Source organism: Lichenostomus cassidix, chromosome 4, assembly GCF_008360975.1.
Source record: "Lichenostomus cassidix isolate B80296 chromosome 4, HeHo_3.0, whole genome shotgun sequence".
NCBI classification, from domain to species: Eukaryota; Metazoa; Chordata; class Aves; order Passeriformes; family Meliphagidae; genus Lichenostomus; species Lichenostomus cassidix.
Genome location: NC_139484.1, coordinates 10,512,966 through 10,585,054, shown reverse-complemented (window position 1 = coordinate 10,585,054; position 72,089 = coordinate 10,512,966). Strand labels below are relative to the sequence as shown.

At 38.5% G+C, this 72,089-nt stretch overlaps 1 long non-coding RNA gene across 1 annotated transcript; it reads right to left on the bottom strand.

Moving 5' to 3' along the window:
• Positions 1–35,947: 35,947 nt before the first annotated feature.
• Positions 35,948–52,882, bottom strand: LOC146437838 (uncharacterized). Its single transcript, XR_014851983.1, has 2 exons — positions 52,799–52,882; positions 35,948–36,109 (listed from the first exon to the last, which is right to left on the bottom strand). It is a non-coding gene; the product is annotated as an uncharacterized LOC146437838 (long non-coding RNA).
• Positions 52,883–72,089: the final 19,207 nt, after the last annotated feature.

Below are 72,089 nucleotides of genomic sequence, written 5' to 3'. Positions count from 1 at the left end.
TTTCTCTAATACTTGGTGGGGAAGTGGGTTATACGGTCGATTTAAATGATGGTCATTAAGAAATATATCTGTTAAGTTATCATATTTTCAACCAAAGCAAGCCTGTCCAAAAACATATGGAGACTATTTCATACAAAACCCGACCAAGAAAATATCATTCTTAAGTTATGAATTGTAAAATGGAACAATGAACATTGTGTATGAAAGAAGATCTAGTCCAAGGTAGGAAATTTTGTGAAGCTGGATGTAGATAAAATTTTTTACTCCAGTTCTATACTGTCCAGTTCAATGCCTACCACATCTCTCCTACCTATCTTTTAGTGGAATGAATTTATGTCCCAGACATGGGTGGTTTTTTAAAAAACCCCCATGATTCCTCAAGAAATTTACACTCCAAATGAAGCCATGAAAATAACAAACAAATGGGAGGGTAGGAAATTAAGTACAGGAGGTAAAGTAAATAAAAATATAGAGCCAGAACTCCAGCTGCTGGAAATTAGTGTAGTCCTATTGAAGCCTATGCAATTACACTAACTGAGCAATTGCTTCGTTATTTTTATTTATTTTACCCTTTGTTCCCTCCCTTCGTTTGAGCTTGGAGTCAACTGAGCTGAATTAACATCATCTGAAGAGCATCCCAGTGTGCATCCTGTTCTGTGTCCGAGGGGAGAGGGAAGGGGCAGCCTGGGGAGCTCCCGAGGAAGCCTTGGAGAGAGAAGAGTCAGTGCATCCCTGGTCTGCAGCTCTGCATATTCTCGTCTTTGCTCTGTGTTTGTCTCCTTTTCACCTTTTTGCCCCTCCTTGGGGGGGAAAAGCTCCCCATTGCCCCAGCAGGGAGTGTCACTGCTGATGTGGGCACAGAGGAAGCACATGGACACCACGCCCGGGGGGAAGGCAAACGAGCCATCCATCCAGTAAGGTATCAACAGGAATAGTGGGTCACACTCCACAAAACCACAGAAATCAAGTGTTTTCCCCCACCTGTGGGTTTCTCCAGCCTGGCCCCAGCCCTGCCTGCAGTGAGCCCAAGCAGGACATGAATGTGCATCGCTGTGCAGGGTGGGCAGTGGAGGGACCAGGTCTGAGCTGTGACATCACCAAGAGGGCAGAGAGGATGAAGCCAGAGGGAATGCATGCTGTGAGGTGGGAGCTGTGTAAATTATCACGATAGTGGGGAAATAATGATGACTGCAAAGTTACAGTTTGTAATAAATGGAGTTTTTGACTCTGTTAAAATGGGTTTAAGGTAATGGTGTGGGTTCATTTGTTTTTTATAATGATTTTTCTAATTTTAACTTGGAAAGCAAAATTTATCCTTTTTATTAGAGCTCCATGAATAAATTGATGACTGTTTTGAAATTAATTTCCACTAAAATTACATTTCTTATCCAGATTTTATTTCCTGTAGTTGCTACACAGTAAATCTCTCCTGAGTCAGTCTTGATCCATTGCTCATTCAATGCTTAAATATATATAGGTTTGTACATCATTGCTCATAAATACATTAAAAGGACATTAATCTGTGAAGTTCTATGAGGCAAGGAGTGTTAACACTAAGTGGATTTGCAGTTCTAATTCATCTGCCTTTTGCGTTAAGGTACAGTCTTTAATTACATGTTCACACATACTCTGGGCAGTTTCCTACTTTTGCCTTTCTTTTCATTATTCACTGCAGAGTCCTTTCTGTCTTTAAGGCTGGAATTAAATGTGGAATTGTACATTTACTTTTGGCCTCATTTAGGACATTCATCAACGGACCAGCAAAGTACCTGGAGAATATTAAGGCATTTATCTCCTTTTGACATACAGGGCTGCTATTTCCATCTTACAGAGAGAGAACTTTAGGAGAGGAAGAGAAGTGTTTAATGATACCAAGGCAGATTTAACCTGGCCAATTAAAAAAAAACCAAAAAAAAAAAAAAACAAAAGAAGAGACTTAGAGCGTAGAGTATCTTAAATTCAGGACTGATCATCATTTCCTGGAATGAAACAGCATCTATTTTGAGGTGTGTGTTTTTAGTAGAAAAAAAAGCAATTCTGCCTGAACAAAATGCCATTATCTGTAAATGTAACAGTCTCACTACACAGCACTGTGAGGGATTTGGCTGTGAAGAATTTTTACATAAATGTTAACCAACTGAGCTGTGAAGCTGCCCTTTCTAAAGCTCAGTCTCAAGGGATGTGGCTGCTGCTGAGGTTGGTTGTGAGGCGGAGGAGCTCATTGCCCTCCTGCTGATGAACACTAGAAATTGTGGACTTCCTGACTGAGGTCACAGCCCCATGAGCTCAGGGCTTTTTTCAAACCCAAATGAAATTTCACAGTAGAAGGGAAAGACACTTTTGTGACCTGTTGACTCTCTCCATGCCAACAATTGAAAGGATTACGGCAAACAATGAAGGTGTTGAACTCGAAATAATTTTGTGTGGCATGAAGTACAAGACAACCCAGATCTAAAGATGTATTTTAAATACTAAAACACTTTTTCACCAAATATGTCTTCAGCCATGTGTAGTGGCTTGATATCAGATGCCTGATTCAAAATACATTTCACTATCAGGAAAACACCCAGCACAACTATTTACAGTGAAGAATTCTAGAAAGTAAAGCAAGATAATATTCATCACTAGCTTTTCTGCTTTTCTGTATGATCTTTTGTGACTCTTATAATCTCATACAGTATTTTTGACTCTTCAGACATTTGGTTAGGTAGGTAATAAACAGGTATTTATTTTAAGCATCAAACTACTAAATTAGAAGGGAAAACCTGGATACACTGTTATAGTAAACAGTGCGACATGGTGAAGTTTCCTCTCATGTTGAAATATGAGTTGTAAACTTCTCTCTTTAAATACAGTGTGTCAAGATTTTCTGTTCCTGATGGTCTTATGTTACTTAACCCACTGTGTTTCCCAATCATGTCACTGGTAGAGGATTTAGACATTTCATTATTTATTCTCAGTTCATTAGTATTACATGTGAAATTATAGTCAGGTACTTTCATTGCCTCCATGAGAAAGGAGAGATTTTATATAAATATTCTTTTCCTGTGATCCTGTGATGTATATTTCTTGCAGAGAAAACCACTAACTTGATTGCACGTGTAATAATTCAATAGAATATACAACAAATAGTAGCTATCATGCACTATGATTATCAACATAACCTGACAGCAGCTGAGGCAAGAGTGCCTTAATTCATTAAATATGTAAACAAAACATTGAGCTTGATTTTACATATGGATCCCATTCACATTATTTCCCCATTCTGTTGAAAACCATGATTATATCTGATGTGTACTAATGAGAAAAAAATGCATAATCTATCCATGAAGCAGGTGGAGCCAAGGGTTTTGCACATGTGTGGCATAAAATAGAGAGGAGAGAAGTGCAGTGGTCAAAATCTCAAAATCACAGAATCACAAAATCATTAAAGTTGGAAAAGACCTCTCAGGTCATCGCCTCCAACCATAAGTCTGAAGCTTTGGGGAGGAATGGAGTGAGAGAAAGAGAAGAAAGGTGAGGGAAAGGGCCCAGGAGGGAACTCAGGAAGGGAAAGTGAAAGATGTTATCTGATTATTACTGGTATATGTGTCCTTAACTTCAAAGCCCTTTTTGAAGCTGGCAGTGGTTTTTCACGGGCCGGTGACTGCGATCAGCGACAGTCTCGTGCTTCTGTGGAGGATTTTCTTCCGTATGACAAAATGCCCGGTGGGAAAATGGTACTGGAGAGCCAGGTGTCAGCTCCAGCCCTGATCTGCTTTCATCCCACGTGGAGATGTGCAGCCCCCAGTGCTTGCAGCCAGCCTGTGGGCTGCCCTAATTGCTAACATGCTCCGGTAGCTGCGCGCGGCGTGCCAGGAGTGAAACCCTACCTGCGATCTCGGAGAGATAAAGGGCAAGGGAGCAAATGCATGAAGTAAAGCTTCAGGAATTCTAGTAAAACCAGGTGAAAACTAAGAAAAGATGAAATGAGAGCTAACGTGAAATTGTGCCTAAACCTCAAATGTGGAGGCACCCGAAAATGTATTTCTTCTCTCTCAAAAGCAGGCAAAGGAATCCTCTGTGCCCCCTCTTATTAACTCTATTATTTTCCAGTCAGAATTACAGTCTTCCCGATTCAGCCTGGGAATTGGGAGAGTTAAACTTTGGTTCTTTGTGCAGAGTTATTTTAAAATCCCTTGAGGAATATGCAGCAAATCTGATGAGAAGGATTCATGGAGCAGCTGCAGAAAAGCACACTTGGTGAGCCTGGTATCCCCAGCACACATAAAATGCAGACCTCATTTTATACTTGGATCAGCTGTGTGGATAACATGTGCAACAATCTGGCCAGGATCAAACCCTTCCCATTGACTTGTATCAGTGGGAAAAGAAATATTCTTTAAAAGTCAATATTAGTTCTCATGTGAGCCTAAGAGTTCCCGAATTCCCTGATGTGGTACAGGTTGGATCATGTTCTGAGACTTCAAATTTCTTCTATAGCCCTAGCAAAATTTCATTTTTCTAATTCATTATGAAGGTGACTCTTGCTGTCCTTTAAATCTCTAGTAATTTCTGGAATGCTATTAAATTCTTAGTTTTGATGATATCTTGCTGCAAATAAAGACTAGTTGTGCACTGCTTTAAAAAGTGCTTACTTTTGTATTTAAAGCTACATAACGTGGGCAGTATAATAAAGTTCTGTCTCCAAAACAGTTTGAATTAAAAAAGAAAAAAAGAAAGTAGTTATTGGGATTTTGGTTGATTTTGCTCTTTTACGATCTGTAGGAAAATAGCTAAGAAAAAGGTTATGGAAGCACATAGGGGAATTAATTAGGAAATTCTATACTATGGATCATATTTTTAATGTATCAACCTCAATACAGCAAAAAAACCCAGATTTATTGGTAGGTGTTGATATTTGCATCTCTAATTCCCATTTGTTTCTTTGTGTCCTTCTCAGGCTCAGATGGTGGCCCAGAACCCCATTTGTGAACCTTGTAGCTTCCCTGGGCAGGAATTAGAAGTCCAGAAGTTTGGTTACCTCACTGCAGCTTAGTGGGCACAGTTTAGTTAAAAGTTTTGGTGTTTCATCTCAGAGCAGTATAGGAGGAAGATCAGCTCTTCTTGGCCCCTCCTTACCTTTGCTGCCAGCACAGTGAAGCATTGCAGTTACATACCATTAACACAGTAGTTATGTAGAAAAGGGACATTTCCTTTATACATAAAATAAAATTCAAATTATTGAAATTGTTATTTTCTTGCAAAAAAAAAAGTGAATGTATTATTGAATACCCCTCCTATATTTTAAAGAATTAAATAATTGTCCTCTCGTAATTGTCCTCAATAACATTAAGCTGGAGCATTATTTTTATAATTAAGAGGCAAACCCCACTTTAATATAATTTTTATTAACTTTTTTAACTTAAAGCTTTGATAGTCCCTAAGGTTGTTTTGTGGATTGACTAGCTCACAGTTAGGTCAATGCAAATGATAAATGTACATCACTTTTAAAGCATAAAATTAAAATTCTTTTTCATTTAAAAATGAAGAAGAATTATATGGCTTTTTCCAACTGGCTCAGCAACAGAGAGAAATTCTTGAGGATAAAGGAGAGAAGAACACACTTCTTAATATCTTACCTGTATTGTGTTCTAAATGCTCTTAAATGCTCAGTTACCAGAGATACCTTTGTAAGACAGGCAGCTTTCATATTCACTAATATGACTGTAATCACCATCACTTTAAAGAGAAAACTGCAGAATGAGTTGAGTCGTGAGGGAAGCTGTCTGTGTGACAGATATCAGAGTTGTTTCCATGGTGCAGAGGTAGTATTAAAATATAGCATGTCCCCTGAGAAAGGCTTCTACTAGTGTAGCTGGTTGCATGAAACAACAAAAGGTTTGGACAATTTCAGAGCTGTATTTTTAGTATTAATGACATTTGACAGCAGTACGTGCTCCAGAAAATTTTATATAAGGTAAAGTTTGGCTGGTGAGCTCTGCCTTTCTGCCTGATGTAAGCATATTTATCCAATGGATTAATTATTTATAGCCTGGCCTTTCAATAAAACTACTGTTGTATTTCTATTTACTGGTTTTAAAGCACTGTCGATGTGGGTGGGCGAAGTGATGCTGCAGTGCTCACCTCCTGTGCCAGCTGGCCACCTAAATATCTGACTGTGTGTGTTCAGCTCTGCTCGGTTGTCACACGACATGAAGCAGGGCTGTGACCCTGCTGATACTCCTGCTTGTAAATGTAAGCTCAGCCATAAAAATTGCTGTGATTCCGTCAACAGTGGGTTCCTCTGTGGTGTTTCCTGAGCCCCTCTGTTTGCCGAGATGAGTGGAAATAAAGTTTTTCGCATCCAGGAGAGTAAAATGTATTTGGAACGGGACCAAAATCTATGGTTAGACCTTAATATGAAGATTTTTATGTCTTGCTTATAGCACACCTAAAGTGATAACAACTATTGTAAAGCCATGTTATTTTTCAAAACCCCACACCTCCTTTCACATTTCAAACACTTGGGTTAGAGGTGCACAGAAATACAGAGTTTTGGGGTTCTTGTTTGATGGGACAAGCTACCCTGGGCTTCTTCTGAAATTCTGCCAGCTCAGGTGGAAGAACATTACTACGTGTCCAAGTGCGTCATAACATTGAGTGCTAATGCTGTGCTCCAAAGAATTGCTTTTGCTGGTGTTATCTCCTTGTCTCTAGGAATGTTTGGAGATCACCATAAGGAATTATGACTCATCTTCAGCAGGGACATCACTCTCTGCAGAATACAGCAGTTAAAGAACCAGAGGAGAGGAAATGGAATTGGCTGTCTGAGGAAGTGCCACTGCACTATTGAGTTGTCTATAAACTCTTTCTTAGGCATTTGGTGTTGGGCTCTTCATACATCCTTGAACAAATATACTTTATGAAGAGTGAAAAAATATCAACTAGTGCAGAAGTACAACATTTTGTGACCAAATATTGATAAGAACTTTACAGAAAGAGAGAGAGCAACACATTGGCAAGGGTTTGCAAGTACTGATACTCTTCAGATGTACTGACAGAAACAGATAAGGTACTAGAGACTCCAATGAACAGATTTTTGGGAATGTACTTTTGTTTTGCCTCTCATGTGGGCAACAGAATCACTGTATGGCTGGTTTGGAGGCTCTAAAATTGTTTACAAAACCTCCTGCTTATCTCTACCAGTCTTCAGAATCAATTACACTTAAATGGGTCTGGGGTTAAACTGGTTAAACCAGCACCAAATTGTTTCTGACTCTTTGAGTCCAAATAAAATAGACAGCAGGCATAAGGCATTTTTTCTCTGAAAATAATACACAATTGAACAGGAAAAAAAATCTGAATAATCTAGAAATGATGTCTCAATTTTTAAGTGTGATGAAGATTGACAAAATAACCTAGAAAGAATTCAGGAAAGATATGCTTAAGCTAAAATAAAGTATCATACTGTATTTTAAGATTAACCTTGGGGTTCCTTGAATAAGAAGTATTTATCAGAGAGAGATTTCACTTTATTTTGTATGTGCATTTGATTCTCTGGTTGCGCTGTAACACATAAAAGTCAACTTTCTGTTTCAATCACAAAGGCCATGAGGTGTGACTGGAGGCAACAGTTCATTCCACTGCTTTCAGAGAGTTGAGTCAGGGGATTTAATCCACTCCTTAAGGGTGTTTAGGAAAAGTTTATGTCACCTGAGGTTGTACTTTTTCCCAGTTGGTGCAACAAACAAAGAATGTACCTTAAGTTTTCCTCCCTCACACAGAATTTATACATAAAATTACTGATCCTTCTCATTAAACATAGTTTTTACTTAGATCACTACGGAATTCCTGTTCTTGTAATCAATGTCTTTTTATTCCTAGAATCAGCAGAGAAGCTTTCCTTCTGTATTGGTTTCTAAGAGGTTGGGATGTACAATGCACTGCATTACAGGAATTCTTCTTTATACTTATATACGTTTACATATATATTTCTATTTCTATATTTTGGGAAATCATCAGTGGTGAAAGAATATTTCTGGGGAAAGCTTGCTATTAAGGAGCCACTATATCTCCTCTTTCTGTGTCTGAATCTGCTTGTTGCTGTATAAACATGTTAAGAGCATTAACTGAGGCACCTGTGTACTGATTTTTTTGCACACGTGCATACAAATTCTACCAAGGCACATAAAAATGTGTACAATATTTAGAAAGAAACAAAATTCCCATCCTGGGGAGGTCTGTTACTGTTTCCTTTTCTCAGGAGTAACAGTAGAGAAAACTCCATGTCTTTAAGTAGTCTTTAAATATGTCTTTAAACTCCTGTGGGACATTAGACATGGAACAGTGGGTGAATGCAACACAGACCAAAAAAAAAAGATAAATCTCTATCCAGCTTCAGTGGGTTTCTCCATGACTTTTGAGTGCTGCATCACATTAGGGGACACATCCTATACCCTTTTGGAGCCATAGCTCCTTTTCCTGCCTGAAGTTCACCTGTATTCAGTCGCTCAGAGTTTGATGTGAATTAATCACTATTATCTAACTACTGAGAAATTTAAATGCAGGCAATAGACCCATCTAGCTGCATTGTTTCCCAGTGTTGTCACTGGGCTGTAATTAAATTTTTCGATTTCTGGTACACAAGGATGCCTGATCAGACTGCTGAGGTAACAAATACATCCTAATTGAACATAGATATCAAGAAAGCTTCTACTAGTATTCTTTGGCGTGAGCTTTTCCTCAGTGTTTAGCTTTACTGCACTCTGCTGCTGGGCAGTGATCAATCTTTTGTGGCTGGTGAAATGAATCTTTCATATATGAGGTTTGGAAACACCTTCAAAATCTTTTGAGAGGAAAAAGCAGCAAGTAAGTATGAATATAGTCAGGCACTGGAAATGTGACATGGAGTGGAGTTTCAGCACGTGCTCACAAGAATTAAATGTCTGGATTGGTAAGTACTAAAGATGGATATAGCAGAAATGATAATGAAAGGAAAAAGAATCTTTACAGTCTTCTTAAGCTAAGAATGTGGCACTTGGTGTGAGCTGAAGGGGATGTGTTCTTAAAGAGATTACAGAAATATATGTCCCACCAGAGATTGTAGAGAATCAGGCGTTTCATTCTGGACCTCACAAGTTTCGTAAAATTACAGATTTAATAAACAAACCATTTTATGTCTCTGTAAGGAACTTAGAGGGGATTTCAAAAGTCAAACACTGAAGACCCTTGCTTTGACTGTGGTGGTAAAAGTAACATCTGCCTCAGACATTTTAACAACAGACTGTTCAGATCATTCTTTTCAGCTATGGTGGGAGACTTGACAGACATAAGCCATCCTACCCCTCTTCTTTACTCTTCTATCTCTGAGCTAAACTAAACATTACATCAAAGCACTCCTATCGAGGAGATTCAGATTTAATTTTACCTTTCTCTTTCAGATATTCAGCTCATTACAATAACTTTTGTGGTTTCCTAATTAAAACAATAACACAGAAATAAAAGAACAACAATAGTTTTTTTGGTCTCATCCCTGGGATGCCACAAAATCTTTTTTGTTCTCTAAATCTGGGGCTAAAGTCCTGGTTTCTGCCACACTCATGCATATTTACCTGTACTGACCCAGGACCCCGTGAGATGTGGCTCTGAGTGTTACCCACAAGAAAGTTATCCCAGTGATTCTGGTGTGTGTGCTGCCTCTTCTTGTGAAGAGTCTCCAAATCATCAAGTAATAAGCATTTACCCCCAGGATGGGGAGTCAACATGGGTTCATAAACAGTCTTTTATTTTAAAAACATGGGATTATATGTCCATGATGACATAAGCCTGGGGTAAATGCAAATAAAGAGAATAAGAAAAAGAACCAAGAATCTTCATTGCTGCTTTAGTGAGCAAGGCTCCTTCTTCTTCCATTTTTCTATTTCTTTGTCTCCTCTTGGGCATGCAGCTCTGCCCAGTGTTAACCAGAGACCTGCCAAGTCTTCCAGGTTTGCTGATGCCCTTGGTGCCAGGCATGTTTGATTGTAGGATTCTTATGATTCACAAAATGTTATGGGAGCATTAACTTCTTTTCATGCTTTCAGTTTAAAATGTCGTTAAATATTTCAAGTTCACAGTTGCAAGAGTTTTGTGAAAGCTCCACTCCACAAGATTTCCTGAGGAAAGTAAAAGGCAAGTGTCAGACAAGGCACTCAAAAAACAAAGCCAAACAAGGAAAAGACAGAAACTGCTTGAGGAACGTTGAAAACTTTGTTTTAGTATGAAGAGATAATAAACAATAGCTTTCAGGAACTTATCAGGATGTATTGTCTCTATTTCAACACATGGCTTTTGTAAAGTGGACAAAATTGCTTTTTTTAAAGCATCCATGACAAAAAAAATGCATTTCCTCAAATCATCCCTTCTCCTTGTCAGAATTTTGCCTGGCAGGTGTAGCGACAAAAGGTGAAAGGTTTTGTGTTATGATTGTGGAATCTTGGGGAGACAGAGCTCAGCTGAGCACTCCTATTCTGTGAATGTCTGAGAAATTTTTCCTTGCAATCTGCTTCCCAGATTTCCTACCACACCCACAGCTTTATTTAGCATTATGGTGGCTCATGACCTTGTTTCATGTGGAAAATATCTACTCCACCACAAAGAGGTGAAGTAAAGAGTTTCCTTGGTGACTGTGAGGTTCCTTGAAGTTTCAGCCATGGGAGTATTTGTTTATTAACTTTTAAACCTCGTTTGATCCAGAGATACAGATGCCTATGCAATGTCCATTTCGATTTAATAAAGAGACAGGCAAATACTCTTGAGAAGGTCTCTAATCTTTGATGTAGTTGATGAAATATTTATCTCAGTACCCAAAGTTTTTTGTGATATTGTTTCCAAGTTCCAGGTCATATATTTAGTGAAGCACCAAGAATTTGGTCCAAGAAAATGATTAATTGTGGCCCTACAGTAGTACATAATGAGCCACCATAACATCACAAAACCCCCTTAATGGCCAGCAAGAGATTGCCTACACATAAGGAGAATTTTAAGTCAATGAAGGTTCTACTCTTTTAAACCAGATCCCAAAACTATTTTCTGATGTTAAACTCCTCTTTAAAACCCTCAGTAGCTTTTAACTATTCCTTCTCAAGAGCTCAAACCAAGTGATGCTGTGCAGGATGACCAATGAATGGTGAGTGCATCCACCTGTCCTGAGCTCCTGAACTGATGTTCCTCATGAAAGGAACATCACTTTCTCTTCCCTACTTCCCTGATCCAGTAGCTGGCACTGTGACAGCTGTACCTTCTCTGTGTTTCTCCTCTTCCTCCTCCCATTGTGTAGTTTAAATTTGAAGTACAGGAAGCTGCAGTTTTTTTATTTCTATTCCTCCATGCTATTTCAGCTCCTGTAATTGTTATCATTTGTATTGCCTCCCCAGTTTCTTGGAAAGACATGCAGCCATCCATACTCAGGATGTCAGAACTGATCACCTCATTTTCTCATCAGGCTCATGTCCAACTCTTATTAAAAAACGCAGGTGATTTGTGCGCCAATGTTTTACCCTATTCAGGCTGCTGACTCCTCCTGAGCTTCAGAGAGGAGTGAAATGCATTCATACAGTTTACTTTTCCTCAAAATCACTGACTCTGGAGAAAATGAGGTATTATTTGAGACATCCACCAGGTCATTTTATACAAGTGATGCAAAGCCACAAAGAATAATCTTCTAGTGACTCAAGAAGGTTTGATGGTGACATAAGCCTGCTGAGGGTTTTACCACTGGCCATCCAGACAGTGGTTTGTCTTGAAACCACAATTCCTCACATACATTCCGAGTGCTGGAGCAGGTCAGGACCAAATGACTCACACAGCAGAGAGGGGAGCTCAGCCTGGGAAAGGGTAAGGAGCTTTCTGTGAAAAATGCTGATGTGGCCTTTTAGGCTTCATCCCATACTTCTAGTTCTTTATTTCATGCTTTCACGCTCTTTTATTCCTGGCATATCCAGCTATCTTGGGACAATATTTTCTTTATGCAAATTTCTTTCTGCACAGAATATTAATCGCTGCCTTTGGCATTGATGGACAAGAGTTAAAGTTTCATTTTAAATATAAAGCTCTGGCAGAGCACACTTAATTCTCTGCGGTGTTTATAAGATAGTTTTACTTAATGACGTTTAACTGTAAAAGTTGCAAACTCTAGGCATGCTAGTCCCTTCTTTGGTGTTAGCTTAGGAACAACCATGGAGGAATATTTCTTCCTTCACTTTTTGTGAAGAAAAGATCTATTCTTCACAAGATACTGTAGTAACAGGTATTTTGGTGCAAGGTTGTTTTAACTTATTTGATTTCAACTTGAAACTAGGGTTTGTAATTATCTTAAAAGAAAGCAGTTTTTTGTTAGCATAACAAAAATGAATCCCCTACAAACAGGAGCTGCTGGCTGGTACTGGCTTTTAAAACTCTTATAAATTGAGATTTCCAATTTTTTTGGCAAAAGCCCAGGAGAGTCTTATTTTGTTACACACTACTCGGCCTGTGGGAATTCACAGGGATGCATTCCACCTCCAGTAGAATTTTACATTAGGTCACAGGTGTACAGCAGACACAACCAATAAACTAAAAATCAAAGCCTCGCAGGTTTCAGGCATTGCCCATTTTTCATAGCATTCAGTGTTGGCACAGAGAGTGTGTTTTAAACAGCATTGGGCAAGGTGTCCCATTCCCTTGCATGGGAAGAAGTGACAAGTTTTAGCTGATAAGCAGATTAATCTCTTCTCCAATTGCCTGGGAGGGAGGTGCTGCATTGCTGCATAGGTTAAAAGGGCAGTGGGAGTCAACCCAACAGGCTCATCTCCAGCACCATCCAGCCAAGTCCCAGGGAGGAATAAATCTCTGCACAAGAAGCAGATACAGGGTTGGCGTTTCCTAAGAGGCTGAGGCTGTGATTCCAGCTTGCCTCACCCCAGGAAAGGTCTGAGCACAATTTCTGCTAAAGGTTATGGCTATCTGAATAGATCCAGAGTTAAGACAGTGAAAAGGGCTCTGCACTCCCTCTTTGTTGCCTTGAGAGGAAGGGTGTTACCTTAGTGAGTTTTTATTTTCTGCACTCCTTTCATTGCTCTTTCCTCCTCTCAGTTTCCACACGGAGTACCAAGAGGGGCAAGCATAAGCTTTTGGCAGCTTTATAAAAAACAGGTCAGCATATATTATTTATAAATTGTTCAGTGAGAAACTGTAAATTAGCCAGAATTTTAAAAAGTAGATTGTCAGGGTATCGAGATTTAGTGTTCGACTAAGTGCACAAAATTGGAATTAAAATTGCCTGTGAGTGGGAAAGAATCAACATTCACTTGACTGCCAGCTATTCGGTGTTTGCTTTTTTCGAATTTCTTGTTTTCTTTGGGTTTCCATTAATTTCTTCGTTAACATGAGCCACTTCCAATGAAATAATTGGTCAAGAATGCCCCAACAAGGGCTTTTCAGGTATTTGCAGGGGTTTGGATTTTAACATAGCTCATACTGTCTAGCAAATCACAGGAGAGAGAAGCATGGCTGCTTTCTCCCAGGAAATGTCACACAAATAAATTAACCAGGGCTCCAAAAGGAGCTGTGTTCTGTAAAAGAATATTTCCATTTCCCTTCATGGAAACCCCAGGCCTCCGCACCAGGGAGGCACAGCCTGTGAATCATGGGGAGCTGCAGGGAGATTTTAATGTTGAAACTGTTCTTTCTCTAGGAAAAGTATCCCTCCATCTCAGCAAGGTGGAGCCTGGGAACTGATAAGAGCAGCAAGGGAAAAACAACCTCAGCAGTCTGGGGAGGAAAAGGGAAAGGAGGGGCAGGAGTGGTGATTTCACCTTTTAAAAAACAGCATGTTGAGATTGCAGTGGGCCACTCTTTCTTTTCCCTCCAATTACAGCTCCTCACACAAGAGGTATTCTCTCTACTTTGAAGTTTGCCCTCCTTCATTAGCATGGCAGTGTGATCATTGTTCAATCTGTCATGGACACGGAGCCAAATCTGAGCTAAAACATTTGATAGTGATCCTCTTGTAAAATACACCATTTACCAACAGCTGCAGTGATTCCACAACAAACATGGTAGGGTATCAGAGGACTGGGATGCAAGTTTGTTTAAACAAATCCAATAAAGTTATCATGGGAAACTGCTGTAAGTCGGTCACCATTTTCCTGATAATATTTACACCAATCCATAGATAAGAGGACCGGAAAGAAGGCCCCTCTTTCATCCATAGTTTATCTTGTGGTTAATGCACAAAGATGAATTGTAGGATAGTCTCTGATGTCATACACTAGCTCTGTCACTCAGACTGTGTGGCAAAAACATCCATAAGGTGTGGAATTTGGGGCAAACACATGATGTTTAATATTCTGATGGAAAGAAGCAGGGAAAATTATAAATTTATGTAACACATACTCTGAATGCAGAAGGGGACATGTGAACAAAGAGCTCTGTGCTCTCAGACCTAAGAAGTATTTGAAGGAGTTCTCCTGGCTCAAACGTGCAGAAGCATCAGGTAATTGATTCCTAGCTCTGAAACAAAGACTGTCCAGATGGCTCTGGACTTTGGAATGCTGTACTTTACTGTGCACATGAGTAGTGTAGATGCCTTCAGCAGACAAATGTCAGCTTTGAGGAGAAGCAGCTCTAGTGCCAATAGTTAACTTTAAAGAGGAGCAGTTCTGGTGCCAATAGCAATAGACATTAACAGTGGTGATTTTCTCCTTGTTTTCCTGTGTGGAGCTGTGTGCAGAAGCGTCAGGCCATGAGTGAGCGGCATACATACCCCATGATGCACCACACAGAACCTGGGAAGTCTAGGAACTATTTTAATGAAAGGACAATAGTGTCTTAGCTCCTAGAAACACCCCTGGCAACAAAGTTTTGCTTCCCTAATGGAAATAAGGTATAGGCTGGGAAGTGGATGGTTGCAATTCTCCCTGCTTCCAATTCCTTGCATGTTTCCATGGGAAGATGACACAAAAATGTGTATATACCTTATTTTTGATTAGCAAAGTAAACAGGCACGGTTACTACTCAACTTCAGTGGGTATGTCTTACAAAGACAACCTCAGAAGCATCTAATTTAATGATAGCAAAGGTTAATTAGGGGATAGAAAAGCCTTGCTGCAACTTAATCTACCCATTGTTCTAACTTCCAATAATGGAGTTAGAGAGATTTGTGCAAATGCCAGACCTATACAGACTATAGTGGTCTTTCTGTGGGGAAGGACACTGGTTCATTTGTGAGGAATACACAGTGAAAAAGTATGACATGAACCTTGTGTAGAGTTGCTATTTTTTAACCCCTGTCTGCTGTATGTTTCCGTGAGTCTCCACGTGGTTTTGATTTCAGATCTTCAAAATATAATTTTTGCTTCTTCCCTGGCCTCCTTTGCAAGACTTCGTTATGCAAAACAGGAAATATTTCCAGAGTTTATGTCTTTGTCAGTAGCTTGAAGTGAGGAAAGTCCTTTTCTGAAATCTCAGCACTCTTAGGAAGAACAGCTCGTTTCTGGTTGTTTTCTGTGACAGTGTCTCTTCTCTCTGCATGTGGCCCAGAAAGTCTTACACTTTTGTCAGTGCTGATTGTTTTCCTTCATTTCTCTGTTTCCTTTTTTAAACCTTTAACCTATGTTGAAGTTGCACCTCACTGACCATGGCCTTCTGTAGCTGATGACAAAAGCCTTTGTGCAGACATGGTTAGTGGTGTCACACACCTCAGGGGTGAGGAAGACCTAACCCCAAGCCTTCTTCTGGTCACTGGGAACCTCCTGGCCACAGAGCTGAGCAGTGCCCGCCCAGTCTGGAAGGAAATTTTCCTGACAAAGGAGAATTGTATCATAAACCCGATTTTGTTTCCCTCGGCCTTCTCAGCCCTTGCGTGGAGGAGCAGGGAATGTAGTGGGAAACCAGAAATCTCCTAGGGTTGCTCTGTATGAGTGATTCTTGGCTGTCAGAGATGTCCCTGTGGCTGCCCTTGGTCAGGCTGATGCATAAAGTAGTTTTTGAGTCATCTGGGGTTTGAGAGACAGCAAAGTCTGTGTAAAGCCCACCGTTTCCCCTCTGCTCCACACTGAAAGTAGTGAGGTTGATTTTTAGTGCCTCTCCGTTAGATCTCCATGCGAGCCATTGCTAAGTCAGAGACCCAAAATTTATTGCTTTAGCTCTGGTGTGGGACAATACGTTTGGGGTAAATTCGTAGCCCCATTTGAGTGCCAAAGCAAGCATGGAGGAGGCTACAGTAACCTGAAAACTGCCCATGGGTGTGCTGCGGGGAGGAGAGGGGAAGCTAAGTTTTGGAATAGAGAAAAAAAGAAAAAGATGAAAGCAGACATGAGCCAAGACATAAAGTCTCATTTTGCTCCCATGTGCTAGTGCTTGAGCAGACTATTGTTCTGGACTCGGAGATTGGTTCTTAATTATGTCGAGCAGTGAATGGTTTGAATTACAGGCACATAGTTTGGTGAGCACAGAGCTGTTAAGGATTTTGGCTGGGGAGCAGCTGCAGGGCTGCTCTGAGATCTCGGGAGGTGGCTGTGGCTGGAGGTGTTCTCCAGAGCTAGGAGGCCTGCACGCTGCCACCTGAAGTCCCATGCTTGAATACTTTATCTAAATCTGCCCTTGTCTTTATTCTGCTATTTCAATCTAAAATAAAACATCTTGTATTTATTGTATCATCACATTTAGACACTACCATTTTGGAATCTCCTGTGGACATCATCAGATCCAGATGTTTGCAAATGTCATCATCCATACACTAAAATGATTACAAATGGAGATATATTTCTGTAAGCTGTTGCTACTCAGTGAAGATTGCCAGTTTCCACTGGCTTGGAGGAGACTTTTCTTTTTAACGGGGTAGGGATGGCCCCAAGTTCACTATTGCAGATTTTTAAATTACACATATTGTTGCGTGAAGCACAAGTGGTTGCAGTCTCTGTTCACTCATAAATTTGGACTGATTTCCTGAGAGGTTACTAATTTTAACATGTGTAGGATGATATTTAATAAATTCTGATTACCTGTCTTTATCTGTAAAAAGTGTAATGTGAGTTCATTATGCTCTCTGATCAAGGTATTAAAAATACAATTCATTTCCAGGGAAGAACTGTTTTTCCTCCAACACACTCCTTTTTGCCTGAATTGTCTGACAATTGCACTGGTGTTTAAATGCATTGTACTCAGCTCTGCCTGGCTTGTGAATGAATGCTACTGCCCTCTACTGCAACGAATGCACTCTCCAGTCTAAACGTACACAAAGAATGGGGAAATGATTTGAATGGATGCCCAGACACAAGTGGAGATGCACCCAGCACCTCAGAAGGGGCAAGGCTTTATGCTGACCTCTTTGGTATTGCTCTGGATGTCAGGGCAAGATTGAAGCTTCTACAGCAAGGAAAAGAAAACACATACCATAACTTGATCCCTAATCAGTGAAGTCAGGCTACAGTTTAGATTTTCCCATCTGTTTACTGGTTTGGAAACAATAATAACAAGTCAGAAATTCCAAAATCATAGCTTTGGCCACCAGAATGATATCACAAGTGCTAGAATCTTAGGTACTCTCTTCTGGAAATCACAACTCTATGTTAGGTACCTCAACTTTCAGACAAAATTAACAGAGTTAATTATGCACTCAAGAGTCCTTCATCCGGGATTCTGGATGAAAAATTACCTTGTTTGACTCTTGGGGACACAAAGCAGATGGTAGGAGAGCTCTCTCTTTCCTAAAGCTTTGTGCTATGTGCACATTGCATTGTGGGAAAATTCTTACCTTTGCTAGGGAATTACAGTCCTGCAGTTTCACTAGGATGAATATGTCTTACACTTTCTCCATCAAAAGAAAAAAAAGAAAATGTAATTTTCTTTCAGGAAATGGAATGAGAAATGGTAATGTACATTAGACTTTGTTTTGAAATTTAAAGAAGTGGGGCTTCAATTTTACTGAGTGGAATGGAAGTTTGATGTAGCCTGACTACTGTTAATAATTTCAATACCTCAACATATGAAATTTTTTAAATGGCTGAAAACTGAAAGTCAAAATAGATCCAAATAAAGTTAATATGTTGTTAATTTTTTTTTTTATTAGCACATATTATATACTATTTCCAGTGTATTTTCTTAGGGATCTTGTGATGAATCTATGGCAAACTTGTGCAACTTCAATAACTAAAAAACCCAGAAATATAAGGAGCTGCCAGATTCCAAAAGCAACTGATCCTTCTAAATTGGAAGAAATTGGAAATGGGGTGTAATTGTTATCACAATTATATGTGCCATAAAGATATTGTTTTCATGAGTGCTTACTGCCAGGTCGGCTAAACTACGCTCAATAAACTCTAGGCCCAGGGGACTCGTGAAACAATTCTTCATGAGTGGTCTTCATGTTGTTATTGGACAAGGTATTAAAGCTCTTGGGGAGGAATGCCTAATGACACTGAGAAAAATATTTCTTTCAGCATCATATGTATGCATCATACAGAGTTGTGAGAAAAGAGTTTCTGTCATTTCATCTGTTATTGAAGTAATACTATGAATATACTGAAAATTGTATTCAAGGATAATTGAAATTAGGAGGATGAGAAACATCCCTTGCTGAATTAGAGCTGAAGTAAGAAAAACAGAGGTTTTGTGCTTCTAGCGTAATTGATTAAGACATCTTTTGGGGAGTATTCATCTTGTGACAAAATGAAATTGCCCATCATGTCTTTGCTGGAGACTTGATTTCTTTCAGTTGGTTAAAAAAATCTTGGGTAGGAATGAAGAAAAAGAAAAAAAAGTTTACTGAATCTCTCTGTAAACTCCCAAGCTTAAAGACTCAAGTTAAAATCTGACTTGGGTTTTCTGTTAATCCAGCACATGATTTATTTACTATAAACAATCCTGAAGCATGGGAAATGGTTTCCAGAGAACAGAACATGAGTTTTCTGGACAACTTGAAGAATCTTTTTGTAATGAAACCTGTGCATTGAAATTGTTAAAGGATGTTTTGTTTCCAATTTAGGTATCTGGCCTGACAGGATCAGTTGGCCTTCTCAACCCAATCCAAAAACACGAACCACTGAGCATACGTGCATTAATCAAGGCTTATGTGTTTAGTAGCTCATAAGGCTTTAAAAGGAGCATTTCTTTCCTTTTTGGACACTAAAGCACAAAAAGCAGGCAAACTGTGGTTTCCTCTCACCAGCCATGAGCTTCCTGTGTTCAAGTAATAGTGATGGTGAATTGGGTATTGCAAAACTCTGTGGCATCATTGTGGCTATACAGGTCAGGAAAGCTGTAGAATTTGGCAGGTGATTAAGGAAAAAAAAATTCAAATACCTTTTATCCCCCTGCTTTCTTTGAAAAATGCCACCTGAACAAAGGACATGAAGAATGCTCTAAAAAAGACAAGTATAATTTTATGTTATAATTACACATCCAAGTTTTAAAGGGAGAAATAATTAATTAATCCAGTAGGCTCTATGACTAACAAAGAAATGGACATGGACATTTTGAAAATAGTCTGCTCAGTGACAATTAGATTGAGACATCACTTCCTGTGGCATTGAAAATTGTAGTAATTATTATTCTGCAAGACATACAAGGATTGCACTCAAGGAGATGATACAATAGATTGTAAACCCTCCTTTTAAGAATGAAACAGTCTATACTGATCAAAGTAAGATAAACAATGTGCAGTTTAATAATATTTTTAGTGAAAAGATCTTAATTGAGCAAGATATTTTTTGAATAAGAACTACAGAGTTCTGCTGGACAATCTAAATGACTATTGTAAGACGGCAGCCTCGGTGGTTTCTGAAAGAGATGATAAAATTTTTTAACATCTCTTGTGTTTATATAATAGTATTGTTTCTTTGCTGTAGTATTATAACTGAAATGTTGCCAGATATATTTCCACATGAATCAATGGTTTATTGGCATTATTAGGCAATGTAGAATTTTTAATTTTCCCCTCTTTCTTTCTCTCTGTCTCTCCTTCAAAAGCTATTTTGGATTAATTTTGGATTTTGGAAAAATAACCCTCCCAGTTATTTTGGATTATTTCTTGCACATAAAGGCATGATTAGAAAAAACATCCAGAGTTGCATAATGCATAATCTGTTCCATGGAATCATAATTCTTTTCCTGCTGTTTTTCATTCTGCATTGCTGCATTTCTTCGTGGAACTTTGTTGCCTAGCTCCAAAGAGAGTGTTTAGGAATGTAGATATAAAGCGAGTTTGATGCTTGAACCTTTCTTCCTCTTTAAGCAACTACTCCCTCAGAGTTTTGAAAAGACTGCAGCTTAGTCTTATCTGGCTAATGAATGTGTGAGACTGAGCTGGGAACAAAGCTCCAAAATTCCCCAGTGAATTCACTCACCTGTGTGGGTCAGTAAATATAACATGGAACAGAACGTTTTGGGTCACCTACAAGGAGTTTGGGACCTCAGGTGGCTTTTGGACAACTCTAGGAAAAATGTGTAAAGTTTGCACTGGCAGATGTATGTGACTCTAAATAAGCACCCAGACCTAAATTAGGTAGAAGAGCTTGAGCTGTTCTGCCAGTGGTATGGAGCAGAGAAAGCACACAAATCTCACCACTTTGGACTTGCCCAGGGCGTGTTGATGCTCACTGAGGATCAGTTCTGACTTCAGCTCCTCTTGTGATACCAACTGTTGCACATATACTAAAACCCCATGTAAGCATAGGGCATAAAAGTGATAGATTCAGTTTTGAATTAAGGCTGTAGGGGGATTTCAGCTTAATATTTAAGATGAGGTCAAGTATTTGTACAGGAAGCCGGCCATTTACCTTCCCATGTTTATCCCTCGTTACTGCCTGCTTGTATGCAGCAGACACTGAGCTGGCAAACTGCAGTTTTTTCAGAATTTTTAAGTGAACTTACTTTGGCACTAAAATACTATATTGCTTCATTTTGCATGCTTGAGCTGTACAATTCCTGACGGTAAAAATGGCACTTCGGGTGGTATTTTTTTTATTCATTCTACTTAAGAAACTGAAATCGTAAGTGGTTATGTGTCTCCTGGAGAGCTGTAAGTCAAGTGCCTGATTTCCTCTTTTTCAGACACCACCAGAAGGTCTCCACTGACCCCCATTAATAGGATTCTGTTGATGCAAAAGTGGGGCAAGAATGGGTTGAATCTCAAATGTATTTGCAAGTTTCATTGAGATTCATCAGACTTGGGTCTAATGAACTAAAATAATTATATATATGTTTGGCAACATTTGTCTCCTGGTTAATATTTTTATGTTCAAATGTTAGATTACTTACAGATGCTTTCTTATTGCTTATTTAGCAGATTTCCATTTTTAAGTGATTTTGTGTAATTTTGCAAATATTTGCTAAATATTACAATGCTGTGATTGTACAAGTGGAGCAAAACTAAAACGGCTCACTTAAGTTAAAATCCTACTGTGTTGTAAAGCCCCTTCCTTCTTGTTGTTTTTAATTAGCATAATGTTCTCCAATTTAATTCAATTATGTATTTTCTTGCGGATAAATTGCACGGGAAAAATACTTCTAAGTTCTTTGCTTCCATTACAGTTTACAAGATTATTCCTAATGCCAGAGGGTAAATATTTTAACTTTGTGCTCAGAAAAATGGAATAGTAATCATCAGTAAATCTTATACAAATATTTGGATTTGTCCATTGTAATACCCTACAAGGTTTTATTAATGTCAGTGTAAAAATGCAGGTTGTTAATTTATTCAGAGCTGTGGCAGCCTGGTTGTTTAGCTGGTGCTTTTGTTAAGACATATTCTGTGTATTTGAGTGATTAAACCAGCACTAAAATCACATCTCTCTCTATCAAGCCTTTCAGGTTGAGAGCATTTGGGATCCATTCCCAGCTCCACCATGTTTTTTTCACTGGAACATTAAAATGTCAGATAGGAAAAAAATAATTCACAGCTGTCTTGCGGCTTGATTCACCCACCTCTGACATCAAATTTATGCCAGCATGGCTCCATTGAAAACCAAGATATTACTCTGGTGCTACACTGGTTTAATAGAGTCGCAAATCGGGCCTTAGGGGGGTTTCTTGGTTACTTCTAATTTTCTGATTAAAGCAGAGTTATTGAAACTCATAAAATCCATGGAACATTGTTGCTCCACTGTGGGCTATCTGCATCAGAAACCTCACTTCATTCTGGGCCTTAAGCAAATTCCCAGCTGGCCTCAGCTCAGTGAAGGTACATTCAGTCGAAGTTTCAGCAGGATTTTTATTTTTCAATTTGCATATTATTTTAACCACATTCCAGAGCCTTGCAACCACAGAGGTTCAAATTATTCCACAGATTTCAGATTCTTAGGCAGATGTGAGGCACCATCTCCAAATTCATGCTTCTCTTCCCTACCTCATCGTTCCTCTTCCTGCAGCCAATGAAACAGCAGATTGCCACCCAAAATATTTTCAGGATCAACCCTTTGGGCAGGAGGATTTCTTATTCACTCTCTGTCTGTGGCCTGTAGGGCTCAGCTTTCCAGGCAGCATCCAAACCTCTAGTACAGCAAGGAGAGAAAGGACTGGAGAGAAACAGAGGTGGAGAAACAGCAAAGGGAATGATCGCATGGACTGCATAACTGAAATGGGTTTTTTTTTTAATTACCCTCTATTCAACACATACAATCCAAATGGCAATCAGCGAGGTCTTTTATTTCCTAAGAGGTTAAAATTTAGCAGTGCAAGAGACCTAGGAAATACAGGAAAAAAACTCCAAACAAAACATTTAGGGGGGAAAGAAAAAGAAGAAAGAAAAAAGCTTATTTAATTTCAGAATGGTTCTTGGTACTCTTAAAGCCCTGAATGAAGATTTATGTTGGTCCTGCTTGATCCAAATGGGTTACCTCTCTTTAAAAACAAAGCTTTCTTTGAGAATATTTAATGCTTATTGCTGCTGCCAGATACAACCTCCTAGTTTTTCAAGGTTTTGAAATATACTGGGCAGTTCCTAAGCTTTCTTTGGCATGTGAAGATAATTCATGTGCTGGACTACAAACCAACTGCTCACCCAAAAGCGCAGGAGGCCCGGATGATGTCGATTAGGAATAAACAAAAGGAACTGGAAAATTCTGTAGAGGTAACATTTTAATAACTGTGCTTCCACGTTGTGTGGTGGAAAATACCTTGTGAAAAGTGACTAGTCTGCAGAGGATTGTCTGCCTTTTACTATAAAAAGGTTTGTCCCCTTGTCCCCTTACATGTGTACTCAACAGATAAGATAGGAAATGCTAATCCCAGTCACAGGCTGCTGAGAGGGGAAGAAAAGGAGTGAGATTTTAGTAATAAATCTGGATCACATACTCAAAGAGCACTGGCACAGCGATGGCAGCAAACACCCAGGAGAGAGTGCTCAAACCTTATTGTGTCACATAGAAACATCTTCAGAGAGCAGCACACGTGGTGGGTTTGTTCCAAAACTTGGCATTCCTGTTGGAGCCTCAGGGGCTGCAGTGTCCCAGAAATACCCTTTAAAAGCCCCAGGCGTAATTGCTGCCCTTGAAACTCCATGCCAGTGCTGATGTGAACGGAGGAGATTCCAGCAATATGCTCTTTTCCATGGAGTGTGTCAAAGAACAATGGAGCAGAAGACAAAACTTGGGTGAAGCTACCCCCCAGGAAAGCTTTGGTTTCATTTGTAAACTGAGACAAAATGTACATAAATGAATAAGCTGAAACGGCTGTAAATAGCCTATGAAAACATGCTACAATAGAATTGTTTAGAATTCTTTCTCATTATCCCACTTCACATTGGAGGGGATGACTGGAAAAGAAGATCCTCTATTATTTTAAGAAATCCACAGGCCTTACAGCCAATGAGCATGTTTTCCAGTTTAAATATTTTGAGTATTTTTTAATGTTTGCACAGGCTCAGGATTTCTGAGCCCATGTAATAATCTGCAAAAAGATCCCACTTTTTTTGCTTTGCTGAGACTCCCACATGGAAAACAGTGGAAAACACTTTGCTGTGGCATGTTTAATAGGTTGCAGAGTAGGCAGTATGTGGTTCCTTAGAGCAACTGGGATGAGAGAAGATAAAATATGTCCTGCTTTCCCAGAGCAGATTGTATGGCTCTGTGGCTACCTGAAAGGAAAGACCACTTCCAGTTTAGCCACAGAGACGTAATCCCTGTGTATTCTTAGATTTATGAGTGGCTGCATTACCGTGCAATTAGTCTGGATTACCGAAATGTGGGATAAGAAGGGGGAAAAAAGGTTTGCTTCTCATTATTTTTTCCTCTGAGCATTCATCTGCTTTACTCAGAGTTTCCTATACCTGATTCTTCGGTGTCTGTGGCCACCAACAAAGTTTCCCCCAGCCCTAGCAGTCTGGTTTAAATGTGTGTGTTGTACATTCTCCTTGTCCAGAGGGTTCTGGTAAAGGCATTTATCTGTTGAATGACGTGCAGACTGCCAGATTCAACAGATGACAGCTTAAGCACAGCACTAGTGACCACCAATGGTGCGGGTTTTATTTTGGGATCCTGCTTTTTGTAAAATATAACAAAAAAAGTTGCCATTATTGACTTTTTAAAATTTGTTTTTCAAGCTGTTTCTTGTGATTTGGTGTATTCTTCTGCTCTGTCCCTTATTAAGGACTGATCTTGATTTCATGTGCCCTAATTTCGTGCTGCCCCTCCTCTAGCCTTCAGCAGTTGCTTGTGGTTTGTGCAGGAGTTTGGGAACAGATGTAACCAAACAGGCAAAGACACAAACAGATGATGCCATCTCTCTCCCTCCCTGTATCTCACCTGTTGGCCATTTGCTATCCTCTGATAAATCTAAGACATGAGGCAGTTTGGAAAACACACAGCTCACTACTCCTTTTTGTTTTTCTTGTCCTTTTTTCAGGTGGGGGTCTGTAGAAAGGGTTGTCCTGGGACTGTCCTGTACTGAAGAAATGGAATGCAGTTCAGGGCAATCTCTTTAGGGGTGTCTCGCTGTTCCCCTAGGAAGGGTTTAGAGACCCAGGAAATTTAAAAGTCAGATGGATGCCAATGGGCATAGGGCAAATGCATCCTGACACAATTCTGCATACCACCACAATGGTCCTTAACAGGGATTTTCTTAGGAAACAACATATGCAAAGATAATAACCTCCCTGCTGGTACTGGCAGATATCTGCCTTTCTGACAGACTCAGATTCATTCATATGCACAGCAGGGGGGAAAGGATTATTTTAGCATAGTTATTTTCTTTCCTAGTTCACATCATTCACTGAGTATGTACAAATAGGAAGAATGCCAAGTTGTTTACAAGAAGATCAGTGATGATTTGAGCCAAAAGCATCAGTCCAAGTGCCCTCAAACTGTAGGGATTTTCTGATGTGGCTACGACTCCAAAAGCTGTGAGTCAGCTTCATCTCTGTGCTGGAGTGAATGTCAAAATGCATATTTAAGCAAAAGCCTCATTCTAAGTTGTACTGAGAGCACCCACTGAGTGCCAGACATGAGAAATCACCCTGACTCCGTCAGCATAAAACTTTCAAGACACAGGTAATGTACATCATAAATTTGAGCCGAGAAATTCTCTTCTAAGTGTTTTTCCTTTGAAAATCTTACTGAGCTCCTATCTCCTTCCCTTTCCAGACCACCCACAAACACCACCCACAGGGCAGTCACCCCATGGTCTTTGGAGGTCATCTGTCATTCTCACTATCTTAATCCTGAGAGCATAGGAGCTCCATCAGAAAAACAACTTTAACCAGGTGCCTAATGTGAAAGACACAATTAATATCATTACATTATCATTAGAATGATTATTGACATCAGAGTGTTTACTTCCTGCTAAGTGCTTGGAACCTGAATATGTGTGTAATAACTACTCTATGATGCTGTAGAGGTATGGAGATTGGACATTTGAGAGGAGGAGCTCTTGCTGTAAAGAAATCAGCGGGAGGTACAGCATCAGCTCAGAAACGCCAGCATGGTACCAGGAATGTTTATGTATCATCATCCAAAACTAAGCTGTGAGTCAGGGTATGTTGTAAGGACATTTTAAGTTCTTCTTGATTTCTTTTTCTTTAATCTTCCCTTCAGATAATAGACTATATGTTGATTGAAGATGCAAAGTAGTTGAGTGGCAAGGAAGAATTTTCAAATCAATCAAAATGAAGGAAAATATTTTGGTGATTTCTTATTATATTCATCCTCAGTCATATGCTGCTTTCTGCTCATTTGACTCCATCCTTACAACTTAGGCCATGTGCCTCTAGGTATCCCCCTTTAAGAAGAGAAAATGATTTTTGATTTGGAATTCTTTTTTAACTTTTATTTTTAAAATTTGAAATTCAGTGTGATGATGGTCGTGATATACGTGTGTCTTCAGTTGACTCCACAATATTATTACTGTTTATTGCTCCTGTCATCCTTGATTTCCCCTTCTGTTGCAGCTTTCACTTCTTGAAGCTTGTCTTAATTTCAGACCCAGATCCCACAACTTACACATCTGCTTACCTTTAGTCATCTGCGTATTCCCATTGATCCCACTGAGAATACACACACACTTTAAATTGAGCACATGTGCAAGGTTTTTGGAATAAAAGCATGGGGAATATAGCCTACTTGTTGTTATTTTTCCCAACTTCAACAGCCAGTGGCTTTTGCAGGTGGTCAGACCTGCCGAGATTTAAACCCCATTGTTGGTGAAGAAAACACAGTTGGCCTGAAATTGGTAAGATCTGATAAAAAGTCATGACAATATGAAGAAGAGATTTTTTGGTTTTTTGCAAGGGTTGCCCCAAAACAGTAGAGCTGGCAAAGACCCAGTGTTTTATTCTCTTTTTGTGAGGCATTGCTCAGATCAGAGACAGTTTTCCTCAGATACAATTTTCCTTCTTGCTATATGTAAATGGCTGTTGTCAGAAGTATGAGGCAGGAGAGATATGGGAAGTAGTAATTTGTAATTTTTGTTGGGGAAACACCTCCAGCATAACTGATTTGGTGTTGTCTGGTAATTGGGAATGACAGCAAAAAAACAAACAAACAAACCAACCAAAAAAAGCCCAAAAAAACCCTGAAAAACCAAACCACCAAACCAAAAAAACAAACAGCAGAAGGACTACAGAAGTTTCTGGGGGAAAAAAAAGGAGGAAAACCAGACTGAAGGGCAATCTGTACTGTGAAGATTGACTACATTATTATAATATGGTTTTCTGATTTTGTTTATTTTCTTCATATTTAAACTATTGCAACAAGGGCTGAAAATAACTCATATTTCTGTTTGCATTAAGTGGTACTGTAAATGTAATTTGATTAAAAAAGACAAGATAGAGAAGTTATAAGTTGTGGTATTCTAAATCACGTAATGATATGTGAAATTATCTGAATGAATTTAAACCATTAAAATAATTGTATTTATTTGAAAAAACCTATCTTTTTATTTTACTCTCATTGATGATACAGGCTAGCTGTGGCAGAATAAAACATGAGAGAAAATGAAAACTGTAGGAAGACAATACAATGCTAGATTAATTTTGATTTAATATTTCATTCCTCTAGAAATGTAACTTTCAAAATATTATCCAAGATGTATAGCAGTTAAATATAACATTTAATTCCATCACACCTTAAACACAGGTCTAAAAATAGTATCATTCCCAAAAGACAGAAATTCTGAGCTAGCACCATCTCTGCAGCACTGTTGGCAATATCAGCATTATTTATTTATCCTGGGAAACCTCTGTGAAGGATGTCAGGGCAGCTCAGATGGGGCCAGATGGGAGGAGGTGGGAGGTCGAGTGTTGCTTCCAGCTCATCTCTCCTGAGTTTCCCCAAAAGGCTGCTGTTGTGATGGAAAAGCCTCTGCAGCTCTGGGTCCCTGTTGGGAGTAGGAACCCAAAAGACAGAGAAAAAGTGAGACCAAAAAAAGAGCAGAGAGGGCAAAGGATGTAACCCTGTGCTTCCTGGCATTGCATCCTGAAAAAAGCCCTTCAGTCTCAATTTTCTGCTGCACAGAAGGGCATGAGGTGATCTCAGCTTTGGAAATTAGATAGATTAGATAAGGTAATTAATTTTTTCGGTGAATTTAAAATAATTTTTGCTTATTTTTGATTTGCTTACATTTTGTTTGTTTTATTCCTGTAATCTGTGGGTAACTTAATACCTTTATGTTTTAGAGAAAAATATTTCCTCCCTTTCTGCATTTCAGGTATTAAATGAAAAAGCAGCAATCCACAAGGATCGCAAAATCCCACAGGGACAAATGCACTGGAGACCCAGAGACAAATTTTTTCACAGTCAAATTTTTGTCCCCTCCTCTGCTACCTTGCAGGCAGGGCAATAGTGATTGGGATGATCTGTTCTTTCTTCAGAGTATATTTATGTTTCCACTGCAACAACACACATCTTTTCATTATTCTTTGGATAAAACGCTATCTGCACACCATCACTGCTGTCCCCGATATGTGCTAAATATTGACAAAGAAACAAAGAAAACATGCATGTTGAAACAAGCTGACCTCTGGTACAAGAAGAGCAAATGAGCAAATACCCTGGGATATGTCTTTTATTATGGCTAATTGTTTTTTAAACACCACAAGTCTCCTCTAAGTTTAGAAGACAAAGACCCCTCCAGTGTTACTGGGGGCAGGGCCAAGAGCCATGTGCTTGTCCAGAATGATAAATCCATACAGGGATGAGTCAGGCTGGCTGTGTTGATGGCAGCTCAGGTTTTACTGGAGCTGATGGGAGTGTTTTCTACCCCACAGCACTCATCTGTATCAGGTATCAGGGAGGGCTGACTATGTATGCAGATATTAGGTGGCACCAGAAAGTATTCAGCTGGTTTGGATGGTGTCTGGAGCCTGTCCCTTCACAAAACTCATCTTCATCAAGAAAGGATCTTCCTGTCTAGTTTATCTGGAAACTGTCCATGGGCCAAGAAGTTCAGAACAACCAACATCATGAAAATGTAGTTAATAGTGCACATGGATGCACATGGATGCTGTACAGGAAGAGGTCTCAGGAGTTGTGAGGTTTGACAGAAAAAAAGTATCTTGCCCCAAGTTCAGGGTATTTGAGAGGTTTGTTTAACCTTTATTCTAGCTATTTGCACACAATTCCATGTTATTATTTACAGTACCATCAAAATGTAAATTTGTCATAGCAACCCAGGGGGTTTAAATGGGGCCTGCATTGCTTCCCAAAATTACAGCACCACCTTAAAAAGGAGTGAAGGAGAGTGCACTGTGTAATGTGAACTCTTGCAAAATGCTATAAGCAAAACATGGCTTTAATAAGCAACACGTTTTCTCTGATTCTTAGAGTATATTTTATAAGAAAAGACTACAAATATAAAAAAATATAAATATGTATCTATAAAATGAACTATTTCAGCTTAACCCATTTTTCAGGATAATGTTAATACTGGGAACATACTGGCAACAGTAAGACCAATGTGGGATGTTGACATGATGTGGGTGAGGATTTCTGTGTCACTGCCTTCTTGTTTCCCCCTGAGAAAAACAAAACAATGACAGATCATACATTCATTCATGCATTTTACTCTTTTCATTTAATTGGTCCTTTTGTCAGAAAAATAATGAAGCATCCAGCAGATGACATAGTTGTGCATAAATAAATATTTATTCAAATCCCCTGCTTGCAGTCACTACCCACTGACAAAATACCAGAGTCAGCTGGATTTCTGGAAAGCAGAACATGTCCAGAAATTTTACTTAGGTTATGCAAAATAATGCTAGTTTAACTGCAGCTTTGAAAGGCTCATGTGGTTGTAAAAGTTTGCATGTGTGTAGCTGTGTGTCTGTTGATGTTATGTGATATAAAATGTCTGGACTTGCACATCCATTTCACTTTTCTTCCTGGTATTCTAAGGTAGACATTACTGACAAGATTTGTCCTAAGCACACATGAGGTTTTCTTGTGAGGATATCAGTTTTTATATGAGTGATGCACATCCTTGTCTTTCATAAGAAGAGCTGGAAAAAGTTCAGACACATATGTGTGGCATGAGAAAAGAGCTGTATGAAAAGGAATAATCTTCTCACCTGCTTTGCAAATTATTTCCTGTGATTCAAGTGACAATCAAAATAAGGAAAAACACAGTTATGTGTTATTATTTTTAAAATCAAGCAAAAAACCTAAGCTCTGCATCAAAGAAGTAGTACAACAGGTGAGATAATCCATGTCTCTCCAAACATTTCGACTTTCACAACACAGCCCAGTGTAAAGGATTAGAGGAATCTTGGGGCACAGTGGCTGCCAGATTCACCTCTGTGCGTCATTAGTATCTGAGCTAATAGTATGGACTCCAGAGAAATGCAGATTCAGAGCTGGAAAGGTCAGTGGGACGTATTTTGGACCTTTTGATGTGATCCAAGTTGCAACAGGAGCCTTTAGTGGCAGTGAGGGAGGCCTGGGCTCAAAAGAACTGGCTATTCCTTCTAGAGACAGGCACAGTTAACCTGTAGTGGACACACCAGCCCTGCTGGATATCCACAGACACTCAGGCTGCTCCAACTCATTCACTTCCAGACTTTTTCATACACTGTGAACAGACTCCTGGAAGTCTGGACACAGTATTTTTGCAGATAATTCCTGTCTTTTCCACTTTATTGCTAGCTGTCTCTTTCAGGATGTTTCAGCATCGAGTATCAGCTTTCCATTCGCAATTCATGATATTAGCTGGAAAATTAACAGGACAAAAGCACATCCTATGGATTGGCTTAATTCCACTATCCTTCTTTTAGATTCTTGTGAGTTAAGGAAAACCACAGCAGGTTTGAATTTTGTTTTACTTTTTAATCTGAAGATATTATTTGTTTTGGCTTAAAGGGAATTGTGAGAAATACCAATATATTTAAAGGGAACACATTTAAGTGCTTTCTGAGGACAGCAAGTGAACCTTAGCAACGAATTCCTGCTGTATGTGAGGTTCTAAAATTACAATGTACAAATGCTTTACTGGGATGTAAGAATGTCCAAATGTGTGTAGCCCAGGATGATATCCAGTGAAAAATGGCTAATCCATAAGGAAAAAGTTATTCTTGAAATTTAAAGGAATCAGTTTATACAGACATCCAAAATTTCTAGTGACATCACACACCATGAAACAATGAAATCTATTAAAGTTGTTCACTTCAACAGAAGTTTTGAAATATGTTCAGAAGGACTTTACCTCACTACTGCTGCCTGACTTCAGCCTTGAAATCTTAAATCTGACAGTTGGTCACTTCTCTTTTACTTCTCTTTCTACCACAGAACAGCATCTTGGCTTTGGCTTCCCAGCCTGCATCAGCCATACCAACACTCTGAAATGCTTCATGTAGAGCATCCCCTGTATTCACTGGGAAATAGTAGAAGTCCTGATGTAAGTTTTCAATAAAATAATGAAATTAGATCCTAGTGAGCTAGAAACAGCGGACATTTGATTTCAGAGCTCCACACCACTATGGCTGCAGGCAGTATAATATCACAGTTCTCAGAATATGTGTAACTCAGGAGTTACTCAGAAACATAAACTGCAATTCCTGGAGGTAAAGTGAAATATCCATTAGTTGCATTTTTCAAGATTGTCTGCTCTAAAAGAATATACTTTGCAGACTGATACTCCTGATATCTGACATATGGTTTCCTTTTGGGGAATCAGTGCTGTGTATTAAATTTTTTTTCATCCTCAGCTTTATGCAAAGGCTGAGTCTTTCTTTGGCCTTGGTCTTCACAGAGTAAATTCATTAGTTTGAATTGTGTTTTTATTAATGCTAAAAGTCATGCAAAAAAACCCCAAAAAACCCCAAACCAAAAATACTCCGGGCCAATCTCCATAATGCCTTGTTGTACTACTTGGAAAAATTTGTTTGTCCATACTTTAAGCTCCCTGTGACAAAGTCTGTCTTTCCAGCGGTTTCAGACTGTGCACAAGACAATGGGAACAATGTGGGAATATAATAAACGTTCAGTGATATCAACAGTGCCAGTGGATGCAGTTCCTGTCCATGTAACTGCAAAGTGTGTCCAGATGCTGCAATGATGCATATCTTGTAAATGCTTGTAATGATAAACAGATAATAAAGGTTGAATTAAGCAAGTCCATGGTTTTGGCCTTGCTGCAGGCAAGTTCTGGAGTGTATGTGAAAGAATCCACGGCCACAATTAGCATTGGTTGGCTGCCTACCATCCCAAGGACATTCAGGATGTTGACTCTCTCACTGCTGGGAATGGTCCCTCTGGGGCTGCATTTCAAAGCGCTGACAGCTTGGTGCAAGTGATGATTATGATTTGACAATTTCAGCTTTGGTGGGTGTCAGTTCAGCCCTTTATTTCAAAAGGTAGAGGAGAGAAGGGTTTGTTTGAATGGTTTTATCAGAAAAGAATTGCAGAAGGATGGCCAGTTCCAGCACAAAACCCAGGTACAGCTCTACTAGGAACCTAACAGGAGATATAGACCATCCTCCTGATTTATCATCAATGTGTATATTTATCTCATGATGTCCTACATCTCAGGCACTGCACAGAGCAGCCTCTAAGATAAGCTGCATATCAACCCTGGAGAAAGCTTTTAAACTCTATTCAATTAAAATTCAATTATAAAAACCAATTTAGCATTAAGCCAAAGAAATGCATGGTAACTGCAGGGTAAGAATTATCTTGGCTGTGCCAAAGGATTTCCTGTTTGTTTCTTAACTCTCCATATTTTGAGCACCTTCTGTAAGAAAATTTGTCTATTGTTTTGAAATTATACATGACAGGGTTTCCACAGAGGTGTATCAGTAGCTACTTGATGATGATCAGTGCTTCATGAGCACGAGATGCACTCAATTATAGACTTTTTTGATGTTCCTAATGAGGTACAAAGATCCTGTGATGGAAGGTGAAATGGCATTTCAAGGTGTTAGTGATAGTCCCTTGGCAGTATTCACCACTTTCTTGGTGTCTTTGAATTAGAGCAAATGGAGGTCTATTTGAAATTAAATTCTGATACAGAATTCTTCTACTAAGGCTGGGCATTGATGAGTAGGAGTCTATTGCCATAAAGGGAGCTAGAAGGCAGCTGAATGAAACCTTAGACAAAAAAGAAGGGTTTTTGTGCTGAATGACTAAAACTAAGGCACTGTGCCAAGGCATGCGTGCATCATAACCCACTACTTATTTGGGTGAAGAAATGCCCCAGCATTTCCACTTCCAGCACACTGACAGATCAGCCTTGAGCCATCAATCAGCCACGGCAGCGTGCCCAGGACTGGTGCTGCCACATGCACAGCAAAGCCTACTGCCCACAGAGGCCCAGCTTTGGATCTGGGCACCGGTTTCTCCCAGAATTATGTATTTGAAATGAGTGTAGCACAACAAACTGCATTGTAATGATTGCAAAGTTCAAAACTTGGCACCGGTGCCTGCTCTTCTTCCAAAGACAAGTGTAAAGTCTCAGGGCCCTATTAATGAAAAATACATTTGATGGCTGGATCACAGAAAAAAAGAGGGCCCCAAATTATGAGCAGGATCAGTTCTAAAAAGCCATGTGCTCATGTAAAAATGTGATGGAATATGGGCACAGAAAGTTCCGTGTGGATTTCACTAGATGCACAGGGATTCCTGGTATGCACATAAATTTATATGCTTTATAAATTTATATGCCGTGCTTAGCTATATGATGCAAAGGGTCAGGAGGCTGTAAATATGTTTCTCTGCCACATAAAGTAGGGTGATAAACAGTGACATGTCAAAAGCCCTGAAAAAAAAGATTGGGTCAAACGATAACTAGCAAGCCTCACTTTTCTTTGCCCTCCCTACATGGTTTTATTTCTAGAGCAGGAGTAGTCACCACCTGCTATTTATAGAAAAGACAGTGAAACAGTCCTAAAATACAGGACTATAAAAGAATACTAGGAGTATGTCATAGTTCTCAGGAAAAATAGTTGTTTTCAAATTATCTCAGTGAGTTGATATATTCACTTTTATTTCTTTTTACTATTGTAATCAAAGTGTTCAGGAAAAGATAAAACTGAAGAATTTTCTGCCAGAAAATATCTCTGTATTATCTCCATCCTTAGCCAATTTATGCAAAGCAGACTCTTTTCCTTTCTGCAATACATTTAATTTCCCATAGAACTGGATTACCATAACATTTTTTAAGTTTTGTGGGGTTTCATTTCGTTTTGGTTTTGTTTTTTTTAATAAAAAAAGAAGCTGGGTTCATGCTGCTCACTTTCTGCAAGTTGTACTTGTAGTTTAACCAGCTCAGCTCCCTTTCTCCCACAGCTGCTTGTGTGCAAAGACTTTGCTCACCATTTATCCCCAGCGTTTGTAAAGTGGCAATGCAGAAGTCATGAGAGGACTCTCTGGGAAGATTTTGCGTTTCTAAGGCTGCCTTCAGAAGAGTTCTTTCTCCTGAGGATATTCACTGTCCTGTCAGGAAATGCACAGAGAGGAGTGAGGCCAGAACCTTTAGCATTCTGGATTAAAGCTTTAATCTTTAGACTACTTGAATGTGCCATAATTTATCCTGTACCAAAGCTTCTAAATTATGTCTAAAGCAGCTGTCTCCTCTTAGGTTCTCTTTAGTTTTAATGTTACTCATTAAAAATGATGAAACATGAACCATTGTTACTGAAAAACCTTTCTCACCATGAAAACCCCAACTGTTCTTTACATGAAACACTCCACGTGACTGCAGGGTTTGGCTTTTTCCAGCATGAGCGTGGCGCAGCTGATTCAAGGAAGGACATCCAGGATCTACACAGGACATAGAGATCTCCATCTTTGCTGATGCTGCTTAGATTTTACACATGATCATGAGGACAAATTTCAGAAGCAGAGCCTCACATTATGTCATGGAAGCAATGCAGCCAAATGCTGCTGGTAAAAACCAATTTAATGCTATGTTGTGTCCAAGTATAAAGGTCTTCAACAAAAGAAAATGGGAAATAAAGCACCTTTGCTCAGATTTTATTTCCATACTCCCAGGGTCTTCAAACAGCTTGTATATGGGAATAATCTTGGGAGCTGAGAAATGGAGGGCAGTAGAAACTGGTGTCATAGTCGTTGTCTTCCAAATATATCCTGTTCATTAAGTGGTCTATTAATTGCTGATGCCAGCAAAACAGACACTAGAGAGTGAAAAATTGACAGTCTGTCTGAAAAGGCAATCAAAGAGAAGGTATATAAATACCTACAAAGCTGTAAATACATCACAAAATATTCAAAAAAGTATGTTTCCATGGGAGGAGAAGGTTTCAGTAAAATTATGACTTAAGCTCTGGAAAAGAATTCAGTTAGAGCACAAGTGGTTGTCATAAAAATTGTGTATATTAGGAAAAATCACTGTTGTCTGTTTCAAAATAGGAATAATTCTGTCCAATACCTCCTAAGCATCTCAAATGTCAGGTTTTATTTAATAAACTTGGGTATACAAGTACTCTGTATAACCACATGATGCATGTGGAATGTTACTGTACATGTAAAAAATGCTGTAAACATAAGAGGCTTCGTGTGTGTGTTTCTCTGTGAGAAATCCACTCCATCCTCTGAGAAAGTTTATCACTAAAAGGACAAGATAGGTTACAATAGGCTGACATAAAGTCCAGTTCTGCAAGATGTCACAGAGCTTTCTCTCTTGCTATCACTAGGACTGCAAATTCCCTGAAATAGTCACTTAAGCACTTTGCAGGAGATAAGTGTTCCTTACATCCTTGACATTTTTTGGAAGAGGAATGAGTATGTATTTCCACTGACAAATGGCTCAGACAACATAGCTAATGGTGTTTGGGGTTTGTGTGGGACAGCAGGATAGATGAGTTCCCTTTGCAGGAAAGCTAGGAAAAATGCAAAATTATGTAAGGGCTCATCTTGCACTGGAGATGCACAGGAGATAAGAGTGAGGAGTTGATGACATTTGGGTTTTCTACTAAATGCAGCTGCAGGCAGGCTGGAAAACTGCTGCTTTTGCATGTGCATTAAAGAGCACACACATGTACATTTTTGTCTCAGTTACTAGGTAGGTGTTAACAAAACAGCTGAACCATGTATGGAATTGGTTTTTGTCTATTTTTAGTCCTCCCTTGCACAAGGTCTGCACATTCTGTTCTGTACGCTGTCGACGTTTCACAGCTCACACTTCTGTTCTGAAAGCCACTCTAATATTGTACTATTGTTGCCAGGAGGTCCTACATGCAAAACAAAACAAAACAAAACAAAGCAATCAACTGTGATAAAAAACAACAACAACAACAAAACAAATGAGCACTCTTCTCTCGCTAGAGGATCTTGCAAAACAAAATTCTCCAGGCTTGTTTTATTAGCAAAACCAACTGTAGATGGTTAATAATGCACATCTGGATTTAATGAACAAATGCACAGCCAAAATATCTTCTCTTTTTTTTTTTCCCCCAGGGTTTAAGTGAAGTGATTCATCTGTACTTTAACAAAAGCTTTTATTTCCACATGAAGAGGTGGGTAACCATTCAATCAGACATGACTGAGATTGCTTCGTTCAGTTCAATTGCCCAATATGTTCACTTTACCTTGAAAAAAAAACAAAAGAGAAGGACATGTGTGTACCATTTTGACCTAAGAAAGTGTAAGTCTCTACCTACAAGATGTCTAATGCATATAAATTTATATCGAAATATTTTTGATTCCATTATACACAGAGAAAGTAATACCCTTGCATTAACATGAAAAATCACAATTAATTGGGATCATAAATAATAGAAAGTGCATGTGGAATGAAAACTCTGGGATATTCTTCACTCATCTCTGTAGCCTTCTGGGCAGAAAAGCTCATTTTGAAAGCAGATATTCCTGTCTACTCCAACGGACCAGAAGTTTCGCAGTTGGTGTTCACTGCTTTCAGCTGGCAGTGAGGATTTTTAGCAATGCCTTCCATCCTTAATTGTCCAGATTTTGATCCATGTGTGTCAGTAGAAATAGGTGGAGATATTCTTAAGGAAAAAGCTCTACGGATTTCTCAAAAGCTTGTACACAGTATTTCGGTTCATCTCAGTGATGCAAAGAGACTCACAGAAGCCAGCAGAACTACTGGCATGTTTAAAGTAAAATGTGTGTGATTGCTTGGAGAACTGGAGTCCACGATTTTAATTCTGTTTAACTGTGGCTTAACTCTTACTGTCACACAGATATCAGGCTGCTTTTCTTTTACTCTTTTTTTTTTTTTAATATGTATTGAAAGCAGGTCATGATCCTTTTAAAGGAGCTTTTGAGTTAGTTCAACATCACTGCTAAGCAGCACAGCAGAAAAACAAGCACCCTTGTGGAGTTTTTCCAATTAATTCAGGATTTGCAGTTAAACACAGGTGTCACAATTTAACATATAAATAATTCATAAACCATCACGCAGCAACCTTTCAGTGGAGAAGTTTCTTAAAAAAAAATTAAAAAATGTGCAAACATATGCCAAACATTTACAAGATTGCTACCAGCAAGTGGCTGAAAAAGGGCTGAAAAACTGCAAATAAAGCAACTTAGCTGATGGGTGGTTTAAATTCTCAAATAGCAGCTGATGACTTTTCCCATTCAGGTAGCCTTTACTGATGCAGTTACCGCCTCACGTTCATTTTTGTTTCCAAAAATCTCTTACAACAGGAGAGCAGTGATCTCTGAAGGAGATGGACCTTCTTAGTAATTTTTTTCTTGCTCTGGAACTTAAACTGACATATTTTTTCATGCAAGAAACTCCACTAGAGCTTGCCACTGTACAGGAAAAATAAGACACATTTGTGTTGGCAATTGGCATGACTCTTGCATGACATGAATTTTCTGAAAATAATAAATCTTTAGGTTAAAAAAAAAAAAACTAGTTAAAAGTCCTTTCATCCTTTTAGTTTAGCTTCCACATGTTGCGAGATGACCAGATATGATAATTGAAAGTAAGAGAAGTGGCATAATAATGAGATATTTGATAAGGGGAATTCTGCATGCCTCCAGCCAGCCTACCTTTGTCCGCCAGTAACTAAAAATGATTGCTTTTGGGCACTATATTTAGTTTTGCCCATAATTTATTATCTGATCCTGGCTAGCACCCCAAACCCATTTTTTTTAACACGCAATTTTAATGTTATATTGAAAAGGTCTGCAATCTATCTTTCCCTGCCACCAAAAATCAAACTAAACCAATGAGTAATATTTAAGAGGAGCTACTACCATTCAAATGACTCTGGTTGGTGAAGCCTTCCTTGTTCCCAAACCGACAATCTACAGAATTTCCTTAAGTTATATTTTACTCCCTTTGCCACATAGTTCAGTAATGAGATATGAATACCCAAGGTATATGAAATATCAGACCAGTGATTGTTTGAAGTGCCTGAAGACACTGAAATGCTGAACTAGGTAGGATATGTTAACTGCTTCCAGCCACTGCTTAGGCATACAGTGATCATGAAATCATCCCATGCTCTAATGGAAGTGCATTTATATTGAATCCTCAAAAAGATTTAACACACAATTGCGGTGCTTTATATTACTCTTTATTTAATAACTGCAAAGAAACAATAAATGACTTTATAGATGAATGGACTCTAACCCCCTCTTTATTGAAAAAAAGAAAAAGAATCCTTTGCATCGTTTTCAGTTCTGATTGCTTGATGGACTAAATTAAGAATGGCAGGTATTTTAGTGGGGACTCAGCTAATGGTATATCTGGAGACGTAATGAAGCACTGAAGTCCTCCTTCCCCTGGGAGGTGAGAGTGCTGGCTGTTACAATACCTTAATTCTCTCGTGCTTGACAGTTGAACGGCTTTTTTAAATAATGGCAGGAAGTCCAAAGCTTTTCTACATTCTCCTTTCCTTTCAGTATTCCGGATGTCCTGGCACCAAGGAGCCTTTGAAACCTTCTCCTGTTTCTTCAGCACCTGATGGTGATTTTTTGACTGGAGATTTATGGCTGGGCTGAAACTCAAAGTTTCCAAACAGCTGAAGTTACAGAAGCTTGCAGTGATGCTGGATTCCCTGGAGTGGAGGTGTTATCGTCATCTGATGGCTGCTGAACAGTGAAATGAGACAGTAATTCCTGCATTCCAGTGGCTGAGAGCTTCTACCACCAAAAACACCAACACGACTCAAAGGAAAAGCTGTTTGGAGATCTTATCTTCTGGACATGTTTTGTGTATGTGTGAGCTCTAACCACATCAGTGGCATGGCTGGCTTTAATGGAATATCTCCTCTGGTAGTTTATTACAGGCATAAGAACTTTCAGGATGGAGATTCAGTTACTTATCTCTGGGGGGAAGCAGCCAAGGAACCATGATCAGAGAAGAAAAGGGACTTGCACACCTGCTCCCATCCCATCAGCACTGAGAAGGGCTGATAAAACTGAAAGGTCCGTGGGAGCTTCTCTGAAAAACGTTTGTGGCCTACGTAGTGTCTTCCTCCACAGAATGTCAGATTCACAGATAGCTGAGGTTATCTAGTCCAACCTCTTGCTCAAGCAGGGTCAGCTAAAGCAGATTGCTGAGGGCTTGGAATACCTCCAAGGATGGAAACCCTACAAACTCGCTGGAAAATCTGTGCCACTGTTTGTTCATCCTCACAACAGGACAGGTGTTTTTATGTTCAGAAGGGACCTTCTTTGTTTCAGTTTGTGCCCATTGGTTCTTGGCCTGTCACAGGGCACCACAGTGAAGAATCTGGGTCTGTCTTCTTTGCTCCATTAGGTGTTGATAAGATCCCCTGAGCCTTCTCTCCTCTAAGCTAATCAGTTCTAGCTCTCTCAGCCTCTCATGAGAAAGATGTTCCTGTTTCTTCATCATCTCTGTCCTTTCAGAGTCTGTGGTTGCTCCAGCATTATGGAGGTCCTAAGTTACACATAAAACTCCAAATACCCCCTTTCTCTGTCCCCTTGTTGCCTCCTCATCCACTGTTCCTCAGAAACAAGCAGTACGGGAGAGTCAAGAAAAAAAATGCAAGTTCCCTATACGAACAACTTCATATTTAATGCTCTTAAATTGAAGGTTTCATTCCTACTTGCTCCTTTAAAGCCACAATACAACATTTAAAGTGACAATGCAAAATTACAAAACAATTGGCAGTGTTCTTCCAATGTAAATAAAAGGGGAGATAAAGTTGGAGATAATTTATGTCTATCTAGAGATACCTGAAAGGAGAGCCATGAAGCTTTATTAACTAAGACATAAAAATATCTCATCAGGGATTAAGCTCCCTGATGTAATAGCAGTTAAAAAGAAAAATTTATTCCAGAGATGAAATTAGTTCAACATCTGAACAATATTTTCAAACTGTAAAATACTCTCTCAGTAGTGATCTTTCCTCTCATTATTCTTTTACTTGTTATTCTTGCTATTACTATCATCATCAGTGTCCCTATTCAGAGGTAAACCTGTACTGATAGTAATTCCCAGACACATAAGAGAAGGGTTTATGTGGAAAAGGGAGGAATTAGGAAAATCCTTTGGCAGCAAATGTCTTTTCATTTCTTAAGAAAAAAAAAAAAAAAAAAAGAGAATGGTGGAATTACACTGTCAAAAAACAACTCCATATCTGGGCAAAGATGGAGTATAATTTATTTTGTGAAATGCTAATAAGTAAGAAGCTAGGAAAAAAAAGAGATTAGGAATGTCTTCGAGAATATTAAATTATATTATTATGTCTTGAATTATCTTCTTGAAATTTCTAGGAAAAGTACATATTTAGTGTTGCTTAGCTTTTGGGTGCCTTACATACTGGAAACACAGAATCTTCTAGCATAATCCTATATATAAAAGTTTTCTTGTTTTCTTTTTTTTTTCACTGACACAGCCAACCCAATCCTTAAAAATTACTTTCACTTTAAAACATTTTACATTCTAGCAGGTTATACTGAGGAATCTTTTTACTGCTATTTTATGAGTCCATAAAAAAGTTTTATAAGACAATTTTGAACTAAAGCATCTTCAATAAAGAATAAAATAATGACTTTTTAGGACCAAAATTCTATAAACAACAGCTACTTCTACAATGCCTGTGAACAGGTTTAGTGTATCAATCATGTACATAATTAAAATACAGACCAGTCAGTAAAAAAGGGAGCCTTTTACTTTTTCAAGCTCAAAAAGTGTAAATGTTGCTTTTTCATAGCTCTTGGCCCCTGCTTTCTCTCTTTACTCCTGTTTAAGTGGATAGAAAGCTGCTTTATTAATAATTACTCTAAGAAAAACAGAAATTAAATGTTTTTACTTTCAAACCAATACCTATTTTCAAGCAGACCATGTTTACACAAGCACTTGATGTGATGAGTTTAACACAGAAGATGGTAGAATGGTTTTGAAGATAAAGTGCTAAGAAACTTACCCCTATTTCTATCTTTAATGCAACACTTGTGTTTTGTGAAACTGCATCCTGAAGAATATCCTTTACAGTTTTCCAAACGGAAACAAATTACAACAAAAGGTGATCCATCCCTGGCAGTGTTCAAGGCCAGGTTGGATGGAGCTCTGAGCAACCTGGTCTAGTGGAAGGTGTTCTTGCCCACAGCAGGGAGGTGGAACCAGATGGCCTCTAGGGCCCCTTCCAACCCAAACCATTCTGTTATTCAATGATTCCGTGATTCTACTATATTCTAAAGGGTATTCTTTAAAATGTAGGTCAGTTTCACAGTGATGACATTTACACCAGGTGTTTTAAAACCTGTGCTAAGGAGAAGCCCTTTTGGCATCAGGAAGGCAATGCTGAAATCTGAAGCCACAGTTTGCTTGTGCTTGCAGAAATTGGTACAGCTCTTCACTTTTGCAGTATCTAAGTTACCTCGCAGCACATGAAGATGCATTCATTTAATTAATGGCTGGCAGTAGTGCAACTGTGGTTTCTGAAGCCTTAAAAGCAGAGAACCAACAGCTCCAAAGGAATGATGAAAACACCTGAACTGCAGTATGAGTTTAGTTGAAGTTGGGATGATCTATACACATTAATGATTTCCAGTCACCTTCCAGTGACTATAAATTGAATTAACGTGGAGTATTACAAGTAAGGCTGCCATAATGACTCACTGAAGGATCTATTGAAACAATAATTTGTGACTAATATATCCAATTATTTGCTTAGCAATAGTTGTGACAGTTCCAAACTTTTTGTTGCTTAAAATTTATGATTTTAATAGTGCTACAGATTAAATTTAAATATTCATTTTAATAAAAATTCTGTGTATGCTAACAAAACATGTCATTATATCATAGCAGTGGAGGATGAAAAAGCATATATGTAAGAAAGTCCTACATCTTTCCTTCAAATATTTTAAAAATTTTAAAAGAAATGCAAAAAGTATTTTAAAAATTAACCAAAGAATAAATTACTTCTTTTCTCTTCATTTGTTGACCCTCATATAAAATGTAATAAGCTGCTGAATGTGTATAGAAAGATTCTGAAGAATGATTTAAAAAAAATCACAGAACAAGAAATTCACCGTTATTACTCTTTGCACACTTTACAGGGATTCCTGTGAAACTCTACAGACTTTTTCTCCACTACATTCTACATTTCTTGATCATTTCTTGATAATGGATAGTTGATTTTATATATATTTCTACATGTATTTATGTGTACCTTTTAATACATATATATTTCTGTGTGTATGTGTATGTATGTATTGCCTAGAGGATTTGCACTGGAACTTATTTGTTTTAAGAGATTAAATACTTATACAGTAGTCATGAAAGCTTTATCGTGGACTCACTCGCCATCTGTTCACTGCAACTGACTTCCAGGAGAAAACAGAGGGTAACACAGAAAAGGTTGATTGTGAAGAAATATTGCATCTCATTAATCATATGAGCACTATTCCTTTGTTTAGAGCTTTAGTGTGGTACACAGTGTAAAAGATTTGTTGAGTACAGAACCTGTTACCATCAGTCGAGAGCTACAAGATAAAATAGCTGTTTTACTCATTTTGTCCTCTGCAGACAATTCCAATTTTCATATTTACTCACAGAGTTACATTTTCCTCTGGCATCCTGACATGCTAGAAGCTTCCTTCAAGCACGTGGAAACTTGCTTCTCCATTTCATCTCTCTGCTGCATGAAAAAAGAGTGATAGTTGGAGAGCTTTTCCCTGGAGAAGGAAGTTTTCTGTCTGCTCATCTGAAACAAACAATCTCATGATGCAAGATATTTGTATGACAAACAGTATTTGGAATGAAAAATTTAATGAGCACAGATATTATCAGAGTTGTTCTTTAGCCCCAACTGAAGATTAATGGCATCTGTTTTGTATTTTATGATACACTTTTCGAGAATTCCTAATTAATGGAAAATACTTTCTCAGAAATATGCAGTGCTTGCTATTGAGTGAGATTTTGTGTAAAACTAATGTGATTTGAATAGTTATTCTTTGGCTGTCACTTTGAAGTTATTTAGATGACCTCAGCTGGTTACTTCATGCATTCAGTACTTGTGGTTTTGAAGCTTTTGCTATCTTCAGGCAGCCTTCCATATCTAAGGACACCTTAAAAACTTGGTGAAAAGCAAGAAACATCAATAAACAGCAACACTTTGCTGTCAATATCTAATAACTCTGCTTTTGTAGAGGGGCAGTAGCCATTGGGTGTTGAGTTCAAAACAGCTTGTAAAATTCTCTTTCTTAAGTAAGCCCAAGATCATCAAATGGTTCTCAGAGTCATGCATTCCTTCAGAAACAGTTTGCTTTTGTTCACTGTTGGGTTGTTTTCCCCTTAAAACCAGAGTCATGTTTTTTTAGATCATATCTATTTTCTGAATAAGCACTACACGACCAAATGTTCCTCTTTATTATGGGTTCTGAGAATGTGTAGATTGCAATAACAAATAAGAGGTTTTTTTGTATAGAGCAACAGGGAGTGATGAAGTGATGGGATGAGTTAGAACAAATTTGTGCCACTGACAACACAAATAAAGATGTGGGAGCTCAATTCAGACAGACATTGTAAGGGCATGAGAGAAGAAAGCAGTTATAAAGGCCCTCTCGTAATCAATGCATTGCTTTGTTTTTGAATAAAATCTGTGAAAGAAATGGAAAAAAACCCACCACAAACTACCACCTAGAAATATGTTTTATGCCAAAGCAAAAGGATAAGGGTAATTTTTTTTTTCATATATGAAGAACATGATTTTCCTTAATTACTTTTGACAGAGCTCTTAATATCACTACTTACATTTGTAATAAGTTACTTTCTATTGCTTTAATGAGATAAATCCAACTAGGATTAATCAGAGTGGTGCTCTTCATGGCATTAAATTAGGGTGTGTTTATTTCCCTGGTTATGCAGTGTGACGTTGTGAAGATCTATGAGTTAGTCCTGGCCTTGACTGGTGTTACAGTACATTCAACAAACTCCAATAAAAAAGATCATCTAACCCACTTTCTGAAGTCCCTCTTACTTGCCATTGATGGTGAAGAAGTTCAGAAGAGTTGCTCTAAAACATTCTTGCTTACTTCTAGGTTTTGATTCTGCCATTGTATGTATGCTAAAATAGTACTCAGCTGGCAAAAAACAATTCCAGTGTAGAGTATGAACCAAAATAAACTAATTTGGCAAAATATAACCAGAAGGTATCGAGGCCAAAATGACTCACATGAAACAAACCTTATTTCACAGTGCCTGACGCATTTTGAAAACTCCTTCAGCCACGAGGAACTCCACTGAAGGGAGCTGCTTTGCCAGGAAATGTTTCTGCTTTAAGATACTGCAACACTGACTTTTGATAACATGGGCACAGCATCAGTCACTACCTGGATACAAGATAATTGGAATTATTCACTAATCCAACCACAGCAAATTCAGTTGGTGTGTGCATGCACATGTGAACACACAAATGGGCAATATTTCACCATCAGCAGTTTAAATATAAGCAGTGTTTCCCCTGGTTTACAAGTGGCAAGGCCGTGACGATCTGCTCATCAGAATTTCTTCCATGAACACGAAATTGTGATGCTATCCATATCATTCATCAATCAAACAATAGCTTTCTGTAAATCATTATCACAGAAACTCCCAGACTATCAGAAAAAACAGAGGGTTAGAGAGTAAGATAGGATTGAAATGCCTTTTTATCCTCACATTTTCAGGAGGAAAATTTGGAGATCTTTTAATCCTCAAACAGAATGGATTTGATGCTTAAAAAGCAGTGCTTTCTTGCTATGGAAGAAGTTCTCAGTTTCCTAACAATATTCCAATTGGAAATTAAAAACTGGAAAAGGCCTCCTGTACGTCAGCCTCCTCTTTGGTGCACAGGGGGTGTGAATCCTGGTTAAACAGACTGTTAGCAGGAGGCAGACCCCACCTGTGGAGCTGTCTTGGCCACCAGTCACTGCAGTGTGACAGCAGAAGCAGAGAAACTTGGGAAGCTGTGAACTGCTCCTCTGAGACTCCAAAACACCTTTATAACTACCCTGGTTCTCTATCTATGTGCAGGCTAATGGAGGCTGCTCAAACAAACAAATATTTTTATGGGCTGTGAAGTTAGACTCATTCTACAAGGACGTGAAATAGGGAATATTCGAGAAATGGGGAAGTTTCATGAAGCTGCAGCTGATTATCTGTTCATTATCACGTTTTCCAGCGGTTTCTCTCGATAAGTGTGAAACTGTCTGAAATGTGCTGGTTCTTCCAGCTCTTAGTCACTGAAGCTCATGATAAACTGCATGGCAACTCCCTCGCATTCCCAAACTTTCTCTCCACATTTACACTAGCCAATTTGAGGTCTGATCTTTGTTTGCAGCAAAGAGACTAAAGCTCCAGGTTATGTTTATGGTGTGCAGCCAGGAATACAGAGGAAGGAAAGACAGCATTCATGCCTGCGAGTTTTTGGTATTAAAAGTCTTACACAGGCACACAAATTAAAACACTGATAGACATTTAATTTTTTTTAAGAGGCTGTAGCCATGTCAATGGCATTTTATAATCACAACACAAAGATGCATATTTCAGCAGTGATAGAAAAATGCTGACAGATGTACAAAAAAATGTAAAAAATCCTTTATCATTTGAACCAATCCAAAAGTCGTAACTTTTCAGGTTTCTTTATGTTAGTACTTAGAGTAGTTGGAAATCAACAGATTCAATCATACCAATGAATGTGCTGTGTGGCTTCTCTTATATAATTTTAAAACTGATTATTTGAATATAACTAAGCTTCAAAGGACAGAATGTCTGAGCAGTTGGAGTACATAACACACAGGGTATATATATAATTTTTGGCTATAGCACTACAGCTTTATGCAGTCTGAGATGACAGATGGAAAAATTCTGTAAAGCAACCTTATTGATGAAAAATCTAAATTAAAATTACTTGAAACACACACACACACAAAAAGGATTTTTAAAAGTGATATGAAGGAGAAGCTAATGCATGTTTTTTTCCAAGCTAATGCACATTATTTTTTTCCCTAAACACAACTCTGAAGGATGTCTTTGCTAATCAAAGTTCTTTCTCTCTCCTCTCACCCACAAAATTCCACTCCTGTATTCCTTAATTTGGGCCAGACTGACATTAGGTGAATGCAGAATTACTGCTTGACTTTACAGAGAGACAGCAGAATTTGCTGACGGGTTGAATTATCTTCACGCAGTCTCGCACTTCTGTGTGTCAGATACTGCTGCAAACTGGGAGATATTTCTCAGGGTATCTCTTATGCAAGATACTGCACTGAAGGAGCTAAGGAATTAACACAGACAATGTGTGTTAGGCAGTGTATAGTTTGTGTAGCACACATTTTTCAGACTTTCAGTACTTTTCCCTGTAAGCCTCATGCCACATTACTTGTGTGCTCCTGCTGAGACAGACAGGCTATGGGATTTTTCCCTCCTCCACCCCCTACCTGTCAAGATATTCTTTGTTGAGCTTTGTGTCATGTGGCATTAGGAAAGCTTTGTTCTCAGAGCTTAATTCTTTCTCCAAGTCCGCGGCAGTGTGACATTTACAAACTAATGCACTTGCCCTTTAGGTAGCCCCTAACAGAAATCCCATGTCCAGTAGGAATTACGGATCATTTTGCTCTGAGAAGGAGTTTCAGCTGTGCTCAAGGAAATTCAGAAATAAACATGTACCACGAGACTTAGTCCCTTTTTCAACAACAGCTTTTTCTATGTATGCAACTGTTCACTTCTTCCTACTAATGTGTATGTTCACTGTTATGTTTATGGTTTAACTGAGAAGTAAAGGGTCTTTTTAAATTAAAGATTGTGTTAAAAAAATATAATAAAATTAATAATATATTTCTGTATCTCAAGACCAACATCAGACTCATCCAACCAGCAACTCATCCCTTTTTTCAAAAGTATTTTAATTCATCTAGCAGCAACTACTCAATTTCCCCACCTGCATTCCTTTTTATTCTCTGAAAAACATGGTTAAAACATGCTACTGGTATTTTCTTTGTACCAGTATTATTTTCTAAAACAAGATCTCTTAAACAGCAGTAATTGATGAAAAAATTTCTCACACAAACTTGCAGTTGGCTATTCTGACTATATTACTTAAGTATATGACATAATGCTTGGGGTTCATTTGTGTCAGTAGAAATTAAGAAATGAAAGGGTGAAGTACATGCAGTACCATAGTCAGAGGGAAATTCCTAACACCATTCCCTTCCACATAATGTCATTCCCCTAACTAGAAAAATAAAAAGAAAAAAAGTGTCTTATTTTACAAATATACAGAAATAGGATAGAGGAGTGAATCATTGTACAAACAAATGGAAATGCTTCTTGGGAAATTAAACACTCTGGCTGTATTTGAAACCTGGTTGTTTGAAAGAAGAAACAAACTGTGTTTAACAAATGTTTATCCACAAAACTGTGGTGAGTCTCCTCAAACATGATATTAAATAGCAGGACAGCTATTAAAGATTGATAAATTGTTGTAAGTACATTTTTTTCATTTGAGAGTTTGGATTTATCCCTCCTTGTAAATGTCTCCTAGAAAGATCGCTGTGGAATAAGTAGTTTATATCTGATTCCTATAACCCACAAAACAGAATGAAGACTTGTGATTCAACTTTCAAGTAACCTCCATATGGAAATCCTCCTTTGATGTTTTCCCCTGATTTTTTGCTGAAAAAACAATTGGTAATTTTTTTGCTGTTTTCTGCTGTTACAGTAGAAACCCAACAGCAGGTAACTGCTGAGATTTTTCCCCATTGTGGAAAACACTCAGCTTCAAAAGAAAATAATGAAGGCCTTGTGAAAAAGGGTCTGTGCAAACAAGTCACCAGAGCAATGCCCTCACAGCATTTCTAGGTCATTTGTGAATAAAAATGTTAATCAAGCAATATTAAAAAAAAAAAATCATTCAACTTAAAGAAAGCTTCCCCAAAACCATTGTCAGGCTTGGAAATGTTGCCTCAGGATGCTCTCCTCTCTCAACTGTGCTTCCCCATCCCATCCTGTGCAGCCACACTGCCAGCAGAAAAGAGCCTCTACATCCAGAGTTGTTATGACGCTAAAATCCCCTTCCGTGATTTGTTGTGGCCACCTATGAGTGGAGTTAGACTGCTGAGGCACAAAGCTGTGTCAGCTCGTCAGTATAAAGAGGCTCTCTGGCCCACGGTGATGGAGGGCAGCTCACAGCCAGGCTCAGGTCTCCTGGGGCTGGGATGGACAGCTTGGACAGAAGCACAGCTACTGCACGAGAAGTCTTCACTAAGCTTAAAAATATTTTTCTTTACCTCTGTGTCCAATTCTTGGTCCACTAAAGTCCTGGTGACTCCAATGGAAAAAGAGAACATGGACAATGTGAGAACACCTTGTGCCCTGACACCACCCTGGTTTATGCTCTGTGAAAATGAGTAAGGGATGCAGAGCCCTCAAGGGGTCTCATAATGCTTTTGGTGTGACCTTTGGAGACCACAGTACTTAGTATTACTTAGTGTTTCAAGTATGAGTTTTTGATCAGTTTAATTTATTTCTATAAAGACAAAAACCACGATAACTTCTTAATAATTAGCATTCACTAATTATTTCCTCCATATAAATACACTGTCCTTCAGAAAATCTCTGCTCCAACACTTCAGATGAAGACTATTTTCCGCTCTGATGACACTGTTTCCATTCTCTCATTCATTCATATGCACATGCCATTTGGTATCAGTTTTCCGTTTGATGGCACAATAAAAGTCACCTAATTAGGTAACAACAACTTAATGTATTAGCTACATCCTTGTAAAACCACAAGAAATTTGTGGGACAGGTTTACTGCTGATGTTTTACTACCGTTTGCTTCCATTTCCTTCAGTTGTGTTTTGACCCTGAGCAATATTAAAGGTGGAATTCTGATCCACTGTGGAAATCGGTAGCAAACCTGAAATGACTTTAAGAGCCTCGGGATTTCTCATCTAGATCTCCACGCAGCCATAACAGGAGTTCTCGTGAGAAAGCCCAACTAAACCAGCCCTCTGTGGGCAGTAATATTTATACACAGGACGTGTGGATACCCTCCTTTTTTAAACAAAGTTGGAAGAACAATAGCAGCCAAAGTCAAGCGCTTGGAATATGGGAAACGCCGGAAGGGAGATTCTCCATATGACTCCATTTCAGCCCCTTGCCTCCTTTGGTAGTCAAACCTATTGGTTCCTGGGATATTTGTGTTTTCCCTCAGACCTCACTGAATCACAGGAACTCTGACAGAATGGCAGGCTGTTCAGTATATCACTGTGTGGACTCCAAAGTCCCTCCCATCTTTAATGCTGTTTAAACACAGTTGAGAGAAATATTTATTTCCTCAGAATTTATATCATGGCACAAGTCATTTTTTCAGTGTATTTATTCTCACAGGACCCATTACTCTCAATTTGCTCTCAGAAGCTGGACGTGCAGAAGTAAGAATGTCAGGGGTGATAATTTAGGGTGTAGGCTCTGAAATACCTACTCCAAAATATCAAGACCCTGGTTATTAGAGTTCAACACCACATGGCAAACAAACCAAAAAACTCTCAATTAAAAGGTTCAGTGACTTCAGATGTGAATTTGGCTCCCCGATAATGTACATTATATAGCTGAGCTCAGCTGAAATAATTAATATCACACTAGAAACCATTTAGTTAAAGTAGGATAGAGTTCAGCAGCTTCCGTGTTATTAGTTAATTTTACAACCTGTCCTCTGAGTGAAGTGGTAGAAATGTAAGTTTTGTGCAAACAGATCTGTAGGAGGAGACACCTTGTAAATATGTCCTTGTAGAGACAGTAATTCTTTAAGAAGAATGAAGCACCAGTATTACAGAAAACCCCCTCAAGAGTTCTCAGTAATTCCTGTGACTTATTCTTTCTCCTTGTGGGAATATTTTGACTCTCTAGAGTGCCTCTCTAACAATTAAAAGGTGTTTCCCTTGCCCATCCATTTGTCAAGATGTTCAGCTTGATAAATATCAAACATGGCATTGGCTGGAGGTGTGATGGCTATCCAAGCATTGGCAGCTCCTCCTCAAGCAAAATGGGATATGGAGATGGCAACAGAAGTGTTCCATTTGCCTTGGGAGAGTCAGAGGGGTCATCCAGGATGCTGATGGGGAAGGACAGTTCTGGGTAAGCTCAGTGTCCTGAGGATGTTCAGTCTTAAATATGCCATTTGAGAAGGTCCAGACACCTGAAATGGATACTCTCAGGTCCTAATGTAGGACCAGAAAGAAAAGATTGATTTGTGTGCCTATAAATATCTACGGGATTTCACATATAATGACACATTTAAGACTCAAATGCAAAGTTGTGGGATTTTTTTGTTTTCTATAAACATTTCACTGAAGTTTTGGAATGAAAGATCTTCAGCAAGAACTGAAAATAAAACAAAGTGAACTTTACTAAAGTACTTTCCTGAGTACTAAAGCCAAGTGAATTACAGAAAACAAACATGTCATAAGTAGCATGAAGTAAATTAGATTATAATAGGATTAGTGATATCATTTATGAACAAGAAAAGATTTTTTTATGTTTACCAGAAATACAAGGGAAAGGAATGCAAAAATGAAGACCAAAACCCCAGTCACTATACAAATACAGTTTAACAGGAATTTAACTCTCACACAACTGGATGGTCCATTGGTTTGACATTTGGGTTTAGATCTTCAGGACATCTGAATGTTATTTAGTTGAATGCTGTGTAAGGGTGGGAAGGAGGAGGATTTAAAGGCATTTATAATGAACATGATCTTCACATCAAATGAGTTCACTTAAGGGTAGATTCAGTGGGAACCTGAGCCCATTCCCACAAAACCATCAGCCCATGTCCCTTTGACATCAGTAGGAACAGACAAGTGACCTGGTAGCCATCCTGCAGGAGTCAAACATACATGAACAGCTTGAATCCTGTTTATCATAATCTCCTTTTATTTTTGGTTACCAGCTCTCCATTTTCTCAGGCATGTCATTCTCAGCCTGAAAGAAGGGCATCATAAGGCCTGAAGAGGCTGAAGATGGAGTAGCCTCCCTAAAATGTAATGTAGCGCAGATGCCTTCAATATGTCACCCCTTCAATTCACTGATAAATTCCTACTGAGTTTTCCCTGAAACTTGAATGTAGTCTAGCCACTCATTTCAGGCATCTGGGTAAAATAAATCTTAAATTGAAAGTTGACCTCATCAGCAAATGTCATTTATTTACATTGGATTTCATCCGTTCGAGTGGCCTCTCTGTACGTATTCGAGGATGAACAATTAAAGCCTTTGGTTCAGAGAAAGGAAGAGCATTGGAGGTCACCAGCACTATGTATCAGATTTTAGCCAAGAAAACTTCTTTAAGCATGTTATTAAATCACAAAAATTACAGATTAATGCTCCACTAAGAAGGCAAAAAAAATTGCTGAGCTTGTTTCTGGACTGTTCTCTGATGCATGGGAAGTAAGGCTGGAGACTGGAGACAATTAATCTCAGGACTGAAATTTAAGGAAAAATATTTATGCGACGGACCCTTAAGACACATTTCTCTAGGTCTTTTTTTAACTTCTCCAGAAGTTCTTGTAATACTGAGAAAAGTCTTTTAAATCATATTTCTTGTCCCATACAGCTGTAAAATTATTTTGTTCCTTGGATTGCATAGAGGAAAAGTGCCTTCAGCATCAATAAGAATTTGACTACAGGGCTATTATATGAAATAGCTCTTCCCAAACTTTTTTCCACTCAATGAACTTTCTAATCTTTGGGGAGAAAATAGTGCAGATAATCTTACAATGTACTATTTCTGCTCAGTGGATGAGCTGCAGGATTGGGGTGCTGAATGACTGACACACTTTGCAATAACACTGAACGCTTTTTCAAACTGTCACGAGTGAAGTTCCAAAAACTTTAGACAAGCCTTGAAGCCATTAGGAGCTGGCTCCCAACTAAGCCCCTAGGTACTCAAACCACCGGGTGGGAATAAATGTGTGCTTACAGCATTTGGATTTTTATTTGCTGTTGATCGCCGCTGTGCAGGCCACCTGTGGAGCTCCTGGAGCACGCTGTTGTGGGAAGAATATGTTAACTGAGCGTGAAGAAGAGCATGGTTTTACAGTTCACTGACAATCTGCATTATAAAAATGAAAGAAATTAACATCACACCAGTTAGAAGTCAAACTTCACAGGGAATAAGTGGGCATGCTGCTTCAGGACATGAGAGACTCTGCCATAAGACATATGTGATGTCTCTTGAGGACTGGAAAATGACCTTTTCACATCAATGAGTTATGCAAAGAGGACATAACCCAGGGGCAGGGCTCATTAGCAGAGCAAGGAATTGAACCCAATCTGATTCGTCTTGCTCTTTGATGACTTGCTACTCTCAGACAGCCAACAGATAAAGAAAGGCCGGAAAATTTAGCTGATGAACATGTGGACTTGTTCATTGGCACTGTAATCACGGTAAATCTGGCCTCGTGTAAGTAGGTTAAAACAGACAAGTACTCACCTCTGAGCTGCCTTAAGTTGTTTTGCCTCTTCTCTTCATCATATGTAAGTCACAGAGGTTGTGTGACTGCAGCAACTGGAAGCCTACAGGTAAAACAGACACATTTGGATAATCCTATCAAATAATATTGATAGCAATGTTTTTCGTGAAGCTGATATCAGAAGGCCCTTCTGGTACTGGAATACCTTTGAAAGCCGATTCATTAGTTATTGTGTAGCTCTATTAGTTGTTTTAGGCACTGTGGCTGCAAAACAACTTACTTTCAAACTTGAAAAAGTATGTTAAAAATCCTTACACTCAGTGAAAAAGATAGCTCAGAAACAGAGTGCAGAGGCTGTGCCCTCAGTTTATATAAGTCACCAGCTACGAAACCATTCTCTTCCCTGTTCAAATGTGTAAAGCCTTCAACAGATAATAACAATTTGCTCTTTGTTCTTCTTAGACTGCTAAAAAAGTGAAAAAAAAATCTTCCAGTCTTTATAAAATAGACAGGTTGCTGGAAGAAATCCGCACAGTTTCTTATACTGAACTCTGCTCCAGAAACTAACCTTAGAATGACAAAAAAATTAGGAGAAAAAAGATTTAACTTTATATCAACTCAAACCAACCAACCAACCAAGTCCTCATAACTAACTTTTAAAGGAACACTAAAGGACTCTTGTGCATGTCAGTCAGACACAAAATTGCTGTCAGCACTAGAAAATCTCCTGAACATTACACATGATGATGTAGATGTACGTGAAAGCCACTTGAAAATCAAAGGAGTTTGAGAACTGTGCAGTTCATCCATGTAAACATAGCTGATGTGCAGCTAAGGCTGAGAATGCACTCTGGGACAGAATCTGTGCTCGAGATTTTGAAGAAAGCAGAAAAGTGTCAAAGAGCTTCCGAGAATCACTGTAGTTGTTTGAGGCTTGAAGCCAACTCATCTTTAAAGTAGCCTAAAACCTACTCAGCCTCCCATGAGATAAGACTTTTCAAAACTCTTCTGTGGTGCTCAGATGACCAAAAATCAACTTTTTCAACAGTGAAAGGAATTACCAGGAGGGTGTGCACATGCATCGTGCTAATCGCATCTCTAATTAGGACACAGCACATTCAGGTACAGCACAGGATCTCTCTGTCCTAGCACAACCAAAAGCACTTAACAGAGTCCCAGTGTGCACCAATGCAGAAAGGAATACAGAATTTAGTGGCTGCAGATTATCTGTCTGCAATGTTTATATAATAGTCAGAATTAAGCAGCAAGCTACAACGGCATTATGTGCATTAAAGCTGCCACAGGCAGATCTTATTTCAGTTTAAGCACTGCTCACATCTCACATGAGTAGGTCTGAGTGTTCTGTGGAAAGCTGAAGGTGTGGAGTCCTGGCCCCACAGACGCACTGGGAAATTTGCCATTGGTTTAGTAGAGCCTTTATCTCACCCCAGATCTTGAAAACATTTGCTAGACACAGTATTTCCCAGTGTGTTCTTTGGGGCCAGGCAGCACGTTAAGCATTCCACAGCTTTAGCAGGAATAGCTCTTGTGGAGTAGCTGCCCCTTCAGACACAGTGGAACAGCTTCAAACTCCACCAGAATGGAGCTACAAATTGCTGTTCTGGTAATGGGCATAAAGGTCCATTTTCACCAGGCAGAGGATGAGCCACACTCCTCATCTCTTTACTGCGGTGAAGAGGAAAATCGTAATGATGATGCAGCTGCATGGATGTAGCTTAGAAGAGGAATAAGTGAAGAATGCCACTTTCTCCTTCATGGAATCACAGAATGGTTTGGGTTGGAAGGGACCTTAAAGATCATCTGGCTCCAGCCCCATGGCTATGAGCAGGGACACCTCATGCCTCTCTACTGGGATAAAAGAGGGCACTCATGAGGTTTTCCTCCTTTCACTCCAAAGGTATCAATTTATCAATCACAATTCTTAGCTGAATAGCTCCTTTTCCAGCACCCTTATATGTAACACATAAATAGATATGAACAGATAAGTAAATAAAAAGGAGAACACAACCCTTACTCCTCCTCGGCAATTTATATTTTAAAAGTAGTTTTAGTTAACTCTGTGGAGTAACCTATTTAAACAGTCACTGGCATATCTCATTCATAGTCAGAATTTTATGACAAACAACACAGGTGAAACACTGAACACATGTGAAAACTCATGATCTATTTGTTCCTTCAATTCTCCAGCATAAACAAAAATATACCAAACTCCTTGTGTCTTAGAGCATCTGTTAAACAGCACTTAATAAAAATAAAATACTAACTCTACTAATCCCTCAGCTCTCCATGCCCCTCTTTTCCTTCTTAAAAAACTTCAGCTAACAGGACAGACAGAGGGCAAAAACGCCATGCAGAAGCATCTGCAGAAGGGAATTTCAGCACACCTTACCTGTCAGTCCTGCACAGTCTCGGGCTCGATTTATGTGCTGAACCTCTGGGTATTATCCAGGCATCCACCAGAAAATCCTACTTTTTCAGGCACTAGCCCTGATTTCATTTGATTGACAGCATATAGATTTCCAAGATATTCTTGGACACATAGAGGATCTGTGGCTGCAGCATGTGCAGTGAGAGGGGGATGTATGAGGTAATTAGAAACAGGGAAAGCCACTTTCTCCTCTCTCATGCATGTGATGGGATCAATGAGCACAGCAGTGAGATGTTTCTTGTTTCTCCCAGTGGTTCCACTTTGTCCCTCAGTGCATGGATGTGCTCCAGGATTTATGGGTGTGCACCATGATTTATGTGTGTCCACAGGGCTCTGCTCCTCTAGAGGAACATGAATTCACTATTTGTCTGTCTACTCCATGTGCACATGTGGGGAGCTGGAGTTTTCTGAGCTGGTAGCTCAGAATGGGAGCATAAAAAAAGGAAATAAAGGTAGAAATTGGGAGTGGATTTAAGGAAACACAAACTTGATCTGCAGTGTTCTCAGGCACCAGAAGTGAGAGAGAGAAGTGTGAGAATTATTTGTTGAAGGGAAAAGAGCAATTCTTAACTATAATTTATTCTATTAAGTCTAATAGTTTTCTGGGTCAAGACACATATCTTGAGGAAAGTGGGCAAGTTTACACATCCCAGGGAGCAATCTTCCAAAGTGCTGGACAATACACTTCTGGAGATTACTGCAAGATGAACATGGGGTGGTTATCTAATCCCCACCTGGAGACATTTTGAGTCAGGGCATCTCAAGACAAACCCATTGCTCCTAAGGTGAACACACGCTACCAGTGAATTCAGGACTGGAAAACAGGTATTAACCCAAATCTCATAATAGGCCCTAAGGGTTTGTCCAACACTTACTCAAGATAACAAATTATTCCTCTGGGAGGGAATAGCTGTGGTAGAATGAAACTCACAGTGTCACGTGCCAGATGTACTGATCAGTCCCTCTTCTACTCAGCTACAGTGGAAAAAGTCCATACATAAGTCTGTTTAAAGCCAAACTTGGGAAAGGCAAGGGATACCACAAGGAAAGTGCTTGATAACAAGATTCATTCTCACTGAGATTGTAAATTCAATATATGTTTTCTCGATTCACTTTCATTCCAAAGGAGTCAACTGGCCATTCAGAGTTAAAACAGGCTGGGAACAAAACATCCCATGACTCTTCATTCAGTGTAGCTTAAGCTTATCGTTTGAGTTTAAAATTTCTGACTTGGGCTGGGATTTTATTTCTTCATTTCCAACAGGAAGCTGAATGCAACCTCCCCCCAGTATTTTTCCTTCAACTATGCAGCAAACAAGGCATTTGGATTGTTCCATCATGGTGCTAAAAAATGGGTACAGGCTCTGGTGTTACCACAAGCACCATTTTCAATACTTGCAAAGAAAATAGGTCTGGATTTTAGTTGAAACTTGGGTCAGTCTGACAAAAGACAGGTAATCTTTGTGGCTTTAATACATACCTTTGGCCTACATTTCAAACAAATATGAGGCAGCTCAAGCTTTGGATTTAAGTGGTTTCATATGTCTCTCAAGTGCAGGTCATTTTCCTTAAATTTCAGCTGAGAGTCTGAGTTTTCTCAATTCTGAAAGTCAAAGTTAAATTTAGGGGTGTGAACCCATCTGGACTAAAACTGAAGGAAATATTGGCACAAACCTCAGCAAAATGAAACTGCCAAAACTTGAAACAGCTCTGATATATATATATCTACTCAGAAACAGAGTTTAATAAAAGTCAGTAGTTTGTCAGAATCATAATCAATTTAATCTGGTTTACTAAAATTTTGAAGGAAAGGAAGTAAATTTAAGTTGCCTCTGGCTTTAGGAATACTTTGACTAATATAGGGAAAGCAGAAATTCAAAAATTAAAATTTTTGCTAAGCTTTCCTACATGTTAATCAATCTCAGATGAGGTCAGGAAAAATTAAGATGCATTTGCACAGGGAATAGAAAGCAGAGAGAAGAGAGGAGAGGAAAGGAGAGGACAAAAGAGGGGAAAGAAGAAAAGAAGCCTAACATTAAACAGACTTTGAAATCTATTAAAATACAAGTCATGAATGTCTGAACCAGGAGAATTTTGATGGGCATTGTTAAGTTTGAAGGAATTTTATGTCTTGCTTAGGTTAATTTGCTTGTCATTTGAGCTGTGAGCTCAACCCATGATAAAACACGAGACTGAACTGCATTATTAATGTCATGAATTCTTTCTAATTCAAAATTTTTTAAGGGTTAGGGAGCATTAGTCATATTATAATAATGCATAAAACAATACTATTTATCAACCATACAGAATTTCCCAAGTGCTCTAAATAACTGTTTAAAATTAAAGTGGATTGCAGAGACTGAATAGACTGTCTGATAAAGAGTGCATGTAACAAACAGCTCTAACTGAGCTTTTTTACCAAAAAACCACCACCCTCCTTGCAAAAATGTCTGTGTTATAATGTGACCATTGTTTCCCTGGCTAATTACTGCTGTCCATGCCAGTGGGAAGCCTTGCTGTAAAGCAGCAGGAGAGTACACCTCCCATCTGCACAGACTTTTTGGAGATTGTATAAGACAAAAAAAGGGAGCTGGGGAAAAAAACCCCAAAACCAACAAATGAAAACAAAGGTCTGAGTTTATTTTTCTAGGAGCCAAATCAGTGGAGTACATAACACACCCTGTATATGTGTTGAGCATGCACTCATACACGAGTTACTAATCAGGGATAGTGTCAATGTGATAACCAGGCTCATGTGCCTGGTGCCACACCAAACAGCCCCTCTGAACCTTGGACCATTTCCAGGCTGTTCAAAGACAAATATGTTTTAACTTAGGCTATTTTTCATTTTATACTTTAGAAGTATTGTTCCATTTCAAGGCTGAGCCAGTCACATGGCCAAAAGCTTACAGATAGGCAGAGGAGAAAGTGAGAAACACAAGAAGGAAGCAGAAGGAAAAAATACATATGGAGAAAAATTAAATTCCCATCATTGGAAATAGAAACATTTTAGAGATTTAAATGTGTTTGTTAGAACTTGGAAAGATATGCCCACATAGCAACAGAAAGATCACACACTTCTTGTTCTTCAAACATCAGAGCTTTCCAATTTTACCTGTATATTTATGGTGTTTGCTCTCCACTGTAGTTCTACAATAGCACTGGCAAAACAGCAAAAATAACTCCTCAGAATGAGCATTTCCCTGAATAGACTTCATTGCAGTTGGAATTTGAGAGAAACTTTCCATGGAAAAATAGGGGGTGAGACTGAATCCTTTTAAAATGTAAATCCCACAGTAGTGAAATAAAATAAGCTTTAAAGGCTTTAAAATGAAAATGACAGAAAAGCTGATCATTGAAATATAAACCCTGTTTTTATGTTACTTGTATTCATTATATTATGTATGAAATATAATTTTGAGGGGAAAACCAGGAAGTTAATAATATTACCAGACCATAGATTTTAAAAGCTGCCAATTAAAGGAGACACAAATCATCAGCTTTACCAATTTGTTTTGATCCCTTCCTGCTGACATCAACATAAACGTTGACATAAACTCTGCTGGGAAAAGAAATAGGACACACATAGAAGTACAGAAGTTTAGCAAAATTCCTGAAGACCACAGAACATATTTGGTTTAGAATTTGACACATTTTTCTTGAGCATGCATTAAACACATATTTTATAGCTCATTATTAATTCAATCATCTTACTAGTTATTTCTTTAGTGCAAGCTCCTGTCATGTCCTTTGTCATAAAATGTACAGTTTTCCTGCTTTTTGACCCATCAGAAAAATCTTACTTTCAAAAAAAGTATTGGAAGTGAATAATAAGTGAAAAGTGTCTTCAAAGTTTAAAAATGCTACTTTTAATCTGCTAAAACTTCAAGCAAATCAAGTTTAGAAACCTGGATGATGTGGATAAGATAGTCTTCTGAGACAATCAAATTATTCTATCTTTGAAATCCCACTAGAAATAAAGTTAGAAAAATTATCCCATTTTTCCGTTACAATTCCCTATCTAAAAGTCTACCATAATTTTCAGTGAAATGGTTTGAAAATGCAATGATAAAAGAAAATTGTCCAATATACTTAGTAATTTGGGTCTTTGTATATTTTTTCCCCCAAATGTTGGCTAACCTTCTTTTATCCCAAGCAGTAAAAGGGAATAACCCTCACACACTATTTTTCATGATTATTACAGCTGTGCAGACTTGTAATGAATATATATCCTCTTATAAAAGGTTCACTTACCTGAAGATTAGCAGCATTTTATTGAATTGAAATGCCTGGTCACCCTGCACTAGCAGGCTTTTTCGAGGCTAATATGTTTATCCCACAATAAAGGATGGTATAAACCATACAAGATGACACTCCCTGAATATAAGTTCCCTGTTTAAGGGATGAATAATTATTTAATCAACAAATCAGTTTCCTGAATAGTTTGGTGAGGTTGGATTAACAGGAGAGAATTTTGGAAAGGTAATGGAAAGAGCTGTAGTCAAGTACTTAGTGCAGGAAGGAGTTTCAAAAGCATAACAGAAGAAAAAAGAGAATTAAAAGAATGGAGAGGAGATGAAATATGTACTCATAGCAAAGTAACAGAGGAGAAATGAGATAATTACTAAACAAGAGAAGAACTTGAGAGGCAAGATCAACAACAGGAAACCTGGAAAATTGTGTGAAAGAAAGAAGAAAGTGAAATAATCAGACACCCACAAGAGGCCAATTGGGTTTTTTTCTCTGAAATGTGCAATGAAAATTGCAGTTGTACATCTAAATAAAAGAGTCCTAAATGTGGCATTAACTCTTATAACAATGAATAAATACCACAGTCACTCTAGATGTCTCAGAAAACTGTTTAAAATGGTACTAACCTCTATTTGCAGTTCATATACTGATATAGATGTATGTTTATTTTAAATCGACCAAAAATACTCTTAAAATAAGAGTGTCTTTTTAACCTCATGTCCTGGTTGGCAATGGCACTGTTCAAGCCCATGGGGATGTTTGCTGGTTTCTCCCTCTCCAGTGCCAGCAGGAATTACTTGAAGGGGAAGGGCTCTGATAGAGATCATGCCATTTACAGCCTTCCTCCTCTGGTGTAGCCTAGAATAATCTAAAAGCTCTAATCCAAACAGCCTGACCACAAAGCAAGTGTGGATTTCAGATCACACTCAAGGAACAGTATAAATCTATCCATTTACTTCAGGAGGCTTTCAAACACTTCTGAGTATCCCCCCAGCAATTTTGTAAATAAGCCTTTGAGGTATGTTTTCCATGGAGAATACTATGGAGTCTTTCTTTTCACAAAAAAATGGATCTTGGCTTTATGGGGTCCTGTGGCAGTTGAACTGTACTGAAGCACACACACGAATGAAGGTATGGAATCTTTAACAAGCCTGATACCCTTAAAAACTATAATTTTCTTCCTCTGTTTTTTACTTTCTGCATTTCTTCACAATGGGTAGAAACGATCTCATCCCTAAAAGTCTTGTTTGTTTCCATGTGAAAATATTAGATATCAATCCCAAATCCACTCATGTGCTTGGCAAAATTGCACTGATTTGAATTAATTTTAGGTGGTCTTGTAATTCAGTAAGGGTTTAATTAATATTTGTGTCAATTTCTTTGGCTACTGTTAATATAAGCCTTGTCATCTCTGTTGGTAGATGATGCTGTTGTGGACACAAAAGTAATGGAAAATAAAAGTTTTAAACAAGTAGATCCCCCTGTTTCTGTGTTTTGTCTTTCAAGGTCTTTCTTTAGATGAAGAACAAGTCCGTTTTCTCAAACCACAATAGGAAAACTGGGAGGGGGAAAAATTATGAAAAATAAATATAAATATAAATATAAATATAAATATAAATATAAATATAAATATAAATATATATGAATGTGTGTATGTGTGTATGTATAAATATGTAAACAGGCATAACAGATTTTCAGGCAAGGTATCAAGTATTTATGATTGACACTCACACATCAAGATAGAAAAAAACTCACAGCAACAACAACAAAAACCACCCAGACCAGTGGCAGATCTCAAACAGGCATTACATAAAAATATTAGAACATATTTCTAGGTAAATTATCTTATTTCATTGTGTTTTGTCCCACATCTTTTAATCATTCAGGGAATCTAATATTTTGATCTTTAGCCATCCTCTTGTTGGCATAATTAGATGAAATTATGCTCAAAAATATTAGTGACTGTTTCTTTTTTGTTACAAAGAAGATGCTTTTAACAGTTGCCTAGATAGGCTGAATAAGGGATTAATAATTGCTTGGAATGTAAATTAAAGAAATACAGAGTTTACAACTCTCCTGCTGAGCTCTCTCTGGGCATCCCAGGGCATCTAGTATAGTCACACTTTTAACCACATTATTTAATGGAATGCAGGAATTTTGGCTGATTTAACTAAGGTAGTTTATTCCATTTCATTTTTTCTTCTAATATTGCTTTGGTATCCCTCACACAATGTGTATTTTTCTTCTCTTTCTGCATTTGATATTCTAGTTAAATTAAAAAGAAATTAATTCCCACTGTGCCTTATTTTCAAAATGAAACTGAAGGAAAGAGGTCCCCTTTTGCATCCCCATTACACTAATGGTGACTTTGGGGAATCACCACAGCTGAAGTTGGGAAGTTTTCATGGAAAACAACAAATCCCTTGCCAAGTGTGTGGGGTATGCAAAGAACCCTTGCAAGTGAGAAGAGCTGATCAGAGATAACAATTATTTTTCCCTGAAGGGATTCTTTCTGGTCCTTCAGCAGGAGACAATGATCAGCTCAGGTATGGGAAAGCAGGTAGTGGAAAACCACCTTCATATAGCATTCAAAATGAGACATTTCCTCTTCTTCTCCAGCTGTTATTTTCCACAAGAGGATTGCATTCTCAGTTATGAAAAACAGCTAATATTCAGAAACTCAGCATCTCAATAACACTCATTAATGTAAAGACTTCTATCACACATCCCTGCTTTCTTTCCTCTTTCTCAGCAAAATTCCATTTCAACTGTTTTCTCTGAATATTATTTATTATAATTAGAACCTACTTAACGTACAAGACTTTATTTTGTGGAAGATATTTTTGGGCTTTGGTCATACTTGTTATCTTCTTCATGCCTTCTTAGCTTTACTAGAGCATTTTTGACACAGGATTGCAGAGCCTGAGTTTCAAAGCTTAGATTAATGTGGAAATTTTTTTCTTCTTTTGTTTTCCTTTTCATAATAATAATAATAAAAAAAAATTCCTCACATTTTCCTTTCAGAAATGAAAAAAAAACCAGCATTAGGGATCTCTAGAAAATCATCTTTTATAGTGATGTGACATCCGAACAATCTTTACCCCTTCTGAGGCTTCTTCCCTCATTCTTGTATTTGCTGGTTACAACGGGACAACTATTTCTGCTACCATGACTGGAGAAATATTTAGATATAAAGTGTCTACCTGGGTTAAAATAATTCTTCAGGTGGGCCTGTTTGTCCAGAGACTTGGGTAAGTGGCATAATGCAAGCAGATTTTCTTCCTAATTTGTAGTGTAATTCCATTTTAAGGAAGTTATACAGGAAAATTCAATTCACATCTACTTTAGCAATACAATGAAAGAGTTTCATCTACAGCACTAAAGCACTTCCTGGCTTCATCCCTATCAGGAATTATTTAAGGAGAAGTTTTCCAAGTAACTTCATTAGTTCTTCTATCTAGATAGGGCTGGAGAGAGACAGATGAAAAGCATCCATTTTTCCAAATTTTAAACTGAAGGTTTTTATGGTTTTTATAGCCACTAATCTGACAGCTGCTGATAATCAGTCTGTCAATAAAGTATACAAAAGGTCAAGATGACTCTGATCTAAATGGCAAAATCACAGGATGGGTTAGGTTGGAAGAGAACCCAGCATGCCACTGGCCTCCCTGGGCCCCAAGGGCACTGATGGCTCGAATTTCTTGATTCTGCCACACATCTGAAAATGACTGACTAAACAATATGTATGTTGAAAAGTGGCAGCCTAATAGCAATGAAGTAACCTAATAGCAATGAATTAACCTAATAGCAATTAAGTAACCTGGAGTTTATAGCATTTTTTGGCTGGATTTGAATCTGAAATCCAGATCAGAGAATAATTCAATCTGAGTTTCGTTTCATTTGAACAGAAGTTTCAAAAGCTGGAGACAAGATAAACAGCTTATGGGTTTTTTTCATCCCTTTCTAGTAAAAGAAAACAAAAAAGACAACAAAGAAAACCCCAAGCACAACAAGACAGAAGCCCCAGATCCCCCTTTTAGTTGTCAGATTGTTTGTTACAGAACTCTTCGCCCTGTCTGAATAGGTTCACTTGTATTTTAATGCATCATATTCAAAAGAAAAGAGAGAAATGTGAATCTCCCTGCCTTGGTAGAAATAGAAAGTCTCAAAGTCAGAGGTCATTTGTATCACTGAAATCTACTGAAGTGTATCTCATCGGGTTTAAATTCTTCCTTTTTAATCTCTCTAGCTCAGCTGCACAAATTAATCTCTGCTTCTTTTATTCTGAGGAAGGAATAAAGAAAAAATAAGGAACAGGGGAAACTGCCCCTCAACAACAAAGAATCTCAGCTATTCAGCCCATATGGCTCTCTGTCAAAACTTCTCTATGCTGTAAACTGCAAGATTGGTACCCAGTCATCAATTCACACTCCAAAAGCATAAACTGCACTGCCCCCCCCCAGAAAAAAAAACCAAAAAAAACCACAACAACAACTTGGGAAGCTTTGGAAAAAGACATAATTAACTTGGGAAAAAAGAAAAAAAATCTCATGGTATGTTAAGGACATTAAAAACCTTATATTTGATAAAATAAAACTAAATTTGATATCATAACTAAATGTTACAATACCCATCAGTTAGAGCCTCACGTGATATTTTATCCTCCATGGAGAAAAGTACTCTTTCATTTTATGCTCTCCTTTTTAATTTTTATTTCTTTTTTATCTGCAAACCATGATCAAAAGCTGCATATCTGTCAACTTCAAACCATATCTACGAATTAGAGTAAGAGAATAGAAGTCATCACCCCTGGGAGTTTTTCAATGAGAAAGAGCAGATCAGAGCAGTAAGATGGAAATACATACACATACTTTCCAGGATCTCTGGCTCTAAATCTGCATGATAATTTAAGTTATTAAATGCACAGAGAGTATTAAATCATGGTGGTTTACTCAGAAGTGTTTTTAACTTTGAATACATGGCAATATAAGGCCTGATACGTTTATCTGCAGATGCTGATAATTCTCAAGATGTCCAAGGCAAATGGAAAAATCATTTGATTTTAAATGAGTCTTTAGCAGTTCATCCTAGGAGATAAATTCTATGCTGTGAGAGAGAAAGGACAGCACTTGAATTTGCTTCACTAAAATTCTGTACCAGCTTGGGTTAGTTACTCACATTTGTCATAAGTACATTTTTTGTGCTTAGAAACTTTCTTTCCTAGGAATGGCTACAAAATTCCATGAAGAGTTTTCACCACAAGCTAGACATGGCTAATATAGGTCTGTGGCTACAAAGAGGGCAGAACATTTCACAAGAAAAGATTTTATGTTGGGTGCTACTCTGTGGAAAGGTGTGATTGATTTTGAACCTTCCCATAGGAGGTAGCACTGAGATTCAACCCTCCAGATTGATTCCAGAGGCAGATTAATATTTCTGAGTTAAAAAACTTCCTCTAAAAGGTTTCTCTCTTTCTCAAAACCAAATATTAATTACACATTAATGTTAGTGTATCTTCCTGTATATTACAAGTTACATTTATGAGATAAAGGAAGTAGCAGATAACTTATCTTTTTCCCCTCACAATTTACCCCTAACAGAAGCTAAAACTTCCTGAATTTTAGCATCTTCTGAATGAGCTTGAGTCAACTGATAGACTACTATAAACTTGTCTGAAACCAGTAATTCCCTCAAGTAACAGAAGTGATCTTTGGATTATTTTTGGTGAAAAGCCTGAGAGGCTTGACTATAAATGCAGCAAAGGACCCCATAAAGTTCAGCCTGAGTCCTTTTATTTTTGTGAAAAGGAAGTGTCCATAGTATTCTCTATGTAAAACGTGGCTCAAAGGCTTATTTACAAAATTGGGTTCATGTTTGCCACCTCCCTGGGTTTGGTAGCTGGTTCAGATCCCAACCTCACACAATGAGAGCATAACCCCTCTTTTAATGATGCCTCATTTAGTGACAACAGGCTGTGAGCTTAGGAAATAGCCAAGTGATAACAAGAGTCTGCCCAAAACAGCATCAGGACAGAACCAAACTCTGGGTGATATCTGAACCAAATATCACTGACTTTGTAAAATAAAAGAGCAGACAGGAAACCAAGTGTGTTGTTCTGAAGCAATGCAGTTGCCTGTAAAATAGTTACAAGTTTTTCATTATCACGCAGTCATCATCAAAATATGTGCCTTGGCTTGGAAAAGCAGCCCACCAGTGAAATAAAAAAAGGGAAGGGGAGAAAAAAGCTCTTTCCATTCCTCAAATTCAGTGTCTTTGTGGTTGTGTCCCTGGCTGTCAATGCTTTCCTTCCCTATTGAGAGGTTATTAGAAAAACAGTGTTCTGCCAGTGCCAGTGGCCTCGAGAGCCTCATTGTATCATAAGGATAACCCCAGGGTGAACAGAAAACCTAAACCTAGAGTGACCATTGAGTCCTGTATAGTCAGGGTATGCACACATGCTCCAGCCAAGTTTACCAGCAGATGAAGCTCATGTAGCAGCACACAGGCAGAATAAAGGAAAGAATAAGAAATTTGGCAGCTTTAATCAGTTTCTCTAAGAAAATAAAGCCAAGTGCAGGCAGGGGAAAGGATCCAGACCCAAATTCACTCCCTGTATTCCCTTTCCTACAGGAGTTTTTTCTTCTGGAGGGGGAAATTGAGACCCATGAGAGGTGAAAAAAGGGATGAAGATGGACTCATTGGAAGCTTTCCTCATGAGATAATGAAAGGTCTTGTGGTCATATCTTAACCCTGTCCCTTTGGAGGAAAAAGCTTAGAATGCTTTTATGGCTTTTTACTCTTGGACTAAAAGCCTACAGCTGTTTTGAAGCTTGACATAGTTCTAGCATATAATTAATACCATTTCCATTTAACTCACCAGCTAAATCTTAAACAGAACGCACAAGCTGTGACATATTACTGAAAAGCAGCAATGCACATTGGACAATTGACTTGGTGGTGGCCTTTAATGCTGTGCCCCGTTGGCACGGTGTCTGTGGTTACCATTTTTCATTGGTTCATGGGCCTGGCAAACATAACTATCACAGGCAGTCCTGCTTCTGCTGGCTCTCTCTTGTGAAACAGTCGCATTTCCTGGCGGAGCAGCCACAGATTTACAGGCACACATGCAGCTTGCACTCTGAATATATGCATCTCTATTTTTAAAGAAATAGACCTTGGGATATAGATCAGGTCTGGTTGCTGTCTGGGACATCACAGAACCATGGAATGGTTTGGGTTGGAAGGGACCTTAAAGACCATCTCGTTCCAAACCCCCTGCCACAGGCAGAGACACCTAGACCAGGTGGCTCAGAGCCACATCCAGCCTGGCCTTGGACACTTCAGGGATTTGTAGTTTATCTTGACTAGATAGCCACAAAACAGGCAAAATAGTGTGCTCTAAAAGCAGCTGGTTTTGATCTGTCTTGGCTATTTGCATTACCGGAAGTCACTCCTGTCACTGCAGCGTGGATACACTCTTCAAATGACAAATTCATTGAGAATACAAATTCAAAAATGTGCAATTTATGTCTTACATGAATTCATCACTATTAGGCAAAATTGTTTCTGTGATCACTTCTGTCTCTCAATTTTTTTCGTTAGTGTATTAATGGGAAACAGACATGAAAAGGAAAATAAGCATAAGCAAAATATTGAGTAAATAGTGCAACTTTTGGGTTTTTTTCATTATTTCCATAACTCTAGACAACCAAATTTACTGTAAATTGCCCTATGTGTTTGAATCACAATTAAGGTTTGTCTAGTGTAAGCTGGCCCTAGCAGAATTCCTGGTTGGTACAGATCAGAAATACCATTTAATGTCATTAATCAGTTCTCACTAACAGCAACCAAGCAGCTGGCACAGCCTATATCTCTGGTAGGTAAATTTGTAACTCCTTTGCTAAAAGCAGTAGCAAAACAGAACCTCCCAGTCGAAACAGGAGGGATGTAAAACACATCAGCAATACCCTCCACCACAGGGAAACTTTAAGAAACATACTGAGGGAAGTTTGTTGGTTCCCACTGTTTCTCTTGGCATTTTTTATAGTGAGTGTACTGTTTGGGAGAATTTTTCCTCTTTCCAAATCTTTGATGGGGGTATGTCAGTGATTGGGTCTTGCCCAGAATGCAATCAGCATGTGCAAGTGCTGCTCTGAGCTATTGTAACCACATTATGCTCCCCTTATGTTCTTTCCATCAGCCTGCTACAGTGTGGCTGGTTGGCTTTCAATTGGGATTATTAGTTTTGAAAGCCTTGAAGGTGTTGGGCCTGGCTGGATTTTAGACACAGAGTAACTCAATACCTGCTCTTTCAAGAATCTGCTATCACTTCTGAAATTGGCAAGTTGACGGTATTTTTAACTGTGAAGGGCACTACAATCCCCCTAAAAACTGCTTTTACTTATTCCCGTCTAACTTTTAAAACCTCCCTCTATATCTTTTCTTTAATTTCCAAAGGTGTTCTCAGATTGACTACTGTTGGCTCTATATTGCTACTCCCCTCTCCACTAGTTTTTATTATGTTTCTTACTGGATCTCTTACACGGTTTTTCATGTTTCTGTCTTGAGAACCTGGCATTATATTTTCATTTTACTGTTTATAAATTTGTACAATTTCTGTTCTGTTGCACATTATCATGAAGACCGAGCAAATGTGGTATGCTGAAAATAACATTGGGATTAGGTAATTAGGGATTTTCCAATATTGCCTTCTCAGTTGGGTTCCAATATAAATCTATGTGTTATTTCAAACATGAATTATTGAAAGTATTCAGACATGAATCCATGTGTAGGGCTTGAGAATTGACCTTTTTTACCTCCCTGCTGCCTCAGTCAGAAAATGCCTCCCTGAACAACCCAGCCCACATAACTATATATTTTTTTTAAAGTTTATTGGTCTTTAGTATGAGGCCAACACTGAAATAATGACAAATGTCTTTCAAACTGTTTATGCATGCCTGTTGCACACAACAGAGCTGCCACTGCTGGCTTAGTTTTTTAAGTGGTCTAACTCCTGAGCTCCAAATGGATGTTTTTGGTTGGTTCGGGGTGCAAGCTGGAGTAGAATTTGAAACGAATGGTCTCCCACAAAGAAATTAATTGAGAAAGACAGTGTTTGTCAAGGAAGCCCCAACATCTGGGAATATACACTCTGATTAGCTAGTTTTACATGAAATAGGGAATATGTAGTTTTTAGATGTTTTTTCCTGTGGCAAGAGGTCCAATTGCAATTTTTGCATTGAGAAGTTTCTTATTACATGATACAAATTTTCAAATTTGACACCAAATTAATGAATCATGGAAATATTAGTTGGGAGGGACTTCTGACCACTACCTACTCCAGCCTCCTGTCCTAAACAGGACTAAAACCAACCCTAAACTGAGTCAGTTGTGGCTTTGTCCAAACAATCACTGTAAACCTCAGAGGGAGGTAAGTGTGAGCAGCCACAAGTGGGGACAGCAGGTATCACCCACAAGAATTAAAAAAAAACCAACAAAAACCCAAAAGAAACACCCAAAGAAAAATCCCCAAACCAAAACCACCCAACAACTTATAGAACACTATCAGGAAATCAGGCCTTTCCTACAGCATTGTTCTCTCCACCCCCTTAACCCCTAAGAAATGCTTTTTCTGCTGAAAACCACAGATTTCTTTTCTGGTGTGCCACCATTTTGCTGCCAAGAAAAGAATGCAGCAGCAGCACAAAGTGGTTACTACTGTTTTATTAAATAGAGGTCTTCATAATTTCCAGCTGCTGGCCATGTGTTCCTTCTTTTCATGTCCAAACTCACACTCATTTTAAGAAATTCTGTGTACTCATGTGAGTGAATGCTCAAATCTGCCCTTTCCACTTCCTAACTGCTCTATCCTTTTTCTCTAAAGATGAATCTGACTTTAGAAACTGATCAGATGATCATTACATAATTTTACTTGAGCATTATCTGGCATAGATAATCTGTGGAAATAAACGAGGAGCTGGAGATTTCAGCCTGTAATCATAGCAATTTAAAGGGGAAAGGATTTTGCCCTGACGTCTGTGGCAATGCAGGATTGGAATTCTGAGGGAATGGTAGAGGGAAAGTAGGGCTTTGTTAAGAAAAGCCATCAAGCTTTTCACAGGGCTTTTGGAGTGATGGTTAAAACCCTGCAGGCATGACATTAAACCTAATGTCTAGCTAGTATTGGTTGTGAATGCTAACTGTTATCCCTCAGGAGTCACATGGGAATTTTTTTTCCTAGTTAACTTCAGTGGAATTCAGAGGAGATATTTTGTAAGAGGATTTGATCCATTTATTAGTTTAACATTTCCAAATCCCCCTAAAGTCACAAAATCCACTATTTGGATATTGCCTCCCCAATGAGAATAGGGAGAAAACTTCGGAAGTTGTGTTGTTTTGACTTTCTTGTTAATATTATGCTGTAGATAACTATGATATCTTAAAGGCAACCTTGAGGAAGTGGCAACTATCAACTGAGGTATGAGACCCTCAGTCTGAGGAGCTGAACTGCAATTCACCAGACCATCAGTCACAGTCACAGAAATTGTTAATTTGATTCCTTCAGCTATTGCTTGAAAAGGAGAGTTTATTTAAATCTTATCCTTACACAGACTCAATGAAGTCATGGGTGTTAAAGAACATCAAAGGCAGAAGTGAGACACTGAGATAGGGAGTCATCTGCAGGCCTCCATGGCTGGAGCAAACATGGCCCCAGATGCCTCCAATGCCAAAATAAACTGCTGCTTTTAGCACCCCAAAGAATATAGAAGGAATATAACTATCTGTAAGGAAGGGAAAACACACACTGCAACACTTGTGCAATCCATTCAATTATTACCTGCCAGCTTTCTAATACACTAACAAGCAACTTGTATGACCAGAACATGATTAAACCAGACACTCAGTACTAGCAGGGCTTCTAAAAGATGGGAGATAAAGGTAGATTTTTCCTGGGAATAGACAAAAAAGTGAGGAAGAAGGCTACAGTCATACAAGTGACAACTGGACAGGGAGAATTTGCTGTTTGTCTGTGAAAATTATTTAAAATTATGGGCAATATTCTTCTTGCAAGTTGCAATACTGGCTTTGAGGAAGGGTCGGTTAGCAAAATGCAGCAAAATTCTTCAGAAAGCTATTTAAAGATCTGTTTCTGTATTACCAATATTTTGTTTATATACCAAAGACTGAAGTGGTCAATTATGGTTAAATTGACCACTTCAAAAGATATATTAAAATACTTCATACTGCATTATTTTCAACAGGATTTATTTAGGATAAAGTTGAGTGCTGGTTCTTGCAATGAAAATATATTTTAAGAAGAAAAAAGAGGCAGAGACACCCCTTTGACTAATATTAGTAGAACTAAAACTAGGCCAAAATTCTGTGATAGTAGATACCTAGATACCCTAGGTCTTAACACCTCTGGGGTATAAATTAATATTTGAAGGAATGGTAAGATCCACATACCAACCAGCCTAGGTGAGGTCAGCTTTGGATAAGACATAACGAAGACCAGCCATTTAAAACAGCTCCTTCTACTCCATCCGGAATTATTTCTATATTCTGGAAAGGGAAACGATTTTCTGGCTCTTCAGAGGGGCGAGGTCAGAAGTACACAGAGAAGGAATAATATCTAAATGCAGTGTAAACTTTTGGCATGTAAACCAGAACTGAAATAATTTGATGAGGATGCAGTGTGAAGACTTCTCTTCTTCTCATTATTTGCCAGAGAGATTTGTATAATACGTGACTATTTGTCTGCCAAAACCGTGTGCATCTGTGGCAGGAATTGCATTATGTTGTGTCTTTTCTTCATGTGGACTGACAAATACAGCCTTCCTCATTGCTTTTTCTACAGCAGAAAAAAAATTGACTTGTTCAGAATTTTTTTAAAACCTGAGACAGCTCCATATTTGTTTTCACATTTTAAAAAAAAAAAGAAGACTGATTTTTTTACCAATATATTTCTTTACTTCCCACAAATTGTGCACAATTTCACTAATAAACTCTTATTTTCAAGAGAAGTGTAAAGGAGACCTCTGCAACTTCTATACCTTTACTGACTTTTAAGCCTGGTTATTTCTGTACTTGAATTTAACTTACAAGCTGAGGGAAATATTTCTGTTGAAAAAGAGGAGAATCTTAAACACTTTCTAAAATTTTAAATGTATGTTTTCTAGAGAAATCTAGCTCTGAAAAACATGTAACTTAACCAAATAGTTATGGTTGTTAAAACACAAACAAAGAAAAAAACAAAACTAATTTGGGGGGGTTCCCTTTTCTATATCTTCTCCTTTCAGATTTGGTCAGACAACAAAGCAATACTGTCTTACTTGGCTCATGTTAAACCAAAAGAGATGTCAGTCTTGTTATCTCTTTGCTTTTATTTCTCTTGACGACGTGAACTATTTCCACAACTTGCTTTTGAGACTGACATTTCCTTTGCATTAATCTTTTAATCTTGAAGCACTGTGAGCATGAGCATCACTGGCATTTGTTTGTCACACTTGTATCATTCATTTGTGCAAATTTGTTTGGTCTTGACATAGGACTGAGGAGTGCTAATTCCTTCTGTTTTCCTGATGTGCTCTGAAGAAGACCCTGATTAATGA